This window comes from Abramis brama (genome assembly GCF_963993115.1).
Source record: "Abramis brama genome assembly, chromosome: 1".
Classification (NCBI taxonomy): domain Eukaryota; kingdom Metazoa; phylum Chordata; class Actinopteri; order Cypriniformes; family Leuciscidae; genus Abramis; species Abramis brama.
The window spans coordinates 25,669,605-25,741,693 of NC_139963.1; the positions used below are offsets into that span (position 1 = coordinate 25,669,605).

Here is a 72,089-nt window from a genome sequence, read left to right on the forward strand (position 1 = left end):
ATTCTATTCTATTCTACCCTATTCTATTCTATTCTATTCTGTTCTATAAAAAAAATAAAAAATAAAAATAAAATTTACTGCATTAGATTAAACTGAGAAGGGTCATAGCACTTGCATACTGTTGTCCTACTGTTAGTTTAACTGCTTCTATTGTTCTCATTTGTAAGTTGCTTTGGATAAAAGCGTCTGCTAAATGAATAAATGTAAATGTAAATGTAAATGTATTCTATTCTATTCTATTCTATTATATTATATTATATTATATTATATTATATTATATTCCTTTGCTCTGGCATCAATTTAAGGCCTGGAATCACATCCACACCATGTTAATTTGTTTGGCCAGAGGAGAACTGCTCCCCTACTGAGCCTAATTTCTCCCAAAGTTTTTTTTTTTTCCTTCATGGGTTCCTTGCCACAGTCTCCTCTGGCTTGCTTAGTTGGGGACATAATATTTAGCAATTATTTGACTGTGCTGACGCTATTGAATGAGAACTAAACTGAGCTGGACGATGCCATCACTGTTTTCTCAGAGCTGCTTTATTTAGTGAAGTAGTCCTGGAGGATCAAAGGCACCAAGTATGGTCAATGATATTGAGACAGACACAGGATGTGGTCCGTGGTAACTACCATCATACGAAAAGCAAACCACAGATACCAAAAGGGAGTGAGGAACAGTGAAAAATAGTGAGAGAAAAAACATATATGAAAGTATACAAAATGTTTAACCTTTGAGAAAGTCATTAAACTTAAAGCACTAAAAGAACAAATCATTTACAATTCAGCAGTGTTGCTGGGAAATATTTATCGACATAATAAGAAATACGCCAAGTAAAGAAATAAAAATGGAAAGAAAGCACCAGCTCACAAACAGATACCCCCAATGTCCACCTTCACTGTCCTCGGAACCTCCCCTCTTCTCCTCTGCCCCTGCCCAGGTAACCTCGGTCACGTGAGCAGGACTGGGCTGTTCATGACGTCATGTTCGCTCTGCCTCGTTCTGGTCAGCTGATGCTTACGACGCAGAGGATTCAGAGACTACCACAGCACTCCAATTTCAACCGTTTAAACTCAGTAAGTTACATTGTTTTTACTAAAATAACTTTATTCTCACGTATTAGCTGTTTTGAAACTTTAAATTTAGAACAGAATACGTTAGTGTGTCTTCTTTCAGTTTTTTGGGATAGTGCTACGTTGTTGAGTGTTTATGTTCTCTGAGGCAACAACCTGTCGAGGATCATTAGCATTAGCGCTTTTTAACTCTTTAATATGGCTGCTTAGGTGTTTTAATGTTTAAGTTGGAACTTTATAAGAGACCCCTGCCATCTTTCATAGCATACTAACGTTACTGAAGTGAATAAAGTGGCACTTTGCTCCACTACTTGTTGACGCGTAAGCTTGGGTTGACAGCCAACGTACACTAATGTCCTCTGTCAGGCTAGTTAATAAGCCGGTGTGTGTTTACTCCTTCTTACAGAAAATACGCGTTTTTGCGTTACATTGCAAGTCATTTCCGCTGGGTGACTATGTAGTATAGTATAAGTCTAAAAACAACTGTTCAAATATATTTTTTTTGATCGCTCACCATTTAGCAAAGCAGCTAATATACTGCTAATATAATCTCTATGTATAAATGTCATCTCTGTATGACGTTCTGTTGTGTAGGGGGAAAACCGTAAAACCGATGTGAAAATAAATATATAATAAAATAAAATAAAATAAGATTAAACCTAATAAATAGGCAATAATATAATTAACATAACATTTTATCGAAAGATAATATATATATATATATTTTTTTTTTTAAATAATAATACATCTAACAGAAAAAAAACGTAATAATGTAACATAATAGCCTTTTTAAGTCTTAGGATGGGGTCCCTTCGTGGATAATCGTATTTGGGGGTCTGAGGCATCTAAAATATTGAAAACCCCTGTTGTATGGTACAGTATTGTGCTGATATGGTTCAACGTTAAACTGAATTGTGCTGAGTAATGCCACTGTTATCTTGCTACAGCTGCTTTACTTCAGAATTTGATGTTTGAATGAAGTTTGCACCTTTCATTTGGTTACTTTCCTGTTTATTACTGTGAAGCTGCTTTGTAACTTTATTTCTATTGTATAAATAGCTATAAAAAATAAAGGTGACTTGACTTGTTGGACGACTGTACCTTCAACAGTTTCATGACTTCATGGTTTCATGAGGCCATATAGACTTCTATTCTATTCTGTTCCATTCTGTTCTATTCTATTGCTCTGGCACCGTTGATTTAGTCAGATTATAGCAGTACAAATTACTCAGATTAAACCTGATTAGGCGCCCTACCACAGGTGTTCACATTATTAATATGCAGTCTCATTGAAGGATCTATTTTTCAAAGTCTCTGCTTTGGTCCACTGCACTGATACCTGATGATGCTGGGATAGCTGTATGTAGTTGTACAGGAGAATGGAAAAAAGAGAAGGATACACAGAGACAGCTGAAAGAGTATCTGCATCTTGATAATTCCCCAAAGTGTTGCATTATTCAGCACGTGTGGAATTACCCATGAAATCAAGGCTGCTTTTGTGCCATTTGGAGCACGTAAAAGTAGTCAAAATGGACCTAACAGAACCATTAGCCTACATGGCTTTTTGTGCTCTATCGATTTTATTTGTGTCTTAGCATGCCACAAAGTGCCTCTGTGCTGGTAATGTTTAGTACGGAGAGTCACATGGTGCAGCTTAATCCTTAATCCGCTCCCTGTGAGTGGAGTCCATCGTACGATCGTTCTTAATGAACCGTAAACTTCTTTCACACAAAGTGAAGGACTGCTTTGAAGAATGGGCTACAATTTACAGTTGACTCTTTTGAGAGAACCAGATTGAGAAGATAAGGATTTGCCCTAGGAGAGCACATTCCATGCAGTTGTAGCTGTAGGTCCAGGGAAAGTTAAGTTCATGAGGTTATTCTGTGTAATCGCTGAATGCTCCTGTGTGTTTTCTTCATTCCTCTGAGATGGCATGTGCTTATTCCCACAGCTGTTTCGAGCATCACATGCCACGAGAATGGTGTAGCGGCACAGAAGCATAACATTCCTTGCATGTCCTCTGGGCACAAGATTCATTGTTGAATTATAATTTAAAGAACAGTACTGTCAGATGACCATTGAATATTAAAGCCTTGAAAACAGAACATTCACATGATTTTGTTGACTTTGTAAACCATCTGCCATATCCAATGAAGTTTAGCTCGCCTTGACGGAGCATTTAGCTGTGGCATCATCATCTCACAGGTCTGGAAGCAAAATTTGCACAAAATCAGTAAAGACATCAGAATTGTTTGTGTATAGTGGGGCAACTGAGGTTAAACATGCTAATGTACTGTTTTAAGGGCCTGTCTTCCTTCCTCTTGGTCAAAGTAAAATATTCTGCATTTGCACAGCAGATGTGGCTTAACCAATGGTCCGCTGTCAAACAAAAAATATTCTCCAAAGTTTACTCTTTTTCTTTTCATTTTTGTCTTTATATTATTTATTCTAATTTTTTTCTCCTTTTCCTCCCCCAGACATTCTCCCCTTAGTGCATTGAGTAGAGAGCAGTGCATTATGGGGGAGTTGTTCCGCAGTGAGGAGATGACCCTGGCCCAGCTCTTCCTCCAGTCTGAGTCCGCCTACTGCTGTGTCAGTGAGCTGGGGGAGGTTGGAATGGTGCAGTTTAGAGATGTGAGTATAGACCATTTCATATTGATATTTGTTCCTGGAACATTTCCGGTTCATTGTCAAACAACCGTAGAAGGCGCTTCATTCATAGTGACTCATAGCAGTAACACTGACATCATTGTCAGCAAATGTCAGCATTACATTGTGTGTAAAATGTCATTTGGTGGCTGAATGCTCCCAGGATGCCTGAACTAAGGAAATTTCAAGCGTTTTGATTTAAGAGAGAAGCAGTAGGACAATTGTAGTGTCACAAACGCAATAGCTTTGTAGTAGAAAGTCACATGACGAAGATGAATAAACATGAAATGACTATACTAAATAGACTCAATGATAACTGCAACTCCTTAAAGCGATAGTTCATCCAAAAATGAAAATTAGTCCATGATTTACTCACCCTCAAGTCATCCTAGGTGTACATGACATTCTTCTTTCGGACCAATACAATCGGAGTTATATTAAAAAATGTCCCGTCTCTTCCAAGCTTTATTGGCCGTTTCTGTTTTGAAGTCCATAAAAGTGCATCTATCCATCATAAAAGTGCTCTACACGGATCCAGGGTTGTTAATAAAGGCCTTCTAAAGCAAAGCGATGCGTTTGTATAAGAAAAAATATCCATATTTAAAACTTTATAACTAGCTTCCGGTCGAACATTCGCAAACAGCATCGCAAAGTTGTGTGGTTGGAACGATGTAATCTTCATAAATCCTTATCTTGAGCAAAATAAGCAAGCTGACATTCAGTATAATCTTAGAATACATACAAATGTCATTTACGTCTTTTAGTTTGTCAAGAAATTTAAAGCACCGTTTTTTTAAGAGTGCGCATGTGCGAACGTGCTCTAGTACGTAAGATTGAGCCTATGATTGAATCTGTAAATAAAGCGAAATAACTGAGAAAAGTGAGAATTAGTCCTCAGATGCCATGTCCGGAATTCATAGCAAAACATCTAGCATTAATTCGATCTCAAACAGATTAATTAAAAGAAGTTATTACTCAAACACCTGCGTGACATCATTAACCAACGTGGTTGAACAATCACTTTGCGACAGTATGGTTTCGGGAAACAGTCGTGACTAGTTGATTTATTCAACAATGCATCGTACTATGGTAGTGAAGCAGCGAGTTGTACAGGAAATAACCAAATTTTCTTTTACGGCCATTTTCCTGGTTGCAATCGTTCCATGATAACTGAGATGGAATTGTAGACGTATAAGTTATGCGATTGAAAGAGCAAAAAGGAGGGCAGTGCTACATATCATCGAGGCTGAGAAAATACCACAATGCCACAGACAGAGGTGACAGGTAAATGCTATCTGTCGCTGTTTTCCATTTTCATGGAGTAAGTATATGTAAACTGTGTGTTTACGCGGCTTTTTAAAAATGGAGGGTGTCTGTGTTTCCTATGGCTTAGTTTCAGCCAATCAACTTACTCTTACATCACTGGTAGTTCCTATTTTACTAATTTAGTCCTCCGATAAGGCGCTCCTATAACTAAAATCATTTCCAGCTCCTTGAAAGGTATAGGAACTATGAAAACGATCCTCTGGTGTGAAAGCCCCTTTTATCTTCAATGGGGGAACTACATTTTGCCAACTAAGTGTTAGTGTGATAGGTAGAGTCTAGTTGGCTTGTTAAGTCAGAGTATTTCTTTACAGGCTCTAAAAGTTAGATCGCTGCAATTTTAATGAATGAAGCTGCAAAAGTTACTCGCTTGCAGTGTTAACTTCATTAATAATAATGGGTGCGATTAAATATTACTGAATGTTCCGCGGAGGAAATAAGCATCTAAACTATGATATGCTTTCATCGCCTTTCTTGTTTAGACAAGCTCAGTATCTACAAGACAATGCTAGACATCTGCATTAGTGACTTCAGGTAAACATTCTCCTTTGAGAAAAGTTTTTGCCTTATTCAAACATCCAGTAATGGCACTACATCGTTTATTTTCATTTTTTTGCATATGTCATATTTGTTCTGTTTTAGCTAGACTCAAAGAGCTTGCATTGCTCATTTTGTTTGACAATTCTGGTTTATAAAAATTCTACTTCTGGAAATGCTTCAGGACCAGACATGCATGGTGTCGTTGTAATTCCTTCCTGATTGTTGTTGGCCCTGCAGCATTGCTGACTGTGGATGCCACTCATTTCAGATTTGTGAGTCCTTGTTTCCTTTCCTCGCTTCCTTTCCTCGTGTCTCAGCAAAGAAAAAAAAATGAGGATGGAAGAATCAAAGGAAATCTAATCTTATATTGGAATATTCTTGATCGAGCGTTGCTTAAGTGTCATCATTGTGCACAAGGGATCTGCCCTTATGTTGTTGAAGTTTGGTTATTTAAGAAATTCATAGTAAGTAATAAGCAGGATACAGTAGAGTGTAGGCCTAGTAGTGATTCAACAGATCACAAAACTCATGGTTCGGATCAAATTACGGTTTTTGAGTCACCGATCGGATCATTTTTCAGATCAGCAAGAAAAGGGGGGAGGAGTCAGTAAAAAAATAAGAACAAATACACTAATTACATGCATAGATAATAATGCATTATAACAAAGTTACAAATAAAGTAACTCTGGAGATGAAGTTCATGTGCTCATGTCCTCATATATTAGGACGGCAGACGCTGAAAACCCAGTGAGTGTCGTGTGTGTGAGTGTGTGTATCAGGCAAAACAGCGCTTCACACAGAGACACTCAGAAATCTTAGAAGATTTAAGTGACAAACAGATACACAGACGTTATAACATCATATAGGAAGTGATTGTGAAACTATGCTCAGTGGCCTAAGAGTTCTCAAAACTTCTCACTCATCCTTCTAGTTATTAAGACCTCTATAAAGACAACAGTGTTCCAGTGTGAGTCAGACTTCTTTGCTATTTTTCCCTACACTCCTTGCAGTGAATGTGGCTTCCTCTATTGTTGTCTTTGAGAGAATGGTAGTTGTGTATTAATAGGTAAATTACTTTTCCTCTCTTTTGAATTGCAGTTGAACCCAGATGTGAACGTTTTCCAGAGGAAGTTTGTGAATGAAGTCCGTCGCTGTGAGGAGATGGACCGCAAACTAAGTAAGTTATTGAGTCAGCATTGACATAATGAGCTTGAAGTCATTGCTGACACAGCATCCTGTGTTCTGATTAAATTTAGTGGAAAGAAGTTCAAGAACATATTTTTTTCTGGCTATGTTTTCTCTGCTTTATATCAGTTGTTTTTTCTTTTCAAGGATTTGTTGAGAAGGAAATCAAAAAGGCTAACATACCTGTTGTAGACACAGGGGAGAACCCCGAGGTCCCTTTTCCACGAGACATGATTGACTTGGAGGTAAAAAAGAAAAAAAGAAAACTGAGTAGAAATCAGAACCCATAATTAAAGTGGCAGTATATTAAGGGATTATGTGAAGGTTGTTCCAGAAGGTAATAATGCTGCCTCCTAAAGCCGGGTGCACACTGTGCAGTCTGAGACAAATTTTGCAAATCGTAAAAGATTCCTCTGATCCTAGGCTAAAATCTGAAGTATTTGATCGTTAGTTTGACATGTTCACCGACAGCCGAATAATGAGCGTTACGATCAAAGTTTACCTCCGACGAAATTCTGGCAGTGTCAGAAGATTTGACTCAGAGTCCTGCAGTGTGACTTCTACGACGACGACTATCAAAATCGTCTTCGTTTTTCAAGACTAGCCATGACCAAAATTAACGTTAGAGATTTCTCTGTAGTCATCATTTCAATCCCGGGTGTAATGCAGCTCACAGTCACTGAACGTGTCATTGATTGATGATTTTCTCGCGAGCGTCCTTTTTTTAACGTGTCTTGACTTTCGTACAGTCTGACATCAATGACAACTGAGATCTTACAGTGTGACACTTACAGCGAGCACCATGTTCGTGAAGTCTGACAAGCAACAATCGTAAAGGATGATAATAAATCGCACAGTGTGCACCCGGCTTAAGAGACCTTATTTTGGACAAATTCTAAGGCAGTATTACATGTATCCTTCACTGAGAAGACAAATCACTTAATGCATTGTGATGAACACAGTGCTAAAAAACAAATCAGAGATGCTGGATGGAAAGAGAGAAATGTTGATTACAAACAGTCTTATGTTTCGTTCAATACTGACAAGTTTTGATAAAAGTAGTTAATTATGTTGAAAAGTGTTTAAATCTAAATTAATTATATAAAAATGCTGTTCTTTTGAACTTTCTATTCATCAAATCATCCTGAAAAAATAATCAGAAATGTTTCTTGAGCACCAAATCAGCATATTAGAATGATTTGTAAAGAGTCACTTGACACTGAAGTCTGGAGTTATAACCTCTGAAAATTTAGCTTTGCCATCACAGAGATACATTACATTTTAAAATATATTACAATAGAACACAGTTACTTTACATTGTAATAATATTTCACAATATTTTTACTGTATTTAAGATAAAATAAATGCAGCCTTGGCGAGCATAAGATACTTAATTCAAAAACATTAAAAAGATGTGTGTATACACACACACACACACAATTTATTATTTTGCCTCTGTTTGTGCTTATTAGCTAATTAATTAGGTTTTGGAACAGTAGAGCTAATATGTGTGAATTTGACAGCTGTAAACAGTTTTGAGTGCGCCAAATAATTTCTGTCCTTTCGTAGGCCACCTTTGAAAAGCTGGAGAATGAGCTGAAGGAGATCAACACCAACCAAGAAGCTCTGAAGAAGAACTTCCTGGAGCTAACTGAGCTCAAGCACATCCTCAGACGAACACAGCAGTTCTTTGATGAGGTCTGCAATATCTCATCTCTTACTGAACCTTTTAGCCTTTAGAGTTTCCTGTGGTTTTAGAGGCATTTTACACGGTGTATGTCAGGCTGAGAGCTTTGCTTGTGATCTTGCAGACTATCTTGTGCACAGGCGTTTTGCACACAAGCGTTGTGACACGTCTCAGTGCAACCACAATGATTCCTGTTACTGCTTCAGCTCGAGCAAAAATATGCTGCAGCTCAATGAGAAGATTACTGTAATTTTTTGTCCTGATTCATGCAAATAATGGCTAATAAAGCCATAAAAGACTGTCATAAACTTATCCTCCATGTTGTTCTTTGACCACATAAAAGCTAAATACTAGATGAAGTTGCTAGCAGTTGGTTATAAGAATCTTTTTTATGCTCAAGTTTGCTGCAGTGCCATTATCCTTGACAGCTTTTGTTCTACCACGTTCCACTTCTTTTCCATTTAAAATGAATTGGGAACTTAGTGTTCCCCTTTACCGTGTAAAATGGCCACTATTCAATAGTCAAATGAAGAAGTACAATAACACAAACAGAGGAACCAAAACATGTTTTTCCATATGTCTGTGATAATGTTCGCGCTGACAAAGGCAGATGCATGTCTGACAGATTGAAAGGCCATTCTCTGAATTCCTGGCCACATCTCAGCCGATGATGATGATGATGTCAAACTGCCCTTCCCAAGACCAGTTCTGCAAGGTGTTCGACTCCCTATTCACAAACTGAAAATGTAAAAAACAGCCTTTTGTGCCCGTGATAATTAGCTCCTACCAGGGTGTTTCTTTTCTATCTTTCAGCCTTTCAGAAATTTTTGACCATACATTTCTCTGCTTCCTGAACACTGATCTGAACTTTAACATGTTATTGTGATATATTTGTTTTACGAGTTGTAAAAGATCATTTGAGAGTATGCAGTTAAGTTGTCTTTTAATCATTCACTTTACTCTTACACAAGCTTGTTGGGTGCTCACAGAGACTGGTGGTGGGTGGTGTGAGGATGGTGTGGCTCAGGGGTTAAACATCTCAAATAAAATAGCAGTTTCAAACCCTAAAATGGACTAATTCATGTGCTACCATCCCTTTGTCCTTGAGATAGGCACATCACCTCTGGTTATCCCTGTAACAAGTGCATCGGCTGAATGAGTATTATTAAATAATAAGATTGGCTGTGAAATAAATCTTTTTAATGGTTATTCCATTGAAGAATTACGATGACATAAGGTCACAGAAATTTGTTCTTTATTTATAATATGAAAGAAGTACTTTAACTATTAATGTAATTTCAGCATCTAACAATATTAAGTTAACTAAAACCTTTATTGGAAAACAATTTCCTAACACCGTTTCCTAACTACACACGCCGCGATGCGCGATAAAAGGTATCTTTTCCATGTTAATCAGAGTTTTGGTCCTAACCAGCCAAGACGCGACACGCGGCGATTCTATTTTAGAAACGGTTTCTATTTTTCTGCGACGTAGCGGCTGGAACAACAAACACAAAGTGTGGCAATGATAATCTCAGGTACTGTTTATGTGCTTTATTTAATGTTAAAAGCATGCAATGTGACCTTGAATATCATTTAGTGCTCCTGCTTTGTAGCTGTAAACAACAATGGATAAGAATCTTGAAATTAAACAAATGGAAACAAGAATGTTCAAACTGTGAACAAACAAGTGTATTCTTTGACAAAGATTGTTTTAGTAACTCAGTAGCCTTTGTATTTTTAATAATGTTTAAATGGTGTAATATTTTTGAATTTGATTATGTAGCCTACTCATCCATTTTCTTGCGAGTGCCATCAAGAGATTACTCTCTGGTGCTGTGCACTTGCCACGAGACTCCGCCCCCACACGCTGTTCTGATTGGCTGTGAGTTATGATTGATTTTGACGCGTCTAGTGTGGACAGACAAATTATTTGTCGCTGGAATCTTATCGCATCGCGTCTGGTTAGGACACGGTGTAAAAACAACACTAGAATGAACTTTAAAATCGGATCATTTTTATAGAAAGAGATGAATAACTTAATGAATTGTTGTTTTCTCTTTTTGTTAGATGGAAGATCCTTCTCTTTTGGAAGAGTCATCAAATCTACTGGATCCGAAAGATGTCGGACGCGTCGCTCCTCTCAGGCTTGGGTGAGTATGTCAGTGGGTTTTGGTCTCTCAGTCTTATTGAGCTATTTTAAATGGACAGCTGAAACATGGATGTTTCATACGCAGTTCTAGATATTACAGACATATATATTCTTCTGAATTGCTTTCTGTGTATTTCCACATCATTTTACCTCGTAAGCGGCATCCCTTAAAGATTACAGCTCACAGTTACTGCTTGAACTCTAGAAAAATTAAGTTTATATACACTGCCTGGCCAAAAAAAGTCACTGTTCGGATTTAAATAGGCAAATACTTAAGAGTCTATGACTTGATCATTATTGCTGTGATTATTATGTTTCTAGCATGTTATATGTTTGGCAACAGTTCTTCTAATCCTAATTGACGGAGGGTGTAGCTTTTCATTTCTTAATTATTCATGTTGGAACATGGCCACATCATGGCCATATTCCAGAATGACAATGTCAAGATTCATCAGGCTCAAACTGTTAAAGAATGGTTGGGAGGGAGCATGAAGAATCATTTTCACACATGAATTGGCATCTCTGAATCCAGACCTTAAATTCATTGAAAATCTTCAATGAAGGAGGAGACTTTACAGACTTTACTCTTGCACTGTCAATACAAGATCGTGACCAAAAATTTATGCAGCTCTTGATGGAAATAAATGTTGTGATGTTATTTCCATGAAGAGGTGCATCAATTTTTGGTCAATATCTTGTATTGACAGTGCAAGAGTCAATCTTGACATTGTGATCCTGGAATATGACCATGACGTGTCTTCCTACATGGTTGTTTAAGAAATGAAAAGCTACGCCCTTCATTGATTAGGGTTGGAAGAATGGTTACCAAAATTATAACATGCTAGAAACATAATAATCACAGCAATAATGATCAAGTTATAGACTCTCAAGTATTTGCCTATTTAAATCTGAATTTTAAAAAATTTTGGCCGGCAGTGTATGCATGTATATTCTTGGATGAAACATAGACGTTAATGGGGTTTGTGCATTTTGTGATTTTTTTTGTGTGTGATTTGCCTGCCTATTTTTTTCTTTGCCATAGCTCTTTTTAACAGCTCTAAGTTTAAGGGTGTATGGATAATAAATGCATCATATGTTTAAATGGTAGTCATATGGTCGTATTGTTCTGGATTTAGCTGCAAAAATTTCAATACAATGGGGGAGGTTGTTTTTTTAATAGATTTATGCTAGTGAGGTTGAAGTAATTAAGAGGGATTTAACACCCATTCTTATGCAACTGCTGCCAATGCCAGCGGATTTGTCATTGATCTGTGATCAATAATCCTGGCATGCCTTTAATACATAACATAAAACATATTTTTTCCATTTCGAGCACTGAATGAAAGGAAAGCACCATGAGGAGGGTTTAAAATCAGCATGAAACGAAAGTTGGAATAGATTCCAACTTTACTTTAAACCTAGATTGACGTTTCAGTCTAGGTTTAAAGTAATGGAAAACAGAATTGAAGTTAACCTAGGGTTACTGTAAAAATAAAATGGGCTATAAGATTAAAATGTTGGTTTAAATGTAATTGATTATATATTATACATATGCAACAAGAAGTTTGGTGTTGCAGTATTATTAAATAAAACTCTAGATTTAAGATTAAAGATTTAATCCAGATTTAAGATTAATTGTTATTGGTGCAATCCACCCAAATTTCATTAAAAAAAACAAAACATTTTCTAAATAAGGATTAATATTAAAACTTTTGAAGTACAGCAAATGTTTGTTGTTTTGAATATCAGTTTCATTATCCAGATGTCTGCTGTTGGAGGATAATGATATAATTCACTCATGTTTGACACTGGTTGCAGGTTTGTTGCAGGGGTGATAGGCAGAGAGAGGATTCCCACCTTCGAGAGGATGCTGTGGAGAGTTTGCCGTGGAAACGTCTTCCTGCGGCAGGCAGACATCGAGGACCCACTTGAGGACCCCGCCACAGTAAGTTTGTCCTGTGAGAGAGAAAAATGAATAGCTTTTAGATAACTTTGCAAGCTAAAAATGTAATCTCTTGTCAATATAGTTTTCCATTTTGGATTATTAGTTAAATAAACTGCATATTTAATAGCAACTTCCTCTTTTTTTTCCCCCTCTTTTTTTCAGGGAGACCATGTGCACAAGTCGGTGTTCATCATTTTTTTCCAAGGAGACCAGCTGAAGAACAGAGTCAAGAAGATTTGTGAAGGGTACGAGAGCATCACTGCCAATAAGAAATCACACAATATAGTGACCGAAACAGAATAACAAATGTATTTACATGAGATTTTAAAAACATGAGGTTGTTCCTTATAATACTTTTCAAGTTTGGGGTTAATAAGATTTTTTTGTGATAGAAGTCTCTTATGTTCACCAAGGCTGCATTTATTCGATCAAAAACACAGTAAAAATGGTAATATTGTGAAATATTATTACAATTTAAAATAATTGTTTTCTGTTTTAGTATATTTTGAAAAAGTAAATTTTTCCTGTGATGGTAAAGCTGAATTTTCAGCATCATTACATTATCAGTCTTCAGTCACATGATCCTTCAGAAATCATTCTAATGTGATGATTTGGTGCTCAACAGTTGTTTTGCTTATTCAGGATTCTTTGATAAATAGAAAGTTCAAAAGAACATATATTTGAAATAGAAATATTTTGCAACATTATCATTTGTTATTGGCCCTTTTGATAAAAAAAAAATCTTAATGAATCCAAACTTGGGATAAATATTTGACAAATTCATAAAATCTAAATATTGCATGTTCATACATATTGCATTGTGTTATTTACTTGTATTTTTGTCTTTTTGTGTACTCTGCACAATCACAATAAAGATCGAATGCAGTCTTTTACTAATATATTTATGTTAGGTTTCGGGCATCTCTATACCCCTGTCCCGAGACCCCACAAGAGAGGAGAGAAATGGCAGCCGGAGTCAACTCTCGAATTGACGATCTACAGATGGTAAGATGTGAGGACACACACACACACACACACACACACACTCTTAAAATAAGTGGATGTTGGCCGAGTCTTTTTTCTAAAGTTCATATTTTTATTGTATGAGGTGAAAGACTGATCAGGGTTCTTATGAGTCCAGACCTGGTCTAGTGCTGTTAGAATTGTTCCTTTGTTCACTCTGCCCACTTTCTGATTTAGTTTACTTGCAGGACTGACTTGTTTGCACTGTCATTTTGCAAATGATGAAATCTGATCTGCTCTTTCAGACAGTATTGTCAGTAACCGTTGTATCTTTGTCGGTTTGCTATAGTAATGATGTAAGCGCCACCAACACAATGGCAAGACCAACTGTTTGTGGTCTGACCAACGTCTCTTTGTCCTCGTATCAGTGTGTCTCTCTAATCTTTTTCATCTTGAGTGGAAACCCTAACCTGATCTTGGGCCTCATTAAAACACATGATTTTATGATGGTAGCTACATCAATAAATCTGTTATGACGATTTCCTTCTGTCCCTGAAATCCTCACTCTGATCAGAGGTTAAGTCAGGGATTATAAAGTGAGCTTGTGAAACAAAACACAGCTGTTTACAGAGGGAAAGAGCCTTAAAGATTCAAACATGTTTCCAGAGCCAGTAAACTCATGAATGCATGTTGGTGTTTAAGTGATATGATATGACTGAATATAATTTGACAGTACATCAATTGATGTAATTTGCTTCATAAACTGCAGCTGAGTGGCGTAATGGAATTACATGAGATAAGAGTGTGCCCAGAAACACAGGTTAGAATAGAGAAGGGCAGATTTTGTTACAAGTAAAACATTAATGTCTTTTCTTTTTTTTTAACAAATTTCACTAAAATACAGCAGAACACTGCAATCTGACCATTTCATTTATATTACATTTATGTATTTGACGGTGCTTTTATACACAGCAACTTCAATAGTACTATTCTAGTTTTGTTGCCATTTCAGTTAGATTATTTAGCTGTTTTTTTCTTGTCTACTATTAGCAGTTTCACAGATCACTGTCACCATGAGATGAGAGGGAATATATATATATATATATATATATATATACATATATATATATATATATATATATATATACATATATACATATATATATACATATATACATATATACATATATATATATATATATATATATATATATATATATATATATATATATATATACACTGTGGCGCCCCCTGGAGGTCTGTGCATCTCTTTGAATAACATATGAATTAGACTCAAAACTCTTTTTCTTCAATTTCCTGCTCTATTTATTTATTCATTATCTTGAGTTGAGTTTAAACAAACAGATTTACAATAAAGCACAGGTTAATTTGACAGAAATATCCACTGGCTGCATCAGCGCGTACACGCTTTCTGTCGAGGGCAGAGGGAATCTCCCTCAGTGAGTCATTAGAGGCTACTACTAGGTTTAATGGGGGACTGCTGGATGGTGTTACAGCTCTGGGTCTTTGAGAGAATTTCTCAAATCTCTGCCTTATTTGGGAAGGAAAACTTTGGGTGAGTGTGTCCTCGCACATTTACATAGTACCCATACCTTCCTGCCCCCACAGATGCCCACACAGTTTGGACCGTCAGCACATGGCAAGGCAGTTTATCACCGCTGCCTACTTCTCACGTTCGATTTTTTTTTTTTTCTTCTCAATGTCTGCACAGTGGCACATACAAGTTTCTAGCATCATGTCATTTTTCAACACTTGCTGAAAGCGATATACTGCGTTAAACAAAAAATCACAGCCAATCATAATTTGGTCTTTAATAGACCTTAACAGGGTAGAGCCATATTTAATTTTGTCAGGAATGAAAGCGAGGCTGTGAGAAATACAAGTAGTGCGCTCAGTGGATTTTACTTTTGTTTAACAACATACCGGTTGTTCAGCTGACGAAAAACATCTTTCAATAGACAAAACTCCATAAAATTGTGAAAATGACATGACTTTAAACGGTGCAAGTCCATCCCTCACAGCCTCGTTTTCATCTGTGTTAAATTTAATATGGCCTCTAACCTGATATACAGCTATGTGAAGTAAGATTTTGGGCTACTGAGGTTTCTCAGTAGGTGGGGCTACCTATAAAATGTGACAACAGAAATCGATCAACAAAAATCTGATTTGGGTCAAAAACTTAAGCTGGCATCGCGTCACTACTGTGAGGTGCCTTTCGCAGCGGCTGTCTCATAGTGAGCGTTCCTGTCTGTGCATACCCACATACTGAGGGAGTTTGTTCTTCATGTTTGCCACACTTATTCATTGATTCACTCTCATCCCACACTCCCTGAAAACCCACATACATATCTGTTTGCTCTCTGACTTTTCAAAAGAAATGAAGGAACACGTCCAAGCACAAGAGTGCTGACAGGGCCGGGACAAAGCGCACATTCGAGTTCCATGTCACTGACTCACTTCGAGCTATTAGCGGGCTTGTTTGTCCCGGAGGTGTGAGAGAATGCTCACTATGCTTGTGTGTGTCGTTAATGTTGTTAATGTCCCTGTGCTCTTCTCTTACTGTTACTGTTTAAGAAAGACAGAAGGTCTTCTGGACACATTATTGAGGATTACATAAATCCCAGAGTGGGCGAGTTTGTCTTATTTGTCAGAGTGGGTGAGCCTGCATGTTTTCCAGCGTGGGTGTGGGTTATTCTAGTGTTGGTGAGTGTGTCTGATTTCACAGTGAGCGACTGCGTATGTCGCACCCAAGTGAGCGAGAATGTGCATTTGGACATTAATGTTGCCACTCTATCTGTCTAACATGACAACCAGATGCTGGCTCACTTCCTTGGCCACTCCTGAATGATTGTGAAATTATTTTTACCTAAATAGAAGATACATAGGCTATATTCAGACAACCAGGGTTTGGGATTCATAAACATCTTTACCAGCAGGTGTGTCTGTTCATACAACAGCAAAAAGGAGCGGCTTGTATACTTTCTGTATGGACAAATAACTAAACTTAAGCCCCTATTCTTGCAATAGCTGTGAATAACACTTGTTACTAGTGAGGTGGCATTGGTTAATTACTTGTTTGTGTTTCTTGTTCAATGCAACAATAAACACAGCTTGAGGTCTGATGTTCGATTGGCAAAAAAATAACTCTTATGGTCACAAGCTCATGAGCGTGAGAACAGTTTGACAGACAGAACGTGAGAATCCCCACACTTGCGTTCTTTGCACTGGACCACTAACATGTTTCCTGTATTTGGCCAAAGTGTTTAAGTGGGCATGAAGACGGCACGTGTGTGTAGAAGTTTTGATTGCCTAATGGAACACACTACATCGAAATGTAAAGTAACGTTTTTACATTTATTTACACATTTTGATCACATGACTGTTTGTGTTTCTAATAATTTCTCTTTATTGCTTATAAAGAGTTACATCTCACTCCACAAGGGTATTGTGCCTGATGAAGACCTGATTGGTCGAAACGTTGCGCTGTTTGGCAAATATGTTGTTTGGAACTACAATTTCAGTGTGTGGACATTATTTTTATTTGTTCATTTATTGCTATTTTGTTGTCCTGCACCCAAGCCCAATTTGGGTTTTTGATATGCATACTTTTTTTGTATTTTTGATTCATATACTTCAGGCTGTTGTTCTTTTGTGACTCCATCATGGCCAATGAAGAACTTGTCTCTTTAAATAAGACATTTGAGTTTAGTGAAGCAGATTATTCTGGGATCCTTCTAAAAGACAATTTTTGACAACATTGAGGTTTTGTAGATGATATATGTTGAATCGGTTGGCCTTTTTTCTAGCATTATGGCTTTCCCATTCACATCGCTTTGATCAATATACATTTCTCCACCTAATACCTATTATAAATAGTCTTTCTAGAAAACAAAATTTTACTTTTCTTATGAACTTATGTGAAATTCTTTTGACAAAATACATCATGAAATATAAACTGCACCTGTGCAGCATAATGCATAAATAAATAATGTGTAAATGGTGCCCACTACATTCCCAAATGCAAGCTAAACTTACAGCACATGCAGAGATGGAGTTCACTGAGACGTGGAAAACATTGGATCATCGCTTTGAAACACAGCACAAACAGGCTATATACTCACTAAATTTAATTGCAGTCTTTTGCGATTTGATAAAGGCACAAAGTCATATCACGCTTTTGATTTTAGTTCGTTTGACAGATACTTTCCCAAAGCAATGATGCAAAACAACGTTAGAAACTTTTATGTCTTATGAGAAGTTTAAAAGTATTTTTAATTCATTATGAAACTGGTGGCACAGATTAGACTATGCTGGGCCGCAAGAGTCTAGGCAATTAATGGGAAACACTGCATCAGATGTTTGAAAGAGTGACATGCAAAGTCAGACACTAGACAGCAACCTACCGAGATTCAGGATTCAACCCAACCACTGCTCTTTTAGCTCTAATTGTGACTATATCACCTCGGTCCAGTGATCTCACATTTCCTGTTTTGACCCCTCCTCTCCCTGTGTGCTTTGTGTTGTAGGTGCTGAATCAGACGGAGGATCACAGGCAGCGTGTTTTACAGGCGGCTGCCAAGACTGTTCGAGTGTGGTTCATCAAGGTCCGGAAGATGAAAGCCATTTATCACACTCTGAACCTCTGCAACATCGATGTCACTCAGAAGTGTCTGATCGCTGAGATCTGGTGCCCTGTGTCAGATCTAGACTCCATTCAGTTTGCGCTCCGTCGGGGCACGGTGAGGACACACACACACACACACACATTTATGTTTTAAACTATATAGGTAGCCCTTACTTGCACATTACTATAATATTAAAGGTTAACAACAGAGCCCAAACTATTAGCCTAAATTCAGTTGCTATTTCTTTTTAGATATAATAATAATAATAATAATAATAATATTCAAAAACTTGTACTTTGAAACCTGTTTTTCAAAAGTTTCAGGCATTGCGTTGTCGTGTAAATAAATGGCCAAAACGCATAAAAAGTTTATGCATATAAAGTGAGGTCAACCTCAACAATGGGCCAGGACTACACACCTATTTTTTATAAACGTCCTGAAATCTTGAGCCAGAGGAGGTTGGCATCTTATTCTTCATCTTATCCTAACCCAGTATAACTGAATCCACCAAATCAAATTGCAACATAACTTTACCTCGATATAATTCATTACATTTAAATTTCTCTGTAATGAGCACATCACTGATACAGAGGCCTGATAAAATAATTGAATTCCCTTTACAGTAGGAAAACATTCAGTGTCATTTTATTTTGATATCTGATCTCAAATCTGCATCGTAACTGTTACAATTGGCCTGTGTCATTGTCGTTTGAACTCTATACTGTATGCGTAGCGTAGCTAGCGAAAGCGGTCATATAGGGATTGTCAAAGTTTTTTTTTTTTTTTTTTTTTGTCATCTACTGAATTTTTCGTCAACGATACCAGGGACACCGAAACACCGGGGGACATGAAATTTGGTGGGCATGTAGCCCCACTAGACTTTTACGGAAAAATTTCGTTTGGTCCCCGGGGGCCACTCCCCCCCCCGCGCTGGGCCCCCCCAAACCCAAAAAATGCAGTTTTTCCGAAATAACTACCTGAACCGTGGCACCGAGGGTGAAGACATTTTTATGGTATGTTGGTCTTAAGGGCCCACATCAACCTAGCCCATAATCAGTCATTTGTGATTTGCGCCCCTTCCCATAAAAAATGAAAATGCAATATTATTCTGCTTTAATCGCCCCTATCTTCAGTTGAGATGTTCAGAACTGCACCATATTTCATGTGTATGATTAACTTGACATCCTCTGGGGGTATGCTAAGTTTCGTAGAATTTCATCCATGGGGGGGTATAAAATAAATTCATTTATGTGCACATTTAGTGACTGTACACTCATCGGCCTGTAGATGATGGTGTTGAGCGAAGGGTTGCTGGTTTAGGATGATACTGTCACTAAGGTTGCCAACTGTCCCGAATTAGGCGGGACGTCCCGCATTTTGGGCCTAATTTATTTGTCCCTTGCGTGACCTCCCGTGTCCCGTTTTTTGACAAGCTGATAAACCACTGACTGATACAACAGCAACAGCAGCAGTGCTGACCACGACACTTGAGAATGATCACCGACACCTGTCATCATCCAATCACAGCTTTTTTTAATCACTGTTTTGAGACAAATCATTGTTTGATTTGCGAACATCCTCTGCCGTCTGGTCGCTTCCGCTTCAAGCCGGACTCGTCTCGCGCTAACGGTAATTTCCTTTCACTGTCCACGTTTTGATTTCGGCTAATCAATTTTGGTGAATGCAAACAACGTGATTATTGTTCATGAGTCTAACATCCAGCCACGCAAGAAAACGTACTCGGTTACTAACGTAACCTCGGTTCTCTCTAGAAGAGGGAACGAGTACTGCGTTTTTTGTAAAAACGCTACGGGAAAAACTCTTTTTTCACGAAATACTGAAGCAAAAAATTATCCTTAATTTTCCATATATGTAAAGCGCGTTGCAGCAGTACACAGCTATGGCGAGACAGCTTGCTCGCTCATTGGCTGTTCTGCGGCAACTGCATAAGCCTATCGAGCGAGGCCTGAAGTGACGTCAGGCCAATGAGGGCGCTTCGCGCCCTCCTTGCCACTTCCCGCCAAGACGGGTGTGGCTAACCTCTATAAAAGGAGCTCGAAAAGGCTGATTCACTTGATTTTCATCGCCGAAGCGAACCAGAGTGAACCGTACGCACGGCAGAGAACGCAGTACTCGTTCCCTCTTCTAGAGAGAACCGAGGTTACGTTAGTAACCGAGTACGTTCTCTTACGAGAGTCCTCTCGTACTGCGTTTTTTGTAAAAACGCTACGGGAACCCCTTGTAAAACGCCGTGCGTGCTGGGATAAAACACCGATCACTGGAAGCTAACCCAGGTATACAGTGCATAATCACCAGATAGACTCACAGAGAGTCTGGGAATAAGGGGGGGGGGGGGCCTTAATTCCCTACGCAAAACATGACCTCACAGAGAGAGTCTAGAGACAAAAGGGGAATCCCTCCGTCCTTATATGGCCGCGTCCGCAGACGCGAATATGACATCACATAGACAGGGTGGGGAACCTGAACTAATGTGGGAAATGTGGGTCTTACACAATTCTGCCCATAAAACAGTCGGTAGCGCGCTGCGCATGCGATTTCAGTGTTCTAGTTAGACAGCTGATTCGACTACACCGATAGTAGCCTGCAAGGCGGGGACCTCTAGGTTGTAAAACCTAATAAATGTAGACGGCGAGGCCCAGCCTGCCGCCATACATATGTCCTGTAAGGAAATCCCGCTAGACCAAGCCCACGAAGAGGCGACGCCTCTCGTGGAGTGCGCTCTAACGCCCAACGGGCACTGGAGGCCCTTGACAGTGTAAGCCAGCGCTATGGCGTCAACTATCCATCTGGATAGGCTCTGTTTCGAAACAGCCATTCCCTTGGAACGTCCACTGAACGAGACAAAGAGCTGCTCAGTCTGTCTGAAGACAGCAGAGCGGGACACGTAAGCTCTTAAAGCCCTAATGGGGCAAAGAAAACTTGAGTCCCCTTCCTCACTTGATCCCGGCAGGGCAGACAGGGAGATAACCTGAGCCCGAAACGGCGTGTTGAGGGATTTTGGCACATAACCATGCCTAGGTTTGAGTATGACTTTAGAGTCATTAGGTCAGAACTCTAAGCACGCTGGGCTCACGGAGAGCGCGTGCAGGTCGCCTATGCGCTTCACCGAAGCGAGAGCCATCAAAAACACTGTTTTAAAAGACAAATGTTTGAGGCTAATAGATTGGATAGGCTCGAAAGGGGCACCTTTCATGGCCGTCAAAACCGTAGAAAGGTCCCACATAGGGACTGAAGGAGGTCTGGGAGGATTCAGCCTCCTAGCTCCCCTGAGGAAGCGGATGACTAAATCGTTCCTTCCTAGTGACTGACCTAGCGTTGTTCCAGAGAACGCTGCAATAGCCGCCACATAAACTTTGAGCGTGGAAGGGGATCTGCCCTTATCCAACAGCTCCTGTAGGAAGGAGAGAACCTCCGTCACCTCACAATCGAGGGGTGATAGGCCCCGAACTGTACACCAGCCGGAGAAAACCGACCACTTCGAGGCATAAAGCCGCCTAGTCGACGGTGCTCTAGCCTGAGTGATGGTATTCATCACTCCCTCTGCGAGATCAACGGATATCCGTTGAGCGCCCACACATGAAGGGACCACAACTCCGGGTGTGGGTGCCAAATCGAGCCCCTGGCCTGCGAGAGGAGATCTTTCCTCAATGGCACTGGCCATGGAGCGATGTCTGCTAACTGCATCAGGACTGGAAACCATGCTTGGTTCTTCCAGAACAGTGCTACAAGCAGTACTGAGCATTTTGTTTCCCTGACCCGCTCTAACACCTGAGGCAGGAGGGAGACGGGGGGAAAAGCGTATAGCGGGCAGCGCGGCCACATCCGGGACAGCGCGCTGTCGTTCTTGGAAAAGAACACGGGGCAATGAGCGTTTTCGCGGGACGCGAATAGGTCCACCTCCGCTCTGCCGAATCTCTCCCACAGCAGCCGGACTGTTTGTGGGTGTAGAGACCATTCGCCCAGGGGAATGTTGTTCCTGGACAGTCTGTCTGGGCCCACATTCTGGAGCCCAGGCACATGCACTGCTCTCAGCGAGCGCAAATTGTGCTGAGCCCATGTTAGGAGGCGTTTCGCCAGCCTATACAGGGATCTGGATCTGAGACCGCCCTGGCGATTTATGTAGGACACCACGGCCGTGTTGTTCGAACGGACTACGACGTGTTGGTCCTTGATTTGGGGACAAAAACGCGTCAGCGCTTTGTGCACTGCCAGCATTTCCAGGCAGTTGATATGTTGGAGCTTTTCTCGTTCTGACCACCGACACCATCTTCACTCTCGAGGAAGTCCCCAGGCTTACACCTGATCGGTACCAGTCGTCCGCCATCCAAGGTATCAGGGCTGCCACACAGCTCTGATTGACCTTGAGACGTAACCGGCCGGACACCCATGCTCCGCGCGGTACTCGCGCTCTCAACCAGAACTGCAGAGGGCGCATGCGGAGCAAGCCCAGCTGAAGAACTGGCGATGCTGAGGCCATGAGACCCAGCATCCTTTGAAACTTCCTGAGCGGGGTAGTCGCGCCGCAGCGGAAGGATCTCGCCGCGCGCTGAATGTGCAGCACGCGCTGTGGCGACAGCCGCGCTGTCATAGACTGTGAGTCCAGAATGGTACCCAGAAACGAAATCGCTTGACTGGGGTTCAGCGAACTCTTTGTCCAATTGACCGTGATACCAAGATTCTCGAGGTGGTCGAGTAAAATGGTTCTGTGCTCCACGAGCTGTGATCGTGATTGAGCTAGGATCAGCCAGTCGTCCAAATAGTTCAGCACTCGCATGCCTCTGAGTCTGAGAGGGGCGAGCGCTGCGTCCATGCACTTCGTAAATGTACGAGGTGCCAGGGACAAGCCGAACGGCAGGACTGTATACTGGTATGTCTGACCCTCGAAGGCGAATCTCAAGTATCGCCTGTGATGTGACGCTATCTGTATTTGAAAATACGCGTCCTTCAGATTTATCGACATAAACCAGTCTCCTCGGCGAATATCCGTCTTAGATCCAGTATGGGTCTGATACCACCGTCCTTTTTGGGGACCAGAAAGTATCTGCTGTATAGCCCCCCTTCGCTTTGAGCTTGGGATACATGCTCTATCGCCCCTTTGCTCATCAGTTTTGATATTTCGGCGCGAAGTAGGTGTGCTACTTCTAAAGTCACCGTAGTTTCGACGCGCGCTGTGAAGCGGGGAGGGCGTCGACAAAACTGTAGCGAGAAGCCTCTCTTTATAATGTCTAGCACCCAGACGAAACCCCTGGAAGCGCTGCCGATGCCTCTGCATGGCTGGCTAGGGGTTGGATGCGAAGCGCGCTCTGTTCGCCGTGCGACAGAGGTGCTTCGGGGCGCAATAACATAGGCGTTACGCCTGTGACATTCGAGGCGGGGAGCGCGCTTAATACAGCGGGCAGAACGCTCGTCCTCGACCCTACTACAGTGCTTAACTGAGTGAGGGAGGGCTGAGAAAGTCTCGTGGGACTCATGCTGTCCGCTAGTAAATGTGGGCGGGAAACGGGCACATTCACTGCTTTGGACGCGCTGCCTGCCTGAGCAGAGCGAGCGCGCACAGGTCCCGTTTTTACAGAGAGCCTGCGATCTGTGAGACATAGTGTTCTTGGGCACTGGGAAGTGGGCACTTTTACTATGTTGGAAGCGCAATCGACCTGAGTCGATTTTATGTGCGCGAGCCCTAAGTGTAGGGCTGTGCTTGTGTGTAGGGATGGGCACTGAGGAGTGGGCATCGACACTACATTTATAGCACCATCGGCCGTGGCCGGGACACCAGAAAATACACTCTTTTCGGGATATATCTGGGTAGCCGTAAAAACGGCTTTTGTGTGCAGGCAAGCGGGCAGCTGTGCGGGCTTGCGCTTTGCAGAAAACGCTGGAACAGTCGCAATTCTTGGGGCTGAAACAGCGGCGTGCTTGGGTGAGAGACCGGCCGCAACGGGACTCACACACCTGCGCTTTCCTAGGCATGCTAGGACTTCTTCGGGGCTTCCGGCTTCACTGCAATCCTCGGCCCGCGCTGAGCGGGGCGTCGGTTGCTAGAGCGAGAGCGGGACCTCGAGCTGCGCTGCTGTCGCTGCTGTGAAGAGGCGGCCGAAGGCGGGGGCTGAGGCTGAGAGCTCCGCGGGGTCTGTTTTTCACGACTCGCTGCAGAACCAGAGCGCTTCGGGAGGAAGTGCTTGAAGGCTTGAGACGCTTTCTGGGCTTCGGTAAATCTCTCTACGAACTCGGAGAGAGAAGATCCGAAGAGGCCAGCGGAAGACAGCGGGGCGTCGAGAAACGCGGTGCGCTCGGAATCAGCCATCTCCGTGAGCGTCAGCCATAAGTGCCTCTCAGCAACAGTGGTGGAAGCCATACACCGTCCCATGGCTTGTGCAGCAGACTTGGTAGCGCGGAGGGAGAGATCCGAAGCGCTTCTCAAATCCGCGATGCAGATAGCGTCAGGCCCCATCTCGTCCAGCTTACGGAGGATATCACCCTGGAATATCTGCAGCGTAGCCATGGTGTGTAGTGCCGACGCAGCCTGCCCAGCGGCGGAGAAAATTCGCGCGAGCAGCATCGACGTCATGCGGCAGGCTTTGGAAGGCAACACCGGTTTAGTCCGCCGTCCAGCAGAGGGCGGGCAAAGGTGGGTCGCTATTGCCTGTTCCACCGGCGGAAGTGAAAGGTAGCCTCGGTCTTTAGCATTATCCAAGGAGGAAAATGCTGGCGACACAGACGAACGTGTTCGTGCTGAGTAGGGAGCGTTCCAGGCTTTCGCAACTTCTTTGTGAAGCTCAGGAAGAAAAGGAGCGGGCTTTGATTCCGGAGAGGTGCGCTCACCAGGGAGGAAGCTACCATCCAGCCGGGTGCGAGAAGGGAGTTCCGGTGCAGACCACTCGAGGCCGAGGCTCACCGCGGCCAATGCGAGTACTCGCATGAGCTCCTTCTCGATGCTAGCTCTTGTCGAAGGCCTACGGGCAGGAGGCGCGAGATCCTCGGAGCTCGCCCAGTCCTCGCTGCCTGAAGCTAGCAGAGAGCAGGAATCTTTCTCCCCCGACGCGGCTTCGGAAACAACTTCCTCTGATGAAGCGGCGGCAGACTGTGGGCGCTGAGCATCAGGAAGTGATTCAGGGGAAGCCGGTGAAGCAGGCGGGCGAACCGGCGAGCTTGGTCGGGTTGGAGCGGGTTCCGGGACCCGCTGCGAGCGGCGCTTCTTACGGCGCGGCAGCGCGGCGGGGAGTGCAGGCTCTGAGAAAAATGCCAGGCGAGTCCTCAGAGTCACCATCGGCAGAAGCTCGCAGTGAGGGCAGCCGCCGTCAGCGAGCGCGAGCGCTGCATGATCCTCACCCAAACAGGAGACACAGATGACATGACGGTCTCCCTCGGTGAGTGGGGCTCGGCACGAGCCGCAGGAAGGCATCTTTAGAAAGACGCAGCTCTTTTAGGGGGTGAGTGTTGCAAGGCGAACACACACACACAAGAACAATAATAAGGAAAGGATATGGCGTCGGAAAGCGCAGCAGGTACGGCGGTAGAAGGCGGCGTTGTAAAATTATTTTTAGAATTAAATACATAAATAGGTTAAGCAATACAAATGTGTTTATGTCTGATAACCTTTTAAACACAAACTTAACTGCAGACACTGAAATGACGTACACTGTGTGATACAGTACAAATATTTTGAGTGTCCCTCATTTTCCTATAAATAACCACGATTGTCCCGCATTTTCCTTTTCTGAAGTTGGCAACCCTAACCGTCACACACACACATGCAGGAATACAAACAAACGCAAGCATGCACACACACTGACATCCACACGCACAGACACACACCCATACACACACACATACAAATCCACATGCACAGACACACACACAAACACACACGCGCACACACATGTATGCACGCATACATACACGCACAGACACACACACACACACACAGACACACACATACACAAACACACACACATACACACACACACAGACAGACATGCACATACTACTACTTTTTTTAGGTATATACATAAACACGCAATACAGCCAAATTGCTCCACGTCATTTATTTTTGTGGAAAGCCAGTGCAGGCCTGAGCGGCGGTCATATTTTGTACCGCCATGCGGTACATCTAGTTATATACTATACTTTAAGAGCTCTGTAAGTAATATGAAAGACATATTTAGACTAATACGAGGAATAATATACAGTAGGCTTATTACAGTTGTAGTTTATGGATATTTTATAGACCCCATGATATGACTTAATGGGTTATTGTTGACATTCTGTTAAAATAGAACATTGTTGCAGGTCATTGAAGCGATAGTTCTTTTTATTCTTTTTTTTTATTCATTTTTTTTTTTTACAGTAGCCAGCAGCTTTCTGAGCCGCCCTGTAACGCCCTTAAAACATTCCGTATATAGATTTTACTTATATCAGCACAATAATCTGTTTATTTATTTTCTTTAAGCATATTATCGTATCAGCAAACCCCAATATAGATTGACCTCTAATGTATGTATTGATATATTAGTATAAACTAATTTCAATATATATCTATATATTGAATAAAACATGTTGTGAGTATTTTAAACTTGCAGTTACCCTGTTTTCCAGTAATATATGTGTTAGATCACATATATTATCACCACACATGCGTTGTCTCTAAGGAGTAGCCTTTTTGTTCTTGTCATCACATTCAATGACTCACACTTTGTAAACATGACTTTAGCTTGTGTTATCCCTGGACACAGATACATGCACACAGGGGACTGAGTGTTAGGACGGAATGCTCAGATGCTTTTACATTGAGTCATGAGACCCCTCAGATCAAAGTTTGAATTTTCCTGTGGTCAAGAGCAGCTGAAACCTGATCCTCCTCTCATAGTGCCACAAATGGACTCTGTCAATCACTTCTGCTCTGCCCTGTTGAAAAAAAATGGATAAAACGATGGGCGAGATTGGCAATGGTCATCCACTCCCTCAGTGGTTAGTGCAAATGCAAAAGAAAGACAGAATGCTTGTGTTTGTGTTTTATATCAGTAGTAAATAGTAAATTATAAAATTGTTTTTATAAAAAATGTAATATAAATAACATTTTTCAGGTTTTTATTAAATTAACTGGGAAATACATGCATCTTTTTCACTAAAATGATCAAATATATTTAAAAGACTCTTTATATTGTCCTTTGAATGCATACTAGTATACAGTGCATTAAGTCAGAATGATCGTGTCAGCACGTCTGAACAGAAATCTGAACTTCCACTAAACCTACATGAACCAAACTTGAATACACAGCATGTTCTGTTCTTTGTTATGACAGATATTATAGAGAGATTTGTTTTTATAGTATTTATTTGCTGATTTATTATACAGTTTGTGTAAACAGACAAAAATGCACTAGAACATGCATGGTACACATGACCTGCACTGAATTGGTTGGTCTCAGGATGATATAGTATGTGCGCTGAAGATCCCTTGAGCGGTAGATTCTAGATTCTCATAGTTACTCACAGCAGAAGGTGTGTGCGAGTTAAGGATGCCTCCGTGAGGTCCGGATTCTCACGCCTTACAGCAAGACAGTGAGGGCAGGGTGGGTGTAATACCTGTAATCTCTGCGATGAGAGGTTGTAGTGTAAGGGTCAGAGGTCATTGGAACGTTAACCTCGTAATAGTCACATCTTAAGAGGATTAACTGCTCACACAAATTCACCTTCTGTTCTTCTGTGTCTGCCTCTCTGTCTTTATAGGGTTAAAACAGGTTATACATAGCTTATCTAGTGGCAGCAACCTACAGATGGACCAGTTTGTAAATCTGTGCAAACCATTTAGTAACAAAAAAGTAGCTTCCTTCTGAACCTAAACTAGAAGTGTTATAGTGTTAAGTCCATGTTGAAATGTGAGGGATTGTGCTTGCGTGCTAGTTCAAAGCCTGTCCTTACACATGGCATTCTTCCTCATGCCTTATTTAACTAGCAGCTATTAATATCAGCTGTCTTACACATTGCCTCCACATGCACTTACATGCTGTAGACTTCACCTACTACTCAAGTTCAGTTTAGGATATACAGAATCTATTTGAAATTTAAGCAAACGAATGACATATTTACACTTGCATAAATGCAATGTAGAGTTGCAAAGACAAGTGAAACGTTTATAAATGTGGGCATTCATACAACTGCACCACTATTTACTGGGAAGCAAACTGGAGCATTTATTTTTATGCATAGCTGTTTGTATTCAATTCCACTATTTCTTGCAGGAGAAAAGTGGATCCACTGTTCCCTCCATCCTGAACAGAATGCAGACCAAGCAGACTCCACCCACCTACAACAAAACCAACAAGTTCACCTCTGGCTTTCAGAACATCGTCGATGCCTACGGCATCAGCAATTACCGGGAGATCAATCCAGGTAACCCTGAACTTTAACCTTTAGTCTCTGAGCAAGTCCCAAAGTCCTCTGCAGTGATTAAAATGGGCTTCAGATCAGCATACGTATTTTCTGTCACAACATATTATTTGGATCCTTTTTTGTGCTCATGTGCTCAGCTCCATACACCATCATCACCTTCCCCTTCCTGTTTGCGGTCATGTTTGGCGATCTGGGTCACGGTATACTTATGACCTGTGCTGCACTTTATCTGGTACTGCGAGAGAGCCGATTAATTGCCCAGAAAAACGACAATGAGGTATCCATCCACCCATCCATTTATGCACCCATCTCATTATTGATGTTTGTCCTTATTCATATCAAATATTGTTCATGTCACATAGCCTTTATGTGTATATAGGTCCTGAATATAGAAAATATTGATCATAATTGTGTTAAACTAGTGAAAAATAAAACAGACATCTCCCATTGTGGGTTAATTCACAGGCTAAGCTAAATGTGACTATTATTAGTGAGAAGTTTGTTTCAAGTTCAAGTTAAAAGTTGTTATAAGATTATTTTCTTTTGTTTGTGGTGAATAAAAAACGTAGTTTGGAAATTGACTGTTTAGGCCTAAATTGTGGCTTTTAAATGGTTATAATTATTCAATTATAATTTATTTATATTTATAAATATAATTTAATTATTCATTTTATATATTATTAAATAATAATACAGGTATCTGTATTTATTTCGGCCATACTGACTTTGATAGTACTTGGTTAAAAGATGTAATTTTACAAACATTATTTAAAATTGTTTTTTTGTCTATTATGCATATATGTGACAATTTGGACCGTCACAAATCAGTTTCTCTCTCTCGCTCTCTCTCTAGATGTTTAACATGATATTTGCGGGCCGTTACATTATTCTCCTGATGGGACTATTTTCAGTGTACACTGGGATTATCTACAATGACTGTTTCTCCAAATCCCTCAATGTCTTTGGCTCAGGCTGGAGCGTCAGACCCATGTTTGGAGAGAAAGGAGACAACTGGACGTAAGTTGTTCGTTCCAACCCTTTGATTTTACAAAAACTTTGTAACTCATAATCAGCCACTTGTTTGAGTTTGAATAGATCCGTTCTATCGTTCAGGTCAGATCTTTATGCATAGCTATTAATTTGAATGAATTATAAATTTAACATGGAATTTTCCATCATCTCATTCAGGTTTACAACACTGGCGGAAAACCGGATATTACAGCTGAACCCTGCTGTGCCAAACGTGTTTAACGGACCCTATCCAATTGGCATTGATCCAGTAAGCACCTAGTTTCTACATGGTTCTGTAGCAAAGATAATCTAAATTCAGTCCTCTAAATAAGGTTTTTTTACTTTCTCCTGTCAGATCTGGAATATTGCCACCAACAAACTGACGTTTCTGAACTCCTTCAAGATGAAGATGTCAATAATTCTGGGAGTCATCCACATGACGTTTGGAGTTATTCTCAGTCTTTTCAATCACCTGTATGCACTTGTCCATTATTACTCTCAATAGATCTGTATTCATATCTTATGCTAATTCAAGTCTGTTCATCTATGTTTGAAGGTACTTCAAAAAACCTCTGAACATCTTTCTGGGTTTTATTCCTGAGATCGTCTTCATGATCAGTCTGTTTGGCTACCTGATGCTGCTCATTTTTTACAAGTGGTTGGCATATGATGCCAAGACCTCAAAAGATGCCCCCAGTCTTCTAATAGCCTTTATCAACATGTGCCTCTTCAGCTACAATGATCCCACTAACAAACCGTTATACAAGGGACAGGTACACATTACCGACACATACCGATTTAATCAGTATATGTGGCAGGTGAGATGCCATGACATTTAAAACTTATGTTTTGTCTCTCTCTTTCTCTGTCTCTGTAGATGGTAATCCAGTGTCTGCTAGTTGTTATAGCTCTCGCCTGTGTACCATGTATGCTTATAATAAAGACCCTAGTAATGCGCAGGCAATACCTCTGGAGAAGACACCTGGTAAGGACCAGTTTGAGACACCCGCACACCACATTCAAGATTCTTACATACCCAGTTTATTTTTAGATTTTGTGTTTTTATCGTGTCATTTCCATATCCAAAGTGAGATGTTTGTGGGATGTGGACTGATGCAACTATTTGATGCATAGAAAGTTTAAAAGAACATTTATTTGAAATAAATATTTTTGTAAAGTGTCTTTACTCTGTTTAGATCCAATTAATTTGTCCTAGCTCATTAAAAGTATTGTTTTTCTTCTTTCTTTTTTTTCTTTTTTTTTTTTGAAAAAAGAGCTATAGTGTATTTTTTTTATTTTTTTCCATTTTTATTATGCTCAGTTCTAAAGTGCTTCTTCAGCTGAAAGTCTTTTTGAGTGCAATCTATGCAAAATCTATCATAAATGACTGAACAACCAATGTAAATTCATTGGTCAGCTAGCGTGGGAACCCTGATAACCGATGTGCTAGATTATTATATAATGGCTCAGCTATGACCTAGTGTGACTTTTGCTGCAGGGAACACAAAACTTTGGGGGAATCCATGTGGGTAACGGCCCCACAGATGATGAAGCTGAGATCATCCAACATGACCAGCTTTCCCAAAACTTAGACGAAGAACCTGAGGTGAGGGAAGATTCTCTTTTTTCGATTGTTTGTCTGTCTCTCTCTCTCTCAACTAGGCTATAGAATAACATAGAAATAATACTTTTTGTCATACTAATTAAATAGATCATGCTTGTGTCCTTTTTTATTTTACCAAGATGCTTTGATGTAGCATTAGTTTGTGAAGTCTAACAATAGTCTTTCTATAGCCAGAGAATGACTCCTGTTCTGCCGACCCAAGAGCATATTTATTTGGATAATTGTTTGGGTCGGGTTTTTCTGTCCGACACTCTGTGTGATGACATGTTTTGATTCTGAGAATAGTTTTACATTTTATTGTAACATAATTAAATAGATTTTCTTCATAATAGTCTATGTGCAACTTGTTACCACCCACACGGTGACAAGCTACACCAGGGTACCAAAAATTGCTGCAGTGGGCATTCCTTTCTGTGACTCACTGGATCTGTGATCTGCATACCAGTGCTGGTCTAAACTGGGTCTTCCACTTTTAAAAGCACTATCTCTCCCCCCAACCACTGTATCCAAGGGAAACCAGTCTCAAAACACTAAACAAACATGCACCCAACTAATTGAGCTTCTCTTTTCTGAGAATAAAATGGAGGAAGATAGTAAACTATTTATACAATTACCTGCTTTATTTTAAGGTTTGAGATGCAGTCATTTCAGTACATTCGTGCCAATAATCATCCTCTTTCCGCTCCAAACAGGCCTGTCAGTAAAACGCAGTCAGCCATAGTCAATTTACTGGAGACTGAAGTCAGATCTCCAGGATTGTTTATCTCTCTCGTTTTGGTGTGTACAGTGACCCTGCAAAAGTATTTGGTTACTGAAGCCGCACTTAAAAATGTTTGAATTTAGTGGTATCTGCAAACAAATGACACCAGACCTTTTCCCGTGAACAGCTTAAATTTCCCAGCTATTTTGCAATTACTTACAGTATCAGTATGATTTTAGAGGATGTATGAATTCATCACAAATGAATTCCTTCCTCAAATTCACAAAGATGTCCTAGTAGAGTGTAGTTCAACACATTCTGTTCCAATTTTGACAAACAGAAAATGTACAGAAAATTGTCTTTTTTTATAAAATCAACTCTATAATTTATCATTTAAAACCTAACAAGTCTTTTTCGGAAATGTGTACTTTTAAGTGTGCTGTGTTTCTTTAAAATAAATGCCAATTGGTTTGATTTATTGTATTAAGGCATTCATGCATTTGTATTAGTGTGACTTGAATACTTTTTGGGGCCACTGTATTTTGCTGTGACGGAAAATAAATGTGTCGGTCATTAGATCTCTGCATTTTCTGTGAACTTAACAGTTTTTCCCCCACTGTCTCTTCATCAGATTCTAACTCTGTCATTAACCCTATTTTAACCCTGTGTGTCTGTCTTTGCATGTCTCTGATTATATTTCAAGCAGTCAGAGGAAGAAGTGGTAAGAGCAGACAGCCTTCTCGACTCTCTGTGTAGATGTTTGCTATCATTTTTTACATTTGTGTGTGTGAGTGTGTGATTGTGTGTGTGTGTGCGGCTTGTGTGTATCCCTGCAGGTTTCAATGTTGGTAGTCTCCTGTTTTTGGTGTTCGGTTCTTTTCCAGCACAACTAGATAGATTATTTTCTAGACGTCCATTTTCCTTAGTTTTTAGCCGCCATCATTACATGGGAACGATCTGGTGAGCCATGCTGGAGCGTGATTCTGATTTAAATCACACCAAATGATGCTGATGATCTGAAAGGCCCTGTGCTGTGATTGTTCGTATGCCCGTGAGATCCAGGGCTGTTAATCATGCTGTGATTGAGCTGGGAGTGGGATTAGATTCATGTGTTTTCATCAGTCTGAATAGCTCTTATTGCTCTCTTTCTCTCTCTCTCTTTAGTTTAATTTTGCAGATGAAGCAGTGCATCAGGCCATTCACACAATAGAATACTGCTTAGGCTGCGTCTCAAACACTGCCTCTTATCTACGACTTTGGGCGTTGAGTCTGGCCCATGCACGTAAGTAATGCACACACACACGCATGCACATTTATTGTATTGAATACAAACTGAAACCTGGTCATATCTGGGCCTGAGAAATAAATGGAAATTTCTGCAGTGAATATAATTTTTGCTCAGCTCTACTTTATAAACGTAGTCGTAGGCAAAGAGTTTGGTAATGTAAGCCCCTGTAAAAGAAGTAAACTGCTTCCTCCAATTATGAATTCATTCATAAAATCCCATTCCAACAAGTAATGAATGGGAAAGTCATGAATGGGAACCCTCTAAAAATGTACATGCATGTTTTTCCTCTCAATATGCAATGTAGAGAAATAAAGTAATTGTTAACAAGGTTTTTCTTAAAATGTGTTTCTTTTTTCTTACAGAGCTCTCTGAGGTCTTGTGGTCAATGGTGATGCATATGGGCCTCGCTTCTAAGAATTTTGGTGGATTCTTTGTCCTGTCAATCATCTTTGCCTTCTTTGCTACACTGACAGTGTGTATTCTGTTGATCATGGAAGGCCTGTCTGCCTTCCTTCATGCTCTTAGATTGCACTGGTAAGTACACACACACACACACTTTGCTTGCCTTTATAAATTACAGTTAAACCGTTTTAAGAGCAGATGACTCTTTGTTGCCCCCTATCAATGGTTACATGCACACTGCAGAAAAAATAGCATTGTATTGATTCTTTTGAGTGCTTAGTCTTATTCTGTACACACAAAGTTTAATTGTTTGCATGTGTGAGAACTCTATTCTACAACCAAATTCACTCCCTGAAAAGTTGCCAACCAAATTTATATTAAGTCCATGTTTTAAAACCGAACTGAATAAGTAATTGTAAATGCCACTCTCTTTTGGACACTGACAGCTCAACTGAAATGTGCTGCTGGAAAATAAACACATTTTTTTCATTTAATTTCATCCAGAACTGTAATTCACTGACTTTGTTTCCCACTTTATTTCTGTAGGGTGGAGTTTCAGAATAAATTCTACATTGGACAAGGCTTCAAGTTCATGCCTTTCACTTTTGACAGCATTCTGGAGGGCAAGTTTGAAGACTAAACCACACCCACATTCTCTCCTTTTCCCAACTGCCACACCTCTAAACAACAGGAGCCAATCAGATTATATGTGAGATTTTATGATTTGTGTGAACACTGTGACTTTGTAAGGCTCTACATTTCTCAGGTGTTCTACATCAGGACATTAATGGAATAAATTTCAAGTAAGCTAGAAATATTTAGTAGAAGCTGAGATGAAAATAATCTTGAGCTAGAACTGCATAACATATTCGCAATGATTTCATTACTCTTAAATACTTGATAATGTAATAATACAAACTCAAGTGCTGTTACCATACAGCACACAGGAGAATGAACAGCTTGTTTTTTGTCATAAAAGCCTCATAAATGTGTACATACTCTTTAATCAAATATCATTAAAGTTTCCATACCATTATAGCACAGGTGAAGATTGTCTATTTCTGATATTTTTTTTCCCAGTCTGTTAAATTATTATTATTTTTATTTTATGTATCTTTTATCCTTTGTTAAACACATTTCTAAAAGAGTTCTCATACAAAGGGACCTAATTTCAAATGCAGCAAAGCAAGCTTCATTGTATGCCATTTTACAATTTTCTGTCATGCAGAGAGGAGGATTTCCTCGTAAAGCATATCAGAATAATAGTTGCAAATAATCCCCCAGAATAGCCAGATTTATTGCAGATCTTTTCATTCCTCTTTTCACTTGCAAACACAAGTAAAGAGTAGTTATATTTTAGTTGGTCTTGAACTGTTGCTGGGTTTTTTTGTGTGTATTTGCTGTTGTCTTTGGACAATTAAATGCAAATTCACATCTAAGCTATGTTAACCGTATGAATCTGTTCGCTGCAGTGCCCAGTTCCGGGTTTTTTGATTGTTGTTTATAATTGAGTTTACAACATGCACATGCAATGGCTCTTGAAGGAAACGTGTTTGCTTGCTAGATGTCAGAGGCAGTCCATTTAGTCTTGGAGAAATTAACTATACCAAGTAAAAGCAGCCAGTGAAGCTGTGATTGTCTGTTTTTTGTCAATAAAGAAGGACTGGATATGAACTTGAGATTTTCTTTTTCTTTTTTGTATGTGTGTGAGAAAAGATCTGTTGATTAAATCATGTCTAAATGTATAATAAAATGAATATAATAATCATTATTGATAATATATAGCATGATTTTTTTTTAAGTGTCAGCTGCAGTTTCATGCCAGCCGAGCTGATATTTGGAACAACAGCACCGTTACTCTGATTGTGAAATTGCTTAATTACATTTCAGACAAATTTTGACCAGTTTTGTCTAGTCTATTTTTTTTTCTCTGCAAACAAAAATACTTTAACAAAGGCTACAGTACCAAGCTTTGTGTAAGTGGAGCAACAGCAGTTTCCCCTCTCCCTTCTTAAAGCTGTAATTCTGTAATCACTCCTACTTGCTAGAAAGGAAAATCCGCAAACTTCGAACATAAAAAAAAAAAACAGTCAAAAATCAGACCACTAATCCACACCGCTTGCATACTCTGGTCTGGAACTTTGCAAATGTGAGCAGAGCGATAAAAACGATAACGTCCAGTGTTGTTGGACTAAATATTCAACACTCTTGGAACACAAAGTTTAAAACATAATTGTGCTACGATTACAAGTGCGTCCTATCTACCTCATTTATTGTAATTCCTATGGTGATTCCAATAACACATACCTTTGATCGTAATTTTCAGGATCAGGTTTACGCTTTAATGACTCATGAATCAATTTGAGCTGTTTGTCTCATACCCTTGCATCAATGAGTGAGTGAGTGGGTGGGTATGTGTATGTGTATGTGTGTCCCTTGCCAGGCTCTATTGGGAGGGTGGAGACTCCCCTTAAAGGGTCAGCGTGGGTGTGACCTTACAGTAAGTGATCTTGGTTGGGGGCTGGACTGAAGAGGGAAAGGGAAGACCTGACGGGTGGGATTCACAGGGAGCAGTGGTCACACACTCTTCCTTACCACATGCACACTCGCACACACCTTGGAGAAGAGAGTCTGTTTCCACCGACTGGCTGACGTCCCAGAGTAGACGAGGGAAAGAGGAAGGGAGGAAAAGTTTGAGGCATTCTAGCAAACCTAGAGAGTAGTACGTAGTGGTAGTAGATAGTACAGGTGTAAGACTTGTTAAAAGATTGGTTCAAAGTAGTCAAGAAAAGTTTTGAAGTGTTGCCGAAGGTTGTTGCCTGCAAGTTGGAGTCATCATTGGGTGTCTACTGTCATTCAAGTCTTTTTTTAGTGCTTTATTTTTACCCTGGGACTGCATTCTTTCACACCGAGCCAAGTGTGTGTGATTCTGCTTTCTGTCTGCAAGTAAGCTTCTGTGCGTATTCATCAGTGTATACTTGAAACCGAGCCATGGCCGACACAGACTTCAAACTGGAGCGTGCCATCTTCGCCGAAATCTCTGATGATGATGATGAGGAGGTCGCCTTGGTGCCGGCTTCCACCAAACCTGCCACGACAACCAAAGTGTTCAAATCAAAACGAGGCGATGATGATGATGACGATGGTTACCCAGCGAAGGAGGTGGACCTGGTGTTGGGGCCGGGACTCGATGGAGGTGGCACTGGTGAGTCCGAGAAGTCTGAGGCCCAGGCTACCGGCATGTTGGTACTGGCACTCCTAGACAAAATCATAGGTGTGGTGGACCAGATCCAGCACACTCAGACAGGTCTCGAGGCCAAGCAGGAGACCATGGAGAAGAACATGAGCAGCATCCAGACGGAGCTAGCCAAGCTGGCGAAGAGTCACGTTGGAACGGCCGGGACAGTCAACAAGCTCCTGGACAAGGTGCGAAAGGTGAACGTTAACGTGAAGAGCGTGCGAACGGACCTGGAGAAGCAAGTGGGACAGATAAAAAAACTAGAGAACAATGAACATGAGCTCCTCAAGAGGAAGAACTTCAAAGTGCTCATCTTCCAGGTGAGTAAGGAGTGCATTCCATCTCCTTTCATTTGTCTTAACTAATGGGTACTAATTAGTCTTTTAGCACATACTTGCTTTCAAAGTGACTTAAAGGAACCCTTGAGCAACCTGGAATTATTTGACTTGCTCAACTGCATGGATCCCTTCTTGCAGGGTTTGAACTTAAAGCATTTTTGTTACCATTCTCAACTCTAACCAAGGGGTACCTTCTGATTGTGGAACTGGAACTAATTCTGATTGGTTATAAAAGCTTGAGTCTGTGGTCTTTTCCTCACTGTTCTAGTCTAGGTAACCCATTTTTTAGAACAGCTGTAGAAACTAGCATGGGCACATTTTTTGTCATAGTAAAAATGGCACTGTCTTAGACCACCATATGTTCCTTGGGGCCCTTTCACACCTACCTTGTTTGGTTTGGATTTTCAGACTTTTCAGTTTGATCCGAATCAAAATTACAGGTGTGAAACCCCCCGGACCACGGTCCGGACCAAACAAGACGAAATTTGGTCAAACGAAAAGAGGTACTCTCGGTCCGGATCAAACTGAACAAAGGTTTGCTTCGTTTCTTGTGTGAAAGCATTTTCTGTATGGTTCGGACTTTCAGGCCATTTACAGGAAGTTCTGGTGGTTCTCGCAGGATTGCTTGCAGTCTTCTCCTCCTTTCCTGCCGGCGACAATAAAATGTTCGCACGAGGACGTTCATTGGGCGAATTTGAACTAGCCTCGAGTATAGTTGGTGCTACAGGTAGTAAAGCCGTAATAATAACAGTATAGTGGCAACGATATGAGTCTGTTCATTCATTCTTGTCAAAGTTACCCGCCGAATTGACAACACGCTGATGTCAGACCACGTCCATTTACAAACCAATCAATGTCAAGATGCAGCCCACATAGATGATGACGACAGGACGCAAGTATCTCATGTAAAGTTCTTTAGTGCGCTCGCATAATTGCAGTGTGAAACCAAACCAAAACTTACCGAATGTATAAAATGTATCAAAACATGAACTTTGGTGCGGACCTTCAGGTGTGAAAACGCCCTTAATCTATATCTTGACCTTAAATTGTTACCTTGGAGTTAGCTTTTTCAAACTTCAGTTAAGTGTTTTAAGCATGTTCATGTTGTTTTGCTTTGGTCTGCTGCATGAGTGTATTTGCAATCCTCTATCCCAGGTTTCTTATGGAGTACACATGGATTCCTTTGCAAGGCTTGGCCTTGAATTCCCCACTCAGTATCATAAAGTGTCAGTTCACTCCTAAGTGAACCTTCAAAGGTTCCTGTCTCACCTCACAGCAACCTCTGAAAAATGCTGGGTCAGCACATTCCATTAGTATACTGCAAATACTACATGCGTGTCAAAACTAGCTGAACTTTGTAGAAATGTATTACAGCTCAAAAGAGCACACACACCACACGGCAGAGAGTTGTAGTGATAAAGCATGTTTCAGACAGAATCCTGTGTAAGATAGTAAGTCTATGAGTTACATTCAAAGCAGTGGATATACAGTAGTTGTTAGTTCCCTCAGAAATTTGGTAACTTGTTTCCTGCACCAAACCTACTGCGGAGACATCATCCGAGTGGATATTTTTTGTAATAAATTTATAATTTATTATGTACACAGCGATTTAAAATGTGGGGTCACGTCGGTAAAATGTATTAACGCTTTTAAAAGAAGTCTCTTATGCTCACTAAGGCTGCATTTATTTGATCATACAGTAAAATCATAATACTTTGAAATATTGTTACAGTTTAAATAAATGTTTTCTATTTTGATGTATTTTAAAATGTAATTTATTTATGTGAAGCTGAATTTTCAGCATCATTACTCCAGTCTTCAGCGTCACATGATCCTTCAGAAATCATTCTAATGTGCTGATTTGATGCTCAAGAAACATTTCTTACAGCATTTATTTGACACACAATTTTTAAGTTTTTAATGTTACTTTTGATTAATTTAATGCATTCTTGCTGAATACATGTATTATAATTCTTCTTCACTCAAAGTTTTGAACAGTCTATTAGGATGAAGAGGTTTATAATATTATTATAGATTATTCACAAATATAATGCTTATAAAAGCGCTTTAAATGTGCCTACTGGAAAAATAGAAAAGGTAATTGTACACTGCCTGCAGAAAGAGAATGCCTATACCTTAATCTCTCTCTCTCTCTCTCTCTCTCTCTCTCTCTCTCTCTCTCTCTCTCTCTCTCTCTCTCTCTCTCTCTCTGGTGTGTGAGATAGTTGGCTTTGGCAGAAGATAGTTGGCAGGTGTTTGAGGGTATAGAATGAAGACGTTAAGATTGATATTTCGGCTATATCTTCTGCTTAACTGCTGTTTACCCGTCCATAGAATTATAATCCTGCTGTAATTTAAGATAGATTTGATGATTTCTGCAGATTTTAGTATTATCATACACCCCAGTCTGATATCTTTCAATGCAATATGGTTTACACTCACACTATTTATCATAACTGAACTTTACTGTACTTCAATAGAATATGAAAGAGTTTTCTACATGAACATCTCTGTTTAGGTTACTCATGAGGGGAATTGACTAGGAAGAGAAAGCTTCATTATTTGAATTGTCAAATCAGGTAACTGCTCAATTTGCATAATACTATTTACTTACAAATTGTAAATAGCACAAATATTATGTATGTTTTACTAGAAAATTGTATTTCAATCCGTCTCAATCTGTCAATGTGTTACTTGCCGTTTTTTTTTTTTTACTAGCAATTTCTGAGTAGAATTGTTTCCAAGTAAATCCTGCACTTTTTTTTTTTTTTTTTGCATTAAGGCTTTATAAGTTTACATAGACATGAGGTGTGTTTGACCAGAAAAGAATGGCCATGCCATAATTTAAATAGCCAATCCTGGCAGTGCTATTTCATAACATTTAATGTTTGGTTAATCTAAATTGTGGAACTAAGGTTCTTTTAGCAATAAGTGAATAAGGTTAGCAAATGTTTATGTGCTGAAATATTGGTTTCACTTTATTTTGACGGTCTCTTTAACACATTCTATTGATTAACGTTGCACCTACATGTCTATGTAGAGTAGGCCTGTACATTTATCATTAGAGTATCATTAGAGTATATACGGGTAGGGTTAGAAGAATAAGTTGATGCACTTAAAAAGTTACTTCTAGTCAACAGAAAGTGTTACTTTAATATTTTGTGTAAAAGCTCCGAAAATAGCACCAGACACTTCATATGTAAAAATATTCTATCTTTAGTGTTTTACTAAAGTGCTAGATCAGTGTGTAGGGTACAGCATTTCACTGTGAAGAGAGTCTTGTGCAAGCAAGCTGGACTGTGTATTAAATGTGTTCAGAGCGTGCTGGATCGCAGTATGGACAGAGACTCCCTCTTAGACCCCCAGCCCCCCTCGAAACTGCCCCTTACATTCTAATTATAGTGCAGAATTCGGTAATGTCTGCAAGGATACCATAATGACACTACCGTACCGTCAGAGAACCTTTCAGTTTTAGAAGTAGTCCTACCGCCGGACATTTGCAACGAGCTTTGTCAGAGATCCAATAAGTCATTTGCTAATATACCATAAATATACTTTAAATAAAATACATAGCAGCGTGATTCCTCATAGTAGCGTGATTTACAGTGCTGTGGATGGTATTAAATATTTCTCCGTTATAGTGTTTAATGACTCTTTGAAACCCACAGATGTCATTGTGTGCCAGTGAATGTGCCGTTATAGCTTTCAGTCAGTGATCTGACATCATTGCAGTGAAACAGAAGCGTCTAAAGTGTAACATGTAGGTTCGGTGTGTTCCAGCACTTGACTCTACACCAGCGTTACTGCATTTAGCCTCACTAACGAGTCGTTTCCTTCCAGCGCGGGGAACACTGGTGACGTAACTGCTCTCTAATGTTTTTAACTGAAAGATGGCAGGAGTCAGTAAGGTCATTTATTGGTATATTTGTAAAGTGTTCTGTTGGCTTGTGCCCCTATTTCCCATAATTTCTCCAGGCAGATGATAATGAGGATCATTATGGTCTGTTAGGGATAATCAGAGAAGATCTATGGATCACATGCAAAGAACGCTTCATGTGTATCTTTCATGAGCAAACTCAGAAATGCTCATTAGCTGAAAAACATGAGACGTATTCGTTTTTATTCATATTTTATTTAATATAGTGTTAATGTAAATATTAAAATATTATAATTGCATGCATGCATAAGTAGATATGCATATTTGTTTACCATATAGGCAAATGTGCCCTTGTACGTACAGTGAAAATAAAATAAATAAAAATATTTTTTTTATTATCTGTATAACAATTGACATTGAATTTGTAAATCAAATATAATTTAGTATGCGCTCAAATTGCATGAACTCCACGAGTTTAAAATCTGATGATCATGATACAAATGAAAATGATACAAAGAGCATCTTGTGTTTTACTGTTACATTTATTTATTTTTAATTATTAATATATTTACGTTTATTTAATATATTAATTTTATACATTTTGTTATAATTTACTACAATAATATTATTTATTTCTAGGGTAAAAAAAAATATTTTCACTGTTATCACAGACAATGGACACTGTATACACTACCTTTTAAAAGTTTGGGATCAGTAAGATTTAAAATTTATAATAATACTTCAGATGCATTGAATTAATCAAAGATGTTTATAATGTTACAAAAGGTTTCTATTTAAGTAAATGCTGTTCTTTTGAACTTTCTATCTAGCTTTTATTTCTTAATTATTCATGTAGGAAGACACATCATGGCCATATTCCAGAATGACAATGTCAAGATTCATCTAAATCCTATTTACATCCAAACAGCGACTTTTTTTTTCTTTCTTGTTTTTGTTGGCCTGGCTTATTTTAAATTGATATGATATATTTCATAATATATCAGTTTTTACAGAATTTTGATCAAATAAATGCAGTCTTGGTGAGACTTTGAAAAACAGTAAAAATCTTCCTGACCCCAAACATTCGAACAGTAGTGTATGAGTTTATGTGTGTGTGTGTGTGTGTGTGTGTGTGTGGATTTAATTGCTCATGAAGTTTAAGTTTCAATCTTCTCTGATGGAATGTCCACTCAAGCAGCAGGTTACACTACTGGCATTTATCAGATATCTAATCACAGATCCCTGAGGTCATAAATTACCCCTGTAAAACAGGACTCCTGTGTGTGTGTGTGTGTGTGTGTGTGTGTGTGTGTGTGTGTGTGTGTGTGTGTGTGTGTGTGTGTGTGTGTGTTGAGAGAGAGGGTACACACATTAATATTTCCTATGGTTGGACATTTTAATTGATTTATTCAGAACTGGCATTGACATTATTCTCAGAAATGTTGTAAGTCAGTACCAGAATAGTAATTACAGGCACAAGTAGAACTCCATTAAGTTGTTTTTAGTTTTTTGGTGGGTGAAAATACGACCACTGACCTCTTGGTCGTCTCAGTACCAGCCCCTCATGTAAAGACATTTTCATTGCATTGTTATTTCCGTTTGCAGCTCTGCACCTGCGGTGAACATGCATGTCAAAACGTACTATTTTTGGGACACACATCAACAGAGTCGCAATAGCTTGCTCATGCACACAGACAGTGATATTGTAACAGTAGTGTCATTTCTAGTGAAGCTCATTTCCACTACATTAAACAAAACAAAAAAATCATGCTTTGGTAAATCGTAAAAAAAATTAAAAATGATGACTTCCTATGTCATAATTGTGACTTTTTAAGTCAGAATTTTGGCTTTTATGGCATAATAATTATGATTTTCAAAAGCGTGATCTTATGTGGTGGGCTTCCGTTCATTTCTATTGCAGTCTGGTAAGAAAATGTTAAATGCTAAGAGGTGTTTGTTGGATAGTGGTTTGCTAGGCAGGAGATGAGGTGTGGTTGTGACTTATAGGGGTTTGTGTGATCTCCAGCGTTACTGTTGGCCTCTGCTCTATTTTTGCACTGAATTCAGGGTATCATATTTACCCAGACAGCAGTGTGTGTTCAGTGTGAGCGTGTGTGTGTACGTAGACTGCGTATTGCGTGTTAGTCCAGGCCAGAATGTGATGCTTGATGAATGGGCTGAGGATAAATGAGGCATGAGTTGCCACCCGTGTGTGTGTGTGTGTGTGTGTGTGTGTGTGTTTATTAACCGTCAGAAAAGATGGTCACAGGTCACTTTTATTTTTTTAACATGTTAGATAATATTTCATATATGAGATTCAGGAAATGATAACCGCTGGTGTGCTCTCCCAGGTCCTGGAATTACTACATACTTTCATATCGCTTGCATGGGCGGGGCTGCAGATGAAGACGGAGCAACACTTGATACTTTAGCGCCTGAGCCAGACACAGCCGAAATGCACTTCTAAAATCTGAAGATAAGACTCGCCTTCAGTTTTAATAAACCTGAGTTAGGAATCATTCTATTCCAATTATACTGAATCCTGGTGTCATGGTGGCAGCAAATGCAGGGATTGTAAATACAAGTAGAACTGTTGATCATGTATATTTAATGTGTGTGCAAGGATATATGTATTATGAATCTGTACAAACAGGCTGGTAAAGGAGGTTATTAGGTGAAAAGCCTTTATCTTTTTGACATTATGAAGCTGTCAGATACAGAAGCATGAAAACAGCCGCTGGCTCCTGTTTCAGCCGGCGTAGTTTAATATAGCCTTCAGCCAATGAGAGACAGAATCCTATAGAGCGGTGTTGTGACTTTTGGATTCATTTGTTAATGCTGTCTTGGCCCCTAGAAAAACAAGTGCATGTGGTGTCCTGACTGACAAAACACAGATCTTGACTCTTATGCAAGAGAGAGAGGTGATATTTTTGTAATTCCTGTCATGATGAAACCCATACTAAACTCATGGTTGTTTCACGTTCTCAGTGGGCGTTCTGCTGTACAGCTGCTGTTCTGAATCCAACAGAACTCAACAGCTGCTCAGTGTCTCAACCTTAACATGCCTTTCAACATCACACACATACACAGCTGTTATCAACCCATCACCGGCTGATTTTGTTTAGCTGGATATGTCATGCAAACCACCAACTGTTTTCGCCGCTGTCTTGGTAACGGTTGTCATGGTGCATTGGTACACAGATAGCTGTTAATCTGTGTAATTGTTTGCCTCTTTTATGAGGTTAGGACAGGGACCCGTCTATATATACACTGTGGGTTGACATTCTTTTTAGCACAGAGCTTTTGAGCAGGAGTTTTAAGGGTATTATTCAGCACCAGACACACTGGCAGCAGCATGTACTGGCCATACATATTTTTTACCACCAATGAAACTGCAAGACAATGGAATTAAATAGCCACTTTCCTTGCATTGTAGTGTAAATAGTGCAGTTACTTCTAGCTTTATCTGTCACAAAATATATATATATAAAAAAAAAACGACTGGAATTTTGCTGGTCACATATTGTTTTAGTCGTAACTGTCACCACACTTTTTGAGGATAGACGTGAAAATGAACTATTCAGATGGTTGGTTCAATGGTTGTAATGGTCAAACTATTCAATGGTTGTAATTCATGAATGCTTTGCTACAGACCTAATGATTGCAATAAAATAAAATCCAATTGTCTTACCAAGTTGTGTTCCAAATTTGAAGTTGATATCACAAATATTAAAGTTCCTATGAGATTTTGTTTAGGTGCTGTACCAAAAATAGCCACCGGGTGACACCCAAAAAATATTTTTTTGATGCGATCTCCTGTGACAATCTAATACATTTCTGTCACAATATCACTTATATCACAAAACAGTGGGCAAATATGGAACCTTGAAACTCAGACCTTTCCAACGATATGCGTTTTGCCAAGATTATATATATTTTTTTTTATAAAATACCAGGGGGAGGAGCCCACTGGGTACCATTGAGTACTGGGTACACAATTAAAGTACCATTTCAGTAACGCAATGTCCAATTTCAAAACTGTTTTCACAAGATGAATTTTGAGTCTTAAGCTTTTGAATGATACCTAAATGAAATAAAATATGTGACAGTAAAGAAAGTTAAAAAAAAGAGCGGCTTGCATCCCGTTAGCGCTTAGTTATATTTAATGTGTCAACTGGCAAACATTTTATTTACACACCAATGCCAAATTTTACTAGTATTTGGGGCTTGGTAAGTGCTAATTTAGGGCTCAGGTTTTAGCTCTGTACCCACAGACTCAACTTTAGACTTAAAATTGTTATATTTACAATAATTAAAGTGTTATTTTTACAAGAATCTGTCTTAAAGGGATACTCCACTTTTTTGGAAATAGGCTCATTTTACAACTCCCCCAGAGTTAAACAGTTGAGTTTTACCGTTTTCAAATCCATTCAGCCGATCTCCAGGTCTGGCAGTACCACTTTTAGCATAGCATAGATCATTGAATCGGACAGGACCATTAGCATCTCTCTCAAAAAAATGACCAAAGAGTTTCGATCTCTCATTCCTGCGTAATAATCAAGAAACTTTGCTGCCGTACCATGAGTCCAGCAGGCGTAATGATATGACGCAGCGCCTGAAAATAGTCCCCAGCTCGGTAACTTCCATAGACGTGACCGGGACTAAGTCCAGCAGGCGTAACATACCATTACGCCTGCTGGACTCATGGTACGGCAGCAAAGTTTCTTGATTATTACGCAGGAATGAGAGTATAGTTCCTAGCCATATCAGCCTAGAAAATCGCAACTTTTCATTTTCCGTCGGTCTTAGTACACGATGTAACTACAGAAGAGTCAAGTTTTAAATAGGAAAAATATTGAAACTCTTTGGTCATTTTTTTGAAAGAGATGCTAATGGTCCTGTCCGATTCAATGATCTATGCTAAGCTATGCTAAAAGTGGTACCGCTAGACCTGGAGATCGGCTGAATGGATTCGAAAACGGTAAAACTGTAAAATGCGCCCATTTCCAAAAAAAGTGGAGTATCCCTTTAAAGTGTACTTTACTGTACACATTAATGTGGTTTTTAGCATTTGACTTGTGGCCTCGGTATAACGAAGATAATATGCAGTATGAACTGTCATATTTCTTTTTGGTAACAAATCATGTAATGATTTCAATTATTCTGACAATGGTTTGCTGCATTAAAAGGTGTTAGCTCAGCCAAGAGAGATAGATTTGCTGCATTTCATCAACGGCTCTGCCATCTTGGGACGGTAGAACGTACGTTTGAATAGAAATCATTGAGAGTGAGAAGATGCCTTGGTTTCCTGAATTTACTGCTCAGTTCATCATATAATCAATGTTAATAATCTTTTTGTTGAGAACTTTGGAGTTTGTTTTATGAGAGAAGTCATGACAATTGTCAACTAATCTCTGCCAACGGCTCTTTTCTGCACTGTAATTATTTTAACATTCACAGTTTAATACGAGCTCATTTTTTTTTTAAATTTAGCTGGTGCTATGAAAATAATCACTGCTGTATAAAATATACTAATTCAATAATTGTTTAATTTTAATAATATACATTAAAAAATATATTTTTATTTAATTTAAATATATTCTGGTTCAGGTGTTTTACCAGTACTTTAATTGCAAGTGTACAATAAGCAAAATTGTCAGATTTTTAGAATAGTCAGTGTTGAAAACACAAATTACTTTATAATTTACTTTTATGTTTATGGGTGGATCTTGACCTTTCTAATACGGTGGACATGCAGACTATTAATAAATAATATCCATTCGGTATTCCCTTTAAAAAGCACGTTACTGGAATTTGCGCCAGCACGTTACTGGAATTTGTGGTCGGGCAAACTGTTATGGGGAAAAAAGGCTTTCCAGTTATGTGATTTCCTCCCCAGTGTTTCCATATATTCTCACTTGTTCTCTGTGTGTTGACACTGAGATCTCTCTGTTGGCTTTGGCTGTTTGGATTGAGTATTGTGTAACATCTCTGGTCCTCTACATTCTGGCTTGTGCTGGAAATTTAGGCTGTTTAACGAACTGGGGTTCACATGAGGACAATTTTTTTTTTGGATAGCAAAAAACGGAAATGGTTTGTTTTGACATTGCAATTGCAAATGACTGTGAGACAAACAGTAGCTAAACTCAGATTGAAGGCGTCACCAGAGTCAGCCAAGGCATAAAGTAAAGCTCTCATCTAAGACTGTGCAGTTCCTCTTGGATGTTTATTAGGTGTCTCTTATGTCTCTCTCACAATATCTACAGATCTTCTGTCCAGCTCTTGTCTCTGAGTAGCCAGTGAGTCAGTCAGTGGATACGGGTGCACAGCATCAGTATTTACTTGTTATCATGCAGGAGGGAATAGTGATGGTTATGGAGTGTATGAATGAGCTCTGTTCAGGGAATGAGGCTGATGGAATGAAAAAGAGAAGAAAGGCCAGAGTAAAATAAGCGCACACACATCTTCAGCCTTCACGATAAGGAAACACGTGCAAGTTTATGAGGACTTACATTGGCACAGGGCTAGAGGTTGAATAACTAACAGATTCAGGTATAATAAAATATATATTTGGAAACTGTCAGGAGATCCAGAGAGTCCTGTTTTTATGCAAATCTCCTGGATCCATATTAGTTTAGGCTTAATCAAAACACAAAGCATCAATTCTTTTTTTAGACCACCAGAGGGTGTGTTTTCTTCAAGATTCTGCCATTATGTAAAACCTCTTTCAATTAGCATAATATGCTTTATAACATTATATGACAACTTACAATCTGAATGGAGAGTTGGGACCATGTCAATATGCTTAGCATCTTTTTATGGGTAGAACACATTCAGGTTCACTTTGTTGTTGAATTATTATTTTTTTGCCCCAAGTAGGCTATTGAAATATGTTCAAGTATCCACTGACATCCCCATTTAATGATGTTTGTGGTTAATATATGTTTTCTTGTCTCACTCAAATGCAGATGGCTTTGGGTATGTGTGTGTGTGTGTGTGTGTGTGCGCTTGTTTTTGATTGAGTTTTTTTAATTTATTTGCAAGCAGTTGTAGGAAAATTCTGGGATTCTATTTTGATGACAAAACCCATGATTGTCTTGGGTTGCTTAAACAGTCCTAGTTGAATGTGCAAGAAAGACTGAATCAGTACTTTTTATTTATTCAGTCCTTCAGAGGACTTTGGCACTTTGCTTCATAGGTGATCCTGTGCTATGTACTACTACTAGGCCTACATGAGTTTAAAAGTATCACAACAGACAATTAAGCCACACAGTAACAAAGAGTTGCATTTGTCTTAAATTAATAAATAATATAAATGAACACTTTTCAAGAAAAATGATTTATACATGTTATATACACACACAGGATGGTATTGGTGATGATGGCATTCATTCATATAGTAAAAAGATGCTACTAAAGATGTTTCTACATTAATTTAGATATTCAAAATTAAATTCAATATGGACACTGTTACACACCTCAAGTCGTTAGTGACCCTATACAATTTTTACAAAAAAAGTATTATTTTTTTTCATGTTATATTGTTTATAATGAATTGATTGAAGAATACTAAGAAGGTTGATGTCTTACTTTAAAAAATGAACGAGGAGGAGGATAGTGCATGACGTCCCAGGTCACTAAAGACCCGAGGTATGCGTTTAAGGGTTAAAGAAAAAAGTGTGATTAATTAGTCTTTTTTTTTTTTTTTTCAATTGACAGCACTCAACCAAGCTAAATTTGTTTAAAAAAAAAAAAAAAAAAAAAAATCATATATATATATATATATATATATATTTTCTCATTTCAAACAAAATGTAAAAAAAATGTTTTGTTTTGTTTTAAATAATAGAACTATGTATGCATTATGTATATATTATTTTATAAATTGTTAAAAATATACATGTATAGGCTTATAATGAAATTGAAATCAAACAAACATTGTAACACATTTGCTTTAAAACATATTTCTTAATTTACATGCATAAACCACTGCATTTCCAGTTCCCTATAGAGGGAGTGATGCACTCGTCTGTAGGCTCAGTATCATTTTAGTAATGGCCCACAGTTCAAATGAATCTCATTGACATCTTCTCATCCTTGTTGCATAAAAATCAGTTCATTATCTTACTACAAAGCTCCTTCACCCATGTAATCATAATGATTATCAATCCCAGCACTTAGATAAGTCATAGCATGTCCTGAATTCCAAATGTTGGTCTATCTGCGTGAGACAAATGAGGACTGAATGACTCAATGCGAACACATGTGAAGAACAGGCTTAGGGGTGATAATATAGAGCTATTATAAGTCTTGAGACGAAAGAAGTCAAACTGGTTGAAGCCTAAATACAATTATTAAGATGATGATTAGTTTCTCACAAGAAATTCAGTGTCCAAATTTAAGTCAGAATAGGGATTGTGTATAGTCAGCCGGATACATGGACTTAAAATATTGATTTGTGTTCAAATTGTTTCAATAAATAATATAATCCCATGTCAATACAAGCGTACAAGGTAATATAGGACTACATGTATTCAACACCGGTAAAGCAAACGGTCAAACAACAAAACAACAGTAATATTAATACTTAATAGATTTTTTTTGCCATTGTTAAAAAGTGTCGTAAAATCCCTGAGCATTATGGACAGGAAAAAAGCTGCTGAGTACACTATTATGAAACATATATATATATTGACATACTAGCTTTTTATATTCAGTACCCTTTTAGTCATACTGAAAGTGAAAATGAACATCTCTGTGATTCACTTTATATAAAATGGTGCTTTTCATGCCCACTTTAATATCAACTGCTTATGTTCAGATCTAGAAGTTCAAGAATATTCTGATTTGCCTGGTCTAATCTAATCTTAATTCCTTAACATTTCTCACCTCTTCTCTCAGGACAAGGTGAAACCTGTGAAGATCTCTAAGAAGCCAGTGGCTGCAGAAGAGGAAGGAGAGCAGGTGCTGAGTGAAGGAGGCGAGGAAGAACACGGCTCCGAAGAGGAAGTGGAGGTTGAGGAGATCATTGAGGAATCTCGTGCTGAGCGCATCAAGCGCAGCGGCCTCCAGAAGATGGACGAGCTGAAGAAGGCCTTCAGCAAGGAGCAGATGGAGAAGACCAGGCAGAAGACCAAGGAGAACCTGGAAAAAACCCGACAGAGAACGAAAGAGAACCTGGAGAAAACGCGTCTGAGAACCCGAGAGAACCTTGAGAAGACCAAGAAGAGCCTGAGCAAGAAGATGGATAAGTTGGGAACAAAGATGACCCCTAACACCCAGCGCCGCAATAAGATCCGTAGCTCCAGAGAGAAGATGAAGAAGACACTGACACCCGACCACACCGTCTACGCCCGCTCCAAATCCACCACCTACCGTGTGCCGCCCTTCACCTTCCACGTCAAGAAGGTCCGTGGGGGTGCGACTGAACCAACACCCGAGCCTGAGGAAGAGGAAGAGGAAGAGGAAGAGGAAGAGGAGGAGGTGGAGCAGGATGAGGAGCTCCAGGAGGAGCTTGTGGTGCAGGAAGGAGGCCTAGTGTCAAAGGTGGAGGAAGGTGAACTGGTCAATATTGACAGCCCAGAGATGGAGGCCTTGCTAGAGGCAGCTGATCACTCACGGCTGGTGTTCCAGGAGACGGTGAGGCCAAGGGAGAAGGCCGGCCAGTAAGTCCAGTATGTTAAGCCCTGGAAAAAGCTCAACACGGGGGAAAAAGAGTGTGGAGGTCTTGAGATAAATAAGGATGATGGGATGTAGGGAACTGAGATGTGCTTGATGGAGGATTAAAAGAGCAAATGAATGTGGAGTCGCCTCGACCTTTTGATGAACATTTGGTTTGCTTTATTTCTTGGTATCTCCTCAACCCAAATGTTGCTTATTTTTTTTATTATTACTATTTTGTTTTCATTAATTGTCGGTTTTTAAAATTGACTAATGATCACTTTTTATTATGTGGAAAAATTTATAATACTCAAATAAAGTTAACATAATTTTTAATTTGATCACTGACTGAAATGTATATTTAAAATCTTCAAAACAACTGAATGTTATAGTATTTTCTGAAAAGGTTTGTGCTCCGGAAGAATATTTTCCTAAACACTCTCATGGCATTTAGATGTTATTAACTTATTAATTTGTTATCAAGGCTACCCGGTTGCAGCCAATTATGTTTATATTGAAGTGCCTATATTTCATGAACACCCTGTGTTCTTTATCATGTGATGTGACGGCTGCTGATTTCAACAGTATAAATTATTAGCAGGCCCAATGCGTCTTGTTGAATGTCTGGGCTTTGTGCTTCAATGCCGTGAATGAACTGTTGGAAGCAATTGGAAGTGAAAACTTTGAGGTGCTAGAGAGCTGTTGTCAGATGGAAATATTGTTTTGAGGGAAAGTGAATTATAAGATAGTCTAATCATACTAAATGTAAAAAAAAAAAATAAAAAAAAAAGGGAAAGAAAGTACTGCAAATATAAACTGACGACTAACTTTTTGTCTTTTGAAACTGAAGATTTTATTTATCACTTAGATTTAGAACTATGGTGAGTTTTGTGGTCTGGCCACTGACGTTAATGATCCGAACTTCAAGGCCCGGTTTCACAGACAAAGCTTAGATTAAGCCAGGATTAGGCTTAGTTCAATTAAGACATTTACATAGCTTTTATAAACTTACCTTAGAAAAAACATTACTGGTGTGCATCTTGAGGCAAAACAATGGCACTGACTATTTTGAGATCTGTCAGTCCAAATCAGCTCAAACATGCATTTTAGTCTGTGACTAGTTTAAGCCTTGTCTGTGAAACCGAGGGTAATGAAATGCTTCACTCTCTAATTCAGACTTAATGTAAAAGACTTGTAGTTGCTGCATTTGAGACCTGCATCTTGAGATGGCATAATTTGACCTTTGATCTAGGTATGTAAATGTCAATAGAAGCTCTTAGAAACCTGTAAAATCAAGCAGAATTTCAGTCTCTGAAAATTTTGCTTTTGAGAATTCAGTTTTATTTATTCTGAGGTGAAATAATTTTACTGTTTACCTTGTTTGTACATATAACCTTTATCATGCTTAAAGCAAGATTTGTTTTTTGTCTTTCATATAAATGTACACACAAATACAGTATTAGTTAAACCGTAGCTTATGGAAAAGGTTATTGATATGGGTTACTGGAAAAAGAAAAGTAAACTGATATGATTACTGATATGATCTACAAGTAACTGTGTAATTCAGCTCAATGAAGTAAATTGAAATATATCATATTTCTATTCAATATTTGAATATTCAGATCAGTCACTGATCTTTCATAAGTGCCTTCATGTCAGATAATCAACCCACATTATCGCATAAATAGTCCAATTTTTACAAACAATACACTAAAAGCTCGCATTTTGTATCATGCTATTTATGATCTTGTTATGAAAATACACAGCTATTGCAGTGTTCATTGCACATATGGGCAGTAGTTTTCAAGGTGTGATGGTCTGAATGAAGCTACTTATTGGCTCTACTGTTGTCCTTGTGAGATTGTGTGGCTGTATAAATGGATTGGGTGTAGGTTGCTTTTAATAAACAAATAAAAGTGTCCATCTTTTCACTCTCTTTTTTTCATCCTCTGTCCCTACCAAGCTATGTACAGTTATCAGAGAGTGAGCAGCAGCTGCACACTGCATCATTGCTGTGATATTGCTCTGGTGAGCAGTAGTGAAAAGCTCCATTGAAAATGATGGTGAACAAAGACTATGAAAGGGACTTAGTGGTAAAGCAGACACATGGCTAGGCCTACTGACTGATAGTTCAGGACAGATACTGCACACACAACAATATCAAGCTGTACCAGCAAGTAATCTGCAGTGTCATGAGAACATTTTCTTTCAAATTCGGTGTTAGGACTTTGAAAAATACATGAACATATGTATGTGCAAATATTGGACATGAAGACAGCAAAACCCAAACCAGAGTATGTCTAATAAGGGGAGAACTTCCACTCTCAGTAAACTTCCGGCTTCTGAACTGGTTGCAGTTCCACTCTGGTTCCATATGAGGGCGCTCACAGGACGAGTGCAGAATGAATGGAGGTCTATGGCGCTATACCCCTCAAAATCCACTTTTCTCAGGATATAATTTTTTGTCTAATTTGAATGTTGTATTCGAAAGGAGATGCAAAGAAATAACACATTGTTGGGTTTTAGATTTTTTAGAGTCACTTATTTGCTTTAAAAAGTCTTTTAAAATGTCAATGACGTCATACACATCGTACGACCAGAGATACTGCTTTACAGCAATCCTTCAGTCACTCTGGTGCTTTCGCGCTCTGCACTTTCTTTCCTCTCGAGGCATCGACAACACAGCTGAAACAGGTAAATACACGTGCTAGAAGAGTTTTTGTTTTGTTGTTTTAAAAGACCACACAGAAAATACACACACAAACATCGATGCCATCAAGCAGTATCTCTGGTTGTAATCAGTCCTTCACTGACCAATCAGCGTTCATTAGCAGAATGCTAGCGTGTTATGGGCAACAACAACTCAACCTGTAAGAAATTGAAAGGACATAAGTACTCGTTCATTCAACTTTCGACCTATAACCCATGTTGAACTTGCGAAACCTACAATCAAATCTGAGATTTCTCAACGGCAATCGGGTGAAAGAGACAAATTTAGCCGTCTAGTTCCATAGACTCCCATTCATTTTGCACTCATGGGCGATCGCAACTCTGGTGGAACTACGACCAAAATTCGGTACAATAGGACTTAATAGGGAGTGGCCAGGCTCTCCGTAGACGGGCTCTGGCCAAATGACTCTTCGCAGGGAGTTTGATTGACAGGCGATCTGACCAATCATAACCCGCCAACCGGCGAATCCGCCATTTTTGTCCGACAAAGCAGTCAGGAGAGTTAGTAGATTAACGTTGGAGGATTTGAACTTGAAAAACGGTGTGTAGCCTACTGATGTCTTTCCGCGGTTAAAACAACATTCCTTCTTATGTTCATTCATGTTTATTTAATGCTATAAATTAACTAGAAGGAAGAGATGATCGGTTCATGAGCAGCTTTAACTGAGGCTTTTGTCAGTGTCCTCTCTGCTCCGCGATGTATTTTTCACTGCGTGAGAACATGGTGTGGCGTGAGAGCGGCGTGGCTTGTCGGACATAGCAACAGTAACTAAAGGGGGCAGGTCTTTGCAAACGGTCAATTCACACTGCACCAATAGTCACCAGATTGTAGTACGTCACTTCTCCAACATTCTAACGTCAATTCAAAATGTAACGATTCTAAAATAAACGCCTTTCATATTTTGTCATCGTTATTCTGTGCTAGACCATAGATTGTAAAAAAAGATGGATGACGCCCCTTCACTTTTTCTAAACTCGTCAAATCATCTAAATCGACAACATGTATGTTAGACCCTATACCGACTAAGCTACTGAAAGAGCTGCTTCCAGAGGTCATAGATCCTCTTCTTAATATCATTAATTCATCTTTGTCATTAGGATACGTACCAAAAACTTTTAAGCTGGCTATGATTAAACCACTTGTTAAAAAAACGCAATTTGATCCTACAGAATTAGTCAATTACAGGCCGATCTCGAATCTACCTTTTCTGTCAAAGATACTAGAAAAGGCAGTATCTTCACAACTATGTTTCTTTTTAGAAAGAAATGATATCTGCGAGGATTTTCAGTCAGGATTTAGACCGTACCATAGTACTGAGACGGCTCTCATTAGAGTCACAAATGATTTGCTCTTATCATCCGATCATGGTTGTATCTCTCTATTAGTGTTACTCGATCTTAGTGCTGCATTTGACACTATCGACCACAACATTCTTTTAAATAGACTCGAAAATTATGTTGGCATTAGTGGAATTGCATTAGCATGGTTCAAATCATACTTATCTGACCGTTATCAGTTTGTGGCAGTAAATGAAGAGATGTCTTATCGATCACAAGTTCAGTATGGCGTACCACAAGGCTCAGTACTAGGACCGTTGCTGTTCACTCTGTACATGCTTCCATTAGGAGATATCATTAGGAAGCATGGCATTAGTTTTCACTGTTATGCTGATGATACGCAGCTCTATATTTCTTCACACCCTGATGAAACTTACCAATTCACAAAATTAACGGAATGCATAGCTGTATAAAAAACTGGATGACTAGCAATTTCCTACTACTTAATTCTGAAAAAACAGAGATTCTAATTCTAATTATTGGACAAAAAACTTGTTTAAAAAAACTATGTTCTTCCTTCATCTTTCCGATCGACAAATGCCTTGATCATGGTTCTCTGGTCCTCTTTTAAAATGAATTCGCTGTCGATATCTATGTCTCGATATCTATAACAGACGCGATGGCGGAATCTACACATGATCTTTCATAAAAAAAGTTTGGGAGGAGCACGTTCAAATAGTCAATCCAATCAACTTGTCATCAAACAATTACCATGTCTACCCTATCAGCATGAGAGGAAGCATATATTATTCACTCTGTCAACTCACCTAACATTCCTTGACAGTTTTCAGCATCCATCCACTCACTTTTGGCTTGTTCTTCCACAGCCTGGAATACGAGGGGAGTATTTTGGGTTCGGGCCGAATACCGAGCCCGGAGCCCTCTCCTCGGACAGTAGGCCTACGCCAAATATGCGTTTATTCTATCTGACTTATCTGTAAGTGTGAACTCGTGAAATCTCAATTCTCCAGCGGCAGTCATCTTTGTTGTAAACAAATTCAACCCAAGCGCTCTTTGGTGACGTGAATGATCACGTTACTGTTGATCATCTGTCCATCATCGTATAAAGCCCGCCCTGACAATTTGATTGGTCCGAACAGCTCTGGTTTGAGCATAATTGCTCCACAACGGATCAAGTCCAGACCGAACTTCCTGACCTAAAAATGTTGTGGGCGGGGCTAAGTTCGGCTGGCATCCAGGCTATGAACTATCCCTTTAAGTCTCAATTTTTGGCAGGAATAAAACAGTAACACTGAACTGCAGAGAAAAAAATAAATATGGTGTATGATTTGACCCTTTAAAATAGGACTTTAAAAGATTTGGGGGAAAAAAACACAAAACAACAAAAGATGGCTTTTCAGATGTTTCTTAAGGTCAGTTATGTAATATAATATAATTTATAAATAATATAATTTAGACCAGAGATTAAACACGTTTTTAAGTGAATCTATAATTGAACTCAAAGGTTTTAAAAGCATCCAAATACATTGTTATTAATGAAATGAAGTACGCAAGTAAAAGCTTGTTTTCGGAAGTTAGATGTGCCATGTTTGGACAGAGATACTGCATAATGCATTACTGTATAGGCTGATTTTTTTAGATGTTACTACACAGGCTGGTGTCTGCCCTGTTTTTGTCTCCGTTTCTCTCTCTTATCCCCTCATGTTCTCTCTGTCTCTTCTCTGCCCTTGGTGGTGTCATGTTGGTTGTAGAGGGAATACATTAAATAATCAATGAGAGGAATCTGATTAAGGAGAGTGCTTTTCCAAAAGGGAGGCAGAAGACAGCAGAACAAAATGAAGGCCACTTTGAGCACTATACATACATCACTGAATCAGATAAAATTTCATTGAAATCACTGAAATAGATAATAGTCTGTTTTGGAGATATATCATAGATATATCTATTGTAAATTGCAACGAAAAAAAGTATGCAATATGAATGATGTATGAGATGCATGGATTGGTCACTGCACCACACAGTCATATAGCCTGTATACATACACCACTGCACATCTGTGTTTTCCATCAGGGGAAGTTGGGGAACAGATGGTTGTGTGTTTGCAGAGAGCAGCAGGAAGAGCAAACAAGAACCTGAGCTGATGTTTATCTGGACTTTCTCTTTATAAGCTGTATGTGAACTTCCTACCAGGACAAACGTGGAGACAAAAATAAAGGCGAGGCTTGCAGTGACAGGGAGGATTGGTTGCATGTTTTTATCTCTTGTATGAATAAATACAATTATTGAATATGTGGGAAGCGCATATGGTTATTATGTGTGACTTCCATAATTACTTCACTTAACCATATTAACTGAAGTCAAACATGTAGTTCTAAATGCAAAATGACATCATTCATATTTTGTTTCTGAATACTCATTTTGTTTATGTGAGTTTGCATTCTGGCCTATTTTCATCTTTGAGACCATTAAATGTCTCTAATGCACATAGCCTACTACATATATCATTATGTATAAAATATGCATATGCAGAGAATGGCAAATTTTTGCATTTAATCAGTTGTGTGGATAGAAGTGCAGAAATGCTTTAAATGCGCCAATGTGACATGCAGAAAACATCAGTGCTGACTAGCGAGAAATGACACTGATTGCATGATAGCATGTTCATTATTTCCTTGTTCTTTATTCCTCTTCCATCATCTTTGTCATTGTCTGCAAAGGTTAACATAATATAACATAACAATAAATGACTTTGCATTTTCTAAAATAAAACTTGAGGAAATGCTATATTCACTGAGCCTGTTTGAAGCAGGATATCTGTCCAAAAGAGCAGTACTTTTGGTAGGCTACTGTTGTTAGAGGAATAGTTCATCCAAAAATGAAAATTCTGTCATTATTTAGTGAAAGAGTGAAATTTATATTCTTAACCCAAGTGAGATTTTAATGTGAGAACAAACAGACACTAATAAAGTAAAAGCATGTGCATATCACGAGACCTTTATTTCAGTATTAATGCCATGCATGTGATGTGTAATTTCCAGAATCATATCTTGACACAGCATCACATATGAATGTTTTTTTTGTCAGCGTCAGTTTCTCTTTGAGACAGAACTGAGAGACCATATGTGAAGGAAAAACACTAGAGCTTATTGGACTTGGACCGGAACTACTGGACTGTCAAAAACATCCTCTGAAGTTTCCTTGGAAGCCCATATCCAGATGTCCAATGACCTGAACACCCAGTTTTTATACTTCAATAAGGAAATATACTATGTAGGGCCTATTTAATGAAACAATGCATACCCAATAATAGTATAAACACAATGGACCATCCAAAGTTTATTTTAAATCAACCACAATTGTTCATATCAACGTGAATTTGAAATAAACAGCAGAGTTGCTCAGTCATGACATCAATGGTTTACCCAGAAAGTTAATTCAGTGTGGGTTTCCTTAGGGAATTTCAAAGGGGTTTCTAAAATAGTTTGTGATTTCTGAGTAAGAAATAACTGTGGTTAACATTACTTGAAGAGACTATTGATTGTTCTACATTATAAATTACAGACAGTCACACCTAAAACATGAATTTTGAAACCATTGTGCACCCCCCCCCACACACACACAAAATAAACCTAAAATGAAAAAAATAAAAAAATATATATTTTATAGAAACAAAATTAAAAACATATACACATTCATAAATAAAAAAAAATAAAAAATGCTAATCTAAAACCCCATTTGAAATTCCTAAGCTGTAAAAAGCTACTATTCCAGGTTTTAGTGCTACAAACGTCTATATTTACAAATAGTCCAGTCAAGAACTTTTATTGAAATTTGTTTGCTAAGCCATATTTTTTTCTGAAATAAACGCCTTTTATATTTTGCCATTCTTAACAATTACGTTCTAAATATCGTTATTATATTAGGCTATAGGTTATGATTATTTCTTTCGGGGTGGGGGTGGGGAATTGATTAGGGCAGATGTCACGACAGTAGGCTACACTTTTCACATTCACTGAATTAAAAGTTGAGATGACGCAGGCACTGCCAGTAATTCAGATGACTTCCAGGCGAGCTGTTCTAGCAGCGCTCCCTCCCCCCGCCGTGCGCTGCTTCACAGCGGCGCGTCACGAGGGAGGGCAGAGCTGTCGGAAGAGCCTGTCGAGCCAGGGCAATAAACACAGGCGCTCTCGAGCGCGCAGGCTCTAGGACCCGCCTCCTTGCGTCATTCGAGTTCAGGGATTGGACATATTTCTGATCTCGTTCACGAGAGCGTGAAAGACCTGTCAATCAAAGAGAAACTGGAAATGTGCAGCCCGTTTTCGCATAGTCCACTTTAGCTTGCGTGTTTGTAGTGACGGAAAAGTTGAAAATATCTTTTTAAAACGGCGTATGACCTCTTAAACGGCAGTTATTAAAGTCAGTAACGTGTTGACTACGCTTATTTCGGCGGGGTACATTTTCTCAGAAACCTTGAGCGACACATAGAGGGGTAAGTTACTTTTTAAGGCAGTGAAGTAACGCGTTTTGACGCAATTCTGTGGATGTTTCTCTGTGAAGATGTGTTCTTCAGTTTCTGTGTCAGATTGTGTTCTGCAGTGCTGCTTTATTAGCTCAGACTGTGCTGGTGTATCGATCACAATCTAAACCGCTAGAATCTGTGAACGGGATATGCGCTCGTGACGGAAATAATGAACACATTGTTTCATATGAGCCGTTACATGTAGCTAGAAGAATGTTGCTGTAACCTGACAAGGCAGTAGTAGTTTGGCTACTTGGAGATCTTAGTTTCACAAACACGTCTTAGTATGTTGCCAAGTCCATAACCAAAACAGAGTTTATAGAAACAAAGTTTTTCGTTTGTTTTGTAACCTGACCTTTCCCCCGCCTGTTTTGCTGTATACCTTCGTTTCCTCATAAATGCAGATTCTTGCTTATGGCATGGCACGTTTATAGATGCCGTGTTGTCAGTGGAGTCCACTCTCCTCCTTGATCTCTTCTTCTCAGAGTCAGCTAGTAAAGCCTTATTTGTGTGCTTCTCAGCATTTACAATAGTGCTAAAGTGTACTTATAGGACCACATAGGCAATGCTGAAATTACAGTGGACGAGGTAAATTAAAAAATAGATGAAATAAAGTGAGTGTAAAATAAATAGGCCTTAATACTCAGAGCCATCAATGCTTTACATGATTGTCATAAGTTGTAGTATCATCAGTAGGCCTACTTAAATTTCTGAATTAGACACTACAGAGAATAAATAGAGTGACGTAAATTAAGATGCATATTAAACGAAAGTGAATTATAAATAAAAACGTATTATTATTGATAGAGCAGCCTAGAAACCGTCTCTCGATTTCATTTCTCATTATTGTTGCAGTCAGTGGATTAGGCCAAATATTTTGAATTTTTATACGGTTCTGGCAGCTTTAGTGTTTCTTCTTTCTATCAGTTGCACTGGTTGGAAGGTTATATTCTTTCTCACTCGCTGTCTCCAGGGGGATTCCCCACCTCTGCGCCATGACGTCATCTCTTCCAGTATATGGCCGAGGGAATCCTCGCGTGCGATGGTATCGTCCTATGCTTATAGTTGGTCACCGCATTTTCGCTTCTGACTTTCATTGCTTTTTACGGAATTAAGCTTTTACTCGCCAAATGGGACCAGTTTCAAAAACGAGTACGATTGCTATATATATAAATATATAAATATAAATATATATATATATATATATATATATATATATATATATATATATATATATATATATATATATATTTGATATAAGTAAATTATTTTACTTATTATTTTATATATGGTAATTTACCTTAGTATATTACAGTACTCATGAAAGGTTTGGATACAACTTCTCATTTTTGATTATTTCTTTGTTCTACAGTTTAAAGTAACAGTAAAGGTACCAAACTACGGTATTATATAAATTAAATTATGGGAATGATGTAGTGACCAAACATTTTAATCTAATCAAAACTTTATATATTTTAGCTTTTCCAAAGTATCTGCACACACTGGACATTCCCTGAAAATGATAGTTCACCCAAAGATAGAAGATATTTTCAAAAGATGATATTTTGTAGAATGTTGGTAACCAAACAGTTGATGGACCCCATTGATTTCCATTGTATTTTTCCCCCATAATGGGGTCTATCAACTGTTTGGTTACCCATATTCTTCAAAATATCTTCTTTTGTGTTCAACAGAAGAAAGAAACTCATACAGGTTTGGAACAACTTGAGGGTGAGTAAATGATGACCGGATTTTCATTTTTGGGTGAACTACCCCTTTAACTAACATCATGAGGTACATTTCCCATGTGTGGTGCACACTTGATGACTGCTTTCCCTGTACTATCTGGCACAAAAAATTACAAATTGTTCTTAATTTTATAAGGTCACAAGAAACATATTCAGTCATATGTGTCAGCCAATGTTTGATCGGATCTTAAAGGTACGCTGTGTAGGAATTTCTCCCATCTAGTGGTGAAATTGTATTTTGCATTCAAACGAATAGTGCCCTCTAGCGCTTCGCTTTTTCCAATGCGTGTTGCAACTACAGTAGTCGTTATGTACCAAGAAGCTACGACAACATGTCTTCCAATAGCACTTCATCAAGTTTTCTTTCGGGTGATGAGGTTCGTTATTTCGCTTTTTTGGCGACGAGGATTCCTTCTCCTGTGGCTCGGCATAAGTATGATCCTGCATTATGAAGTACCGTGCAGTGCAGCCTTTCAAATTTGCCGGGGCAGTGACAAGCGCCTCTCCTGGTCCGTTTCAGCTGGTTTCAGTCACGTGATGCTTTGTGGAAACGCGTAGAGGTAGGCTAGTGCTTTTCGTCCCTCTCTGCTATTATAGTTTTTCAAAATGGCGGAACAACATGGAGGCCTCCTTGGACTTACCCGTCCAATGTAAATAAAGATAAGAAATTCTTCGCTTACGAGGATAAGTCAGATCATTGGCAGAGGTAATTTTACACCAATGAGGACATATTTATGGACATTGATTTTAGCCAATAAAACTACACAGTGTACATTTAAAAGTATTACCGTCTGATAATATGATGGAATCACGTGGTACCACATCACTTCCTCTCTCCAAGGGTTGGAGTTTAATGATATACATTTACGTCATGATTGCAATAATTAGTGCTCCGTACCTTCATCCTTTGTTTCTTTAGCTATGTGGAACTTCCTCTTTTGTTTAAAAAGTTCAATAGCAGGAAACAATACATTGACATTCCCAGAATGGTCTGTGTGACACCTCGCCATTGATGTTTAATTGAAATAACTTTTTCTTATTAGTTTTCTCTTATCAGTTATGTACATTAGGGTTTTATGTTACATCTTATGTTGATAAAGTAATGTTTTTATTGCATTATTTTAGTGTCATATCATCATGTGTATTATGTGTTTGTGTGCTGCACCTTCTATATGTTAGTGTACTTATAAGATTATACTTATAAAGGTAAAATAATCAGATTTTAGTCATTTTAATTGGAATTTTTGTAAATAAATAAGTTGTATTTACCATTAATGTAATGTATACAGCTGATGAAACATGCAGGTGTTTTTAACTGTAAATTGATGGTTATTATGTTATATTTCTGTAATAATAATCCTAGATTATCATCTTCATGAGTGTACAAGTCTGTATCAGTTCTAATAAGTCAAGACGAGTAGATATCATCACCCTTGCTTTGTCAGGCAGTGAGTTCCTCTATCTCGTCTTCTCACTTATAATGCGCTTCAGAGAAGGGCGTAGAGTTCGTTTTTCCAGGGACTCAGACCACAATAATAAGACTTTTATGCACATCTTGTTTTTTTCTGGGTCTCTAATGACTCACACCATTATCACTGAGTGAACTGATCTAATGAAGGCCATGTACCTTTTGCTGGTAGTGGAATGTCATATTATTTAGTTATACTATATTGTGTAGCTTTAGCTAAATAAATTAAGCTTTTTTTCTTCCTTATTTGCAGCTATTTCTTATAGGTTTTATAATGCTATTTCTGTAGCGTTCTTATTTGCACCCACATACCCCAAAACAAGTTCTGCATCTGCTCTCTTCCAGCATCTGTATTATTTGGTCATACTGTATGTATCAGGGTGATATGAGGATGTGCTCCTGAGCCGTTAGCATAACATATCTTCCAGACATAGCCTATTTATATTCCTAGTTTTTCCAGTGGGTTAAGATGAAAGGGAAACTTCATTTCATTGGCATCACATTTGTTGTCACATTAGCAACAATCAGCATGACAGACTAAAAAACTAATTCTGGGGAAACTGCGGTTGAAGACGAACCTTCACAGTTGAAAATATGTAGGTGGGGAGGTTATTGATTCATAGCAGTTATTGTTGGAACCATTGAGAGGTCTGTCAGAGACAGCAGTTGTTTGTTGAACCTTTGAAGCTTATTCCGTCAAGAAGGAAACGGTCCTTAAGAAAAACACGGAAGTCAGCCATACTTGCTTTAATAACCCTCCAGGTCGACTCCATCTTAATTTGCATATGCCACCTTTTGTTGTTGTTGGCAAATTTATATTAGGCTTGTGTTTCTAATGGTACTCTAATGGTAATGGTATTTTGTGTTGCACTGGTCAATATGATAGAGATGCCATTGTAGAAATGCACTATTTGCAGTCATCCATGATTCATTTAACACACAAAAGTGTCCAATTGGGGTGTAACCAAGATAGTTTGTCAGTGTTTCTTTGTTTTACATAATACTAAATATACACAGTGAGTATACACTGAGGATTTTTTGGCACCGATGCCAAACTGCTGGGTTTTCAGGTTTTAATATTTCTAAAGGCCATCAGTGTTAAAAACGATACAATTAAAATGTATTATAATTTTGCAAAGGAAAACTTGTACTGCAGACAAGATCTTTGGGAGAGATTTGAGTTCAGTTGAGTTCTGTCAATTCTTTGAATTTCCTCCTACTCTTTTTGTTCTTTTTAGTTTTTTTGTTCTTTTAGGTGGATCTAAATGACATTTTTTTGTGATGACGTTTAAGAACAGTCAGATATCTTTTTTTTGTGTAACCTCTTGATTTAAAGAGGCTCATAGGCCAGTGTTAAAATGCCTTGCTGCAAAAGTGGCCATTATCATTTTGACTTGATGTAAGATGAAAGTCAGAATATGACATGCTTTTGCCACTTCAAAAGTGTGTGATACATACATTCTTCTCATTGTGATCATCATATTGAAGGTTCCATGTTTAGTTTGCTTTGGCACACGTTTGCAGTCTTGCATGCTTATGTGAAACCCCTGTTAGTTTCATCGAAATGCAGGCAGCAGCTGTCAGCTTTTCCTGATATTACTTATTTATGTCCTGAGCTTGCTTTTCACCAGACTGTCTCTGATTGACTCGTGCTTAAGAGACTCAAAGGTTGTGTTCCTACTGCAGCAGATAAACCTTTTTCTAAACCTAATGTTTACATGGCCAAGTCAGACACAGGTCACATCCTGGGTGGTGAAATATGATTGATTAGATAGAGGTCATATTCCATCAACTCTTTTACAAACTACCTAAAAAGGATTACATTTGATATTTTACTAATTGGTTATTTATTTTGGGATAATTCAAATATTTGGACCATATTGCAAATAGTCCAAATGACTGTCCACATAATTGCAGATTTATCATGTTTATCATGTTTCATACTGCATTCATTTTTCAGATTAGTTACATATACCATGCACAGTTGTAATGAACCAGGAACTTTTTACAGATTTCCTTATGACTTTAGTTTATGATTTCTTCATACTTTGACATATTATATGTCTTTCATCATGTTTATGATCCTGGGATCCATTCCAACTTGGCCAGTAAACATGATTTTGTTTCCAACAGAAGTGATAAACAACAGGCAGAGAAACATTCAGGAGAAATCAAAAGGGACTTTGGATTAAAGTTGGTTAAAGGGCCCGACAGTAAGGATGGTCCGAATGAGAGTGTTTTGGGCCAGTTGACTGAAACAATCACTTTCATTGATCTGGTACAACCTTTTTTTTATGCCTTGCAAACTTAAAACGTTTGCTTTTCTGTTTTGTATTCTACAATGCGGTTGCAAATTCTGCTGATTTGTCACAAAGATAATGTTATCTAACTGGCTAACAGACAAGGTTTTGTCGAAATTGCAAAAATACTTAGGCTTATCGTGATGGTTTTGAAAGCAAGAATGTTTAAAAATACAAACCATTTAGTAATGTTTTGTATTATATACCATTGTTTTTCAGCAAAAGTATTTTTATGGATTTATGATGTTATGTTACAGCTATATTGTTTTACAGCTTTACAAACCTTTTTGTAAAGAAAAAATATTCAAGTAAACAAAATAAATTTGTAGAGAAAAATTCATATTTCATAAACTATAAATATATCTAGCAAAGATAAATTACATTGCTAAAAATAAACAATGATAATTTTTATTCTGGTGGGGCCAGTCAAAATGTTGGCAGGGCAACATTTAAATTAAATGCAATAAACTTTTATATAGATATAGATGTCGCAAAGTTCCAACTTCAGTAGATTTCATGACTATGGATATTTGCTAAAATGCTGTGTGTTCAAACCTTGTAAGGGGTGCTACAGTATATGCTAATGAGGAAGGCACCTAAACTTAGGTTAAGCCCAAAGTATACTGTTCGTTAAAGGGGACCTATTATGCTCCTTTTTACAAGATGTAATATAAGTCTCAGGTGTCTCCAGAATGTGTTTCAGCTCAAAATACCCTACAGATCATTTATTATAGCATGCCCTAAATGCCCCTATATGTGTGGGAGCAAAAACATCACTCGTGTTACTGAAATGTGTTGATGTGCTGGCCTTTGCAAATAAACATTCCACTCTTGGTACAAGTCTATTATCTATACAGAAAACATACAGAGTTTAAAAAGTCCATCACCTGACTGTATTGTGCATAATAAATGTGCATTTATGAATTATACAGTGAGCATTTTTTGGTTCAGAGTAACAACATAGATCTGGGTCTCTGTGAATACAGTCAGAGCCAATGGTAACTAGCCACATTAGCTGTACAACGTGTTAACAAGCACATTCTGAAAGGCTGGATATGAAGTTGGATCACAAACAGTTGGTACGAACCCATCTTTGAGAAGCAACTTTTGTGCAAATCAAGTGTTGATCTGATCCTCGTTTGCAAAGCAGTCCGGCATCCAAATGAAAATGATACAAAATCGCACAAACAAATACAAATTGGACTTAAATACCATGTAAAAGTGAATTTTGCATAATAAGGTCCCCTTTTAATTTCATCATCAGCCTTTAATGCGCATGAGCCTCAAATTGTTTTGAACTAATTAGTTGGTCCACAAGGTGTGAACACTGAAGTCACTTCTAGAGAGGAATAACGCAGATACTAGACATAGATTTTGTTGCATGCATATGCTAAACATTCACATCAAAACCAAAGTATACTTTGGGTTAGCCTATTATCCCAGTAGACCGACTGGAAATATACTGTATTAGACTGGATGCCAGCTGAACTTACACACTAAAAACTGGGTCATCAAAAATAACCCATAATTTTAACCCAACACAAATAACCCAGAAAATGGGTTGAAGAAATAACCCAGGAGTTTTTAGTGTGTAGGCCCGCCCACAACATTTGAGGTCGGGAAGTTCGGTCTGGACTTGATCCGTTGTGGAGCAGCTATGCTCGAGCCAGAGCTGTTCGGACCAATCAAATTGTCAGGGCAGGCTTTATACAATGATGGACAGATGATCAACAGTAACGTAATCATCCACGTCACCAAAGAGCGCTCTAATCCTAAACGGAGAACTTGTTTGTATATGCATTCACCTTTACTATTTCTCTCAAAAATGATGATTGTATTGGTAAGTACTCTGTGTATCCTTAAATTATTTTTACAACACTGGCAAAGATTGTTTATACTCCTCTTCTTCTTCTGCTTCTTCCAGCGTGCGTGCAGTTGAGTCACTTACTCCGTTGCTCTGATTGGTTGTAGGTCAGAGGCATTTTCTTTCCTGGTTCGGTTGAAACACGCCCCTTAATCACAGCCCAATGGAGCAGCATCAGACTCATATTCTGACTAGAATCTGAGTATGATGACATCAGGCTAATACTGTATGGCACTTTGGATAAAAGTTGCATTGTCCTGTCTGATGGAAATAGGGCTTCTTTAAGTGGAATAATGAGTGTTTGTATATTGTATTGTAGGTAAATCACAATTGCTTATCTATTGTTTTGAATATGATCCTGTGCTGAGTGTTACGGTAAATTCAGACGTGGGAATTTTTCGAAATAACATAAAATCAATGTCATGCACTGGAAACAGCAGGAAATGCCACTTAACTAAACTGTGCATCTCTTCACAGATGCCCCATAAGTTTTAATGAATGTGTTGTAGGAGGCAGGTAGGAGGTGAGAGACATAGTTAAAGACAGAGATAGAATGAAAGCCCGCTCCTTCCTCAACCTCCACGGAAATGGAAAGGAGGCTAAGTTCAAAGCCAGTTCTGGGTCTTTTAATATTGTCTTAATAGTGGCCTCATCTGTGAGTGTTACATCATTTGATCTCCAAAATTCTATTGTATTATAATAAACAAGTGGCTAATTCATTCAGTATGAAGTCCTGTAGTAATGTCATATATTTGTAGCATCACCCTGGTTCCCTCGACAAAAACCCAATAGGATTTTTCCATTGGCATTTGGATACTTGCAGAAAATTTGCTCTGTGACCTGACCACCAAAAGTTTATGATTCTTGCTTGTTTTGTTCCTCATGATGTTCTTTACAATTGAACACAACTTTTATGTATTTTGAAGCTTAAATGCAATCGCCAGAATTTAAAAGCTACTTGTAGGCTATAAACAAACTACACCACGATCGCATGACTGACTTCACTCTCTCTTAATTCTATCGAACCCTGGTGCATTTGCTCTCATGTTATGTCATTGCAAATGTGCACAGCGCATAAAAAAACATTAAAAAAAAACAGGTCGCGGGTCAATATATTGTTTTTTTTATTAATTTGATGCTAATATGCTCAGCAGAGTGACGCAGAAACACTTGCGTCTGTAGGCCATATGCGTCATGTGAATGCGGCTTTCTGCTGCTTGCAAACTGACTCTTTTGAGGAGAACGCTGATTGTGAGCCATTCATTTGCAGCTAGTGATTGCACTCAGTATGCGTGATTACACTTCACGCTTACTCTTGCTCAGGGTTCGAAATGACTTTGGACTCTTGGAGGGGGTCCCCAAAAATGTAATTATTAAATGATTAAAAATTCTGAAGACTACCTTGCTACACTATATACTGTAGGCAAAATTATATGGACCAATGTTGAAGGTGGGATAATGTTCTTGGGATGTTTTTCATGGTTTGGGCTAGGCCCAGTATTGTAGTGGTGTCTGGAGAAGTGGCTATAATCTAACAGGTAAACCTCTAACTCTGCAGCAACAAAGTTACAAGGTCTTTTTCCTCTTTTTCTCTCCATGATGCAGGATTCTAAATTAAGAAAAATAATATTAGCTTCCTAGATAGCTTACCAAGCTCTCATGTATATACATTCACATTCACAATGTGTAAATCACATTCACTTTAATCAACTCACAGACTTGAATTAAGTCCTGGTTATCTTTCGTAATCACTGACTGGACAAGTAGGTTGTTAACTAGCTTTGAATAACTAGTCTAGCTGCTAGGTCTGCTGTTAGCTAGCACATCATTTGGCTTCATACACATACAGCTAGCAAGAAACGTTGACACATTTTTACTATAAGCAATTATGGAGATATAAACATAATCGAAGCACTTACAGGATTTTCATTCAGGGTTTCACTCTTTGTGAGGTTTCGTTTTGCCGCGTTCAGCTATAGTAGGTTACGTGTCTGCAACAACAATCTGTGACGCTGAACTCACTCGGCTAATAGCTGCCCTGATTGCTGCCTCGCGCTAGGAAATAAATTAATTACTGTTATGAATATAAAACGTCACTAAAGACCTATACTTTTCACAATCATTTTTAATGTTAAAATATATTTGTCGGGGACAAATGGGGGGTCCCTTATGGGGGGTCCCTAATGACTTATGGAGGGTCCGGGACCCCCCCAGACCCCCCTAATTTTGAACCCTGCTCTTGCTTGTATCCAAGGTCAATCATCACCACTGTCATCCCTTACATATGTTTTGTTGAACTAATGATGTTGTCATCAGCTAAAATCCACTTCCTGAACAAGTGGTTATCCGAGTCTGAGATTCTTTCACATTCACGTGAATCGCGCCTCAGTTCCAGTGCAACCAAACTCAGACCACCTCATTCTCATTCTAATCTCAGGTTCGGTGCCCTGGTGTGCTCCTGGGTCTGCATTAAGCCAGGGACACACCAAGCCGACAATCAGCTGTTTGGCAATGTCGGGCCGTTTTTAAGCGTCGTCTGACTTGTTTTTTTCGGTGTGTTCTGCGGCGTTGGGGTGTTTTTTGGGCCGATTCAGCATGTAGGATCTGCATCGGGCCATCGGTGAGAGAGAGAACTCTGATTGGCTGTTTAGCTTAGTGAATGAGAATAATAGCAAAACAGCGTTTCTTTTCAAAAAAAAGAAGTCTAGACTCTAGACGGAACAGATAGAAGGCTGTTCTAAGTGGAATAAAGAACGTGATCAGCATGATCATATTCAAAACTAAGCACACGCTTACGGTGGGTTTGTGTATCTGCAGCCTGCAGCGTCAGTTTCCCATTTTGAATGACGAATGTAGGTGAATATATCTGCAGAAACATGATTTATCTCCTTTACACGCAGCTGTAGAACGTGTGTGCTATGGAGTTAATATTGTGCCATAATTAAACAAACAAATCCAGCATTTTGCAAACAAACTCGATCTGCAACCTCTGTAGTCCCATTTAGCCCCTTGATAGAAACCGCCTTATTCGAGAAATGTAAAAGCTTTGGTAAAATCTTGAGGGGGTATTACTGATCTATGTTATGTCGTAGAAAGCATGAAAACATCTAGAGCACAGGTGTCAAACTCAGTTCCTGGAGGGCCACAGCCCTACACAGTTTTGTTCCAACCCTGCTTCAACACATACACACCTGCAGTTTTCAAATAAGCCTGAAGGACTTGATTAGCTGATCAGGTGAGTTTAATTAGGGTTAAAGCTAAACTCTGCAGGGCTGTGGCCCTCCAGGAACTGAGTTTGACACCCCTGATCTAGAGATTGTGTTCACCACAGAGGTTATTCCATGCATCTAACCAAAAACCCATTTAAAAAAAAACCCTGATGAAACCAGAAATGCTATAGTGGTAACTAGTTTTTGGGTTTTGGCTGACAAAAATGTCATCTCTGTAGCACTTAATAAGCTAAATACTAGGGCTGCTCGATTATGGCAAAAATCATAATCATGATTATTTTGGCCAGTTTTGTAATCACAATTAACACGATTATCAGTGGACCATATAAGCAAAACTTTATATGAGTAATTTATTTAACGAAAGCAATATCAATTTGCTGAAAATGCTAGCAGAATATTAGGCTAACTTATGTAATTAAACAGTCAGTAATATTTTATATATATATATACAATAGGACAAATACATAAAGAATAATAGAATAAATAGAAAAAGACACAAATGAAAGTGCTTTAAGTTTTTCAAGCTCTGCATTTTGACATATGTTTGTGTGTATGCGCACTCAGAAGTTCTCTTTGCTCCGTGTTCCGCTCCGTTTTGGAGGGTGCACAGAAAGCCGCCTGAGGAACAGAGTTCTCAGAGTTCTCTTTTGTGCTTTTAATAGCCTAACTCTTTTAATATCAAGCACATCCCATTTTACAAAATGCTACATGAGTTAACTGATTTGAATTTTAAGGAGGAGCCAAAGTGCACCGCTGTAAAGGAAAGGAACGGAATGGGACACAATAGTCGTTTTATCTGGATTGTCGTACTTTCGCTTAATCACACAGCCCTACTAAATCTGCATGTGTAGCCAAAGTTGCCAGTAAGGTCGACCAGGAAGTAGTTTGACATAACAGGAAGTTGTTTTATATAGATATGAAAATTCACTTTAATACATCTTTACACCTCAAGACCTCAGGCTGTTGATGTCCACGGTTGGACTTCAGTGTACCTTCTGTGGTTTCGGGTTGTTTGCATGTACACTCTCGTTTATGGTAACTCATTTGAGAGCTGAAATATAAACTTCTTCCAAACTTTACTGCTCCCATCTCTGATCCTATTCTTCTCCTTCAGCTCTCCGCCGGGACTGCTGGATCCTTCTGACAGAACGTTTTACAACCTCAAACGCTTGCTAATCTTCAGCTCACTGTGACTCATCCTCTGTGTCTATGACATTTTCTCTTTGCACTTTAAGCCACAAAACCAACCAGCATCATTTAAGCTCACACTAGCTCTGAGAAAAGCATCTAGTTACTCAGCACATCAAGGAAGGAAGACTAACCAAAATTGAGCACCATGGTATTGTTATGAGCCTCTCCAAGGTTGTGTAAGTAATCAGCTGACATTTAGGTTGCAGCGTGAGAGCTGATACAGGAAGTTAGAGCATTGTGAATGTGCGCTTGTCTAAAGTCCTCTGACTGCTGTTTGTTTTTCAGGAGATGATTTGGGTCATCATCACTATTATTCCTGGGAATTTTTCTTATTATGATTCTTGGGAGCATTGTGTAGCTGTAAACTGAGAACGGATGCCTGGTGGTGGGGGCCACTGAATCCTCCCTCAGGGAGCACATAGATCTTAAGCTTTGTGGCTGGTTTCCTCCTATACTCTTAAAGTTCTTGGAAATATGATCCAAGATGATGTGTATCATCTAATATGCAGTGTTCCAGAAAAACACTGATGCCTTTTGTCATAAACCACGAGATCTGTGAATTGTGCAACCCTTCAAAAAAAATAATATATGTTTTAAATATATATACACAGAAATACTTTAGAAATTTTGACAACCTATGTTAACTAACTAGATAAAATAATGTGACAAATCAGCAGACTTTGCATTAACAGTGTAGAATAGTTTATGAGGCATAAAAAATGAATGTACAGTATGAATGAATGCTAACTTTTTAGTGGCAACTCAGAACTTACCTGAAAGGCCAAGTGACACGACAGTCCTGTGAACTGGCCTTGAACACTCCATCTTCATTCTTCATCTGATGTACTAAAATCCAGACAAAGATATCCAGTTTTGTCTTTTGTCTAACCAGCTTTTACTTAATGAGGCGTCACATTGTTAATTGGTCTGTGTTCATTGCTGCATTTGTGCATTCCTATCTCTGTAGGTCCAAGTCCTACCCCAACACCTCATACTCTTATAGTTTCACCTGTACAGTGTGTGCATGAATA

At 39.0% G+C, this 72,089-nt stretch overlaps 3 protein-coding genes across 7 annotated transcripts in view; all 3 read left to right on the forward strand.

Annotated features, from left to right (window-relative positions):
* The first annotated feature begins 976 nt into the window (after positions 1–976).
* Positions 977–35,270, forward strand: atp6v0a1a (ATPase H+ transporting V0 subunit a1a). Of its 3 annotated transcripts, XM_084134153.1 has the most exons (23): positions 977–1,074; positions 3,549–3,705; positions 6,682–6,760; positions 6,916–7,013; positions 8,338–8,466; positions 9,081–9,170; positions 10,526–10,608; positions 12,426–12,552; positions 12,715–12,797; positions 13,464–13,557; positions 18,063–18,275; positions 28,421–28,571; positions 28,709–28,848; positions 29,425–29,588; positions 29,760–29,850; positions 29,938–30,056; positions 30,139–30,355; positions 30,460–30,567; positions 31,081–31,188; positions 32,610–32,627; positions 33,071–33,188; positions 33,557–33,728; positions 34,143–35,270. In XM_084134153.1, the coding sequence occupies exons 2-23, from the start codon at positions 3,589–3,591 to the stop codon at positions 34,234–34,236; spliced, it is 2,613 nt and encodes an 870-aa protein (XP_083990279.1). In that variant the 5' UTR covers positions 977–1,074; positions 3,549–3,588; the 3' UTR covers positions 34,237–35,270. The 3 variants fall into 3 exon arrangements, with proteins under 3 accessions (XP_083990279.1, XP_083990277.1, XP_083990278.1); XM_084134151.1 differs by lacking the exon at positions 9,081–9,170; XM_084134152.1 differs by lacking the exons at positions 9,081–9,170; positions 32,610–32,627.
* An 850-nt stretch (positions 35,271–36,120) lies between these two features.
* cavin1a (caveolae associated protein 1a) lies at positions 36,121–52,631 on the forward strand. Its single transcript, XM_084087296.1, has 2 exons — positions 36,121–37,154; positions 49,951–52,631. The coding sequence occupies exons 1-2, from the start codon at positions 36,588–36,590 to the stop codon at positions 50,716–50,718; spliced, it is 1,335 nt and encodes a 444-aa protein (XP_083943422.1). The 5' UTR covers positions 36,121–36,587; the 3' UTR covers positions 50,719–52,631.
* A 6,380-nt stretch (positions 52,632–59,011) lies between these two features.
* The window catches only part of stat3 (signal transducer and activator of transcription 3 (acute-phase response factor)), a 32,367-nt gene continuing 19,289 nt past the window's right edge, over positions 59,012–72,089 (forward strand). For 2 of the 3 annotated variants that reach the window (XM_084134082.1, XM_084134084.1), the window contains exon 1: positions 59,024–59,227. The gene's annotated coding sequence lies outside the window, so the exon portion shown is untranslated. Of the gene's footprint in view, positions 59,228–72,089 lie in introns of all 3 variants that reach the window. The other variant, XM_084134086.1, reaches the window with a different exon arrangement.

Coding starts and splice junctions, on each gene's coding strand:
- cavin1a (XM_084087296.1), top strand. CDS start 36,588: ATGGCCGACACAGACTTCAAACTGGAGCGTGCCATCTTCGCCGAAATC. Junction 37,155..49,950: donor TCAAAGTGCTCATCTTCCAG/GTGAGTAAGGAG, acceptor CTCTTCTCTCAG/GACAAGGTGAAACCTGTGAA.
- atp6v0a1a (XM_084134153.1), top strand. CDS start 3,589: ATGGGGGAGTTGTTCCGCAGTGAGGAGATGACCCTGGCCCAGCTCTTC. Junction 12,798..13,463: donor GTCAAGAAGATTTGTGAAGG/GTACGAGAGCAT, acceptor TATTTATGTTAG/GTTTCGGGCATCTCTATACC. Junction 13,558..18,062: donor GAATTGACGATCTACAGATG/GTAAGATGTGAG, acceptor TTTGTGTTGTAG/GTGCTGAATCAGACGGAGGA.